At 43.0% G+C, this 71,936-nt stretch overlaps 3 protein-coding genes across 10 annotated transcripts in view; 2 read left to right on the top strand and 1 right to left on the bottom strand.

The window, feature by feature from the left end:
* Positions 1 to 6,014, top strand: part of LOC139535591 (ubiquitin carboxyl-terminal hydrolase CYLD-like) — a 13,353-nt gene extending 7,339 nt beyond the window's left edge. For 4 of the 7 annotated variants that reach the window (XM_071335156.1, XM_071335158.1, XM_071335159.1 and 1 more), the window contains exons 12-14: positions 1 to 84; positions 1,040 to 1,244; positions 2,724 to 6,014. The exon at positions 1 to 84 is cut by the window's left edge and continues 35 nt beyond it. In XM_071335156.1, the coding sequence (XP_071191257.1) occupies positions 1 to 84; positions 1,040 to 1,244; positions 2,724 to 2,920 (486 nt within the window). In that variant the 3' untranslated portion in view covers positions 2,921 to 6,014. Of the gene's footprint in view, positions 85 to 1,039; positions 1,245 to 2,708 lie in introns of all 7 variants that reach the window. The other 3 variants (XM_071335162.1, XM_071335160.1, XM_071335161.1) reach the window with 2 other exon arrangements.
* A 23,309-nt stretch (positions 6,015 to 29,323) lies between these two features.
* Positions 29,324 to 51,150, top strand: LOC139535590 (DNA topoisomerase 1-like). 2 transcript variants are annotated; one of them, XM_071335154.1, is made up of 22 exons: positions 29,544 to 29,695; positions 30,150 to 30,174; positions 30,665 to 30,753; positions 34,460 to 34,556; positions 34,874 to 34,982; positions 35,147 to 35,181; positions 35,286 to 35,369; positions 35,644 to 35,722; positions 35,812 to 35,906; positions 36,073 to 36,188; positions 36,301 to 36,422; positions 36,542 to 36,664; positions 38,375 to 38,562; positions 38,740 to 38,884; positions 47,770 to 47,913; positions 48,001 to 48,186; positions 48,337 to 48,405; positions 48,595 to 48,709; positions 48,937 to 49,064; positions 49,323 to 49,417; positions 49,509 to 49,658; positions 49,863 to 51,150. In XM_071335154.1, the coding sequence occupies exons 3-22, from the start codon at positions 30,696 to 30,698 to the stop codon at positions 49,963 to 49,965; spliced, it is 2,241 nt and encodes a 746-aa protein (XP_071191255.1). In that variant the 5' UTR covers positions 29,544 to 29,695; positions 30,150 to 30,174; positions 30,665 to 30,695; the 3' UTR covers positions 49,966 to 51,150. The 2 variants fall into 2 exon arrangements, with proteins under 2 accessions (XP_071191254.1, XP_071191255.1); XM_071335153.1 differs by lacking the exon at positions 30,665 to 30,753 and having other exon boundaries at positions 29,324 to 29,695.
* Positions 51,151 to 52,555: 1,405 nt separating this feature from the next.
* On the bottom strand, positions 52,556 to 71,427 carry LOC139535588 (zinc fingers and homeoboxes protein 3-like). The gene is made up of 3 exons (XM_071335150.1): positions 71,067 to 71,427; positions 58,200 to 61,156; positions 52,556 to 54,163 (listed from the first exon to the last, which is right to left on the bottom strand). The coding sequence occupies exons 2-3, from the start codon at positions 60,950 to 60,952 to the stop codon at positions 54,130 to 54,132; spliced, it is 2,787 nt and encodes a 928-aa protein (XP_071191251.1). The 5' UTR covers positions 60,953 to 61,156; positions 71,067 to 71,427; the 3' UTR covers positions 52,556 to 54,129.
* Positions 71,428 to 71,936: the final 509 nt, after the last annotated feature.

Here is a 71,936-nt window from a genome sequence, read left to right as displayed (position 1 = left end):
GAGTACGAGTGCTCCCAGTGCCTACAAGACCGCAAGCTCCAGCCAGGAAGAATCAAACAGTATTGCACTACCTGCAAGACACAGGTATACAGTAGGGTCAGAAAGTACTGCCACCCTTGATAAAGATGAGCAAAAATGACTATATAAAATAAATAAATACTGAGCTATAGTGTATGGAGAAAAAAAGGAAATTATATTATTTTATACAAATACAATTGCTCAGAGAAATGTTGTTTAACAAGTAATACTTTTTTCTCTCAAAAAGGTAGGGGTCAAAATGATTGATACCCCTGTTTTCCATACCTTGCGAGGATAATAGCACTGAGCCTTTTTCTATAATGTTTTATGAGTTGGAGAACACATTGGGAGGGATCTTAGACCATTCCTCCATACAGAATCTTTACAGATCCTTGATATCCTTAATCTGCGCTTACTGACTGCCAGTGGAAGCAAAATAGCCCCATAATGTCAAATATCCACCACCGTATTTTACAGTAGGTATGGGGTTATTTTCTGCTTATGCATTCTCATTTTGTTGCCGAACCCACCACTGGTGTGCGTGGCCAAAGAGCTTTATTTTCATGTCATCCAACAAATGTAAACTCCAGTAGTTTGCTAAACGGCATTGGCACTTGGATTGGAACCGGTGCTATGGTCAGATGACATGAAAATAGAGCTCTTTGGCCACACACACCAGTGGTGGGTTCGGCATCGAAATGAGAATGCATAAGCAGAAAATAACCCCATACCTACTGTAACATACGGTGGTGGATATTTGACATTATGGGGCTATTTGGCTTTTTTTAGCATACAATATAGCTCAGTATTTGAAATATTTATTTAATACAGTAATTTTTGCTCATCTTTATCAAGGGTGTCATTAATTTCAAACCCCACTCTACACAGTTAAGCAGCATGACTCTGAGCTACAGCTTTTCTACCTGCAAGTATATTGATTTCATCTCCTTTATCTAACTGAATCTCCCTTTCTACTTTCCCTCTTCCCAATCCTCCATCTCCACTTCTCCCTTTGTGACAGGTGCACACTCATCCCTCTCGGCAGAGCCACTGCCCTAGAGCCCTGGTAGTGCCAGCGGAGGTGCCAGCAGATGCCCCTGTACCCAGGCACAAAATGCAGTTGTTCGCTGTGCTCTGTATCCACACCAGCCACTATGTGTCCTTTGTGAAGTATGGCCCTGGCCCTCGCTCCTGGCTCTTCTTCGACAGCATGGCAGACAGATGTGGTGAGATTAACCTCAAAGAACACAGTTACAATACATTACCAAAAGTATGTGGACACCTGCTCTTCGAACATCTCATTCCAAAATCATGGGCATCAATATGGAGTTGGTCCCCCCTTTGCTGCTATAACAGCCTCCACTCTTCTGAGAAGGCTTTCCACTAGATGTTGGAACATTGCAGGGACCTGCTTCCATTCAGCCACAGGAGGGCGATTAGGCCTGGCTCACAGTCAACGTTCCAATTCATCCCAAAGGTGTTTGATGGAGTTGAGGTCAGGGCTCTGTCCAGGCCAGTCAAGTTCTTCCACACCGATCTCAATAAATAAGTTCTGTATGGACCTTGCTGTCTGCACGGGGGCATTGTCATGCTGAAACAGGAAAAGGCCTTCCCCAAACTGTTGCCACAAAGTTGGAAGCACAGAATCGTCTAGAATGTCATTAAATGCTGTAGCGTTAAGATTTCCCTTCACTGGAACTAAGGGGCCTAGCCCGAACCATGAAAACAGCCCCAGACCATTATTCCTCCTCCACCAAACTTTACAGTTGGCACTATGCATTTGGGCAGGTAGCGTTCTCCTGGCATCTGCCAAACACAGATTTGTCTGTCGGACTACCAGATGGCGAAGCGTGATTCATCAATTCAGAGAACGCATTTCCACTGCTCCAGAGTCCAATGGCAGAGAGCTTTCCACCACTCCAGCCGATGCTTGGCATCAAGCGTAGAGATGTTAGGCTTGTGTGCGGCTGCTCGGCCATGGATATCCATTTCATGAAGTATCCGACGAGCAGTTATTGTGCTGACATTGCTTCCAGAGGCAGTTTGGAACTCGGTAGTGAGTGTTCCAACAGAGGACAGACGATTTTTACGAGCTACGTGCTTCAGCATTTTGCGGTCCCGTTCTGTGCGCTTGTGTGGCCTACCACTTTCGCAGCTGAGCCGTTGTTGCTTCCAGCACTTACAGTTGACAGGGGGGGGGGGCAGAAATATGATGAACTGACTTGTTGGAAAGGTGGCATCCTATGACGGTGCCACGTTGAAAGTCCCTTAGCTCTTCAGTACGGGCCATTCTACTGAAAATGTTTGTCTATGGAGATCGCATGGCAGTGTGCTCAATTTTATACACCTGTCAACAACGGGTGTAGCTGAAATAGTCGAATCCCCTCATTTGAAGGGGTGTCCACATACTTTTGTATCTTTGTCTAAGAATCTTGTCTGTTGCCATCAAAAGTTTATTTCAAAACCTATTGAGTGGATGTCGGGTTGGTAAAACATTATTCTAAAAGGAAGAACAGACCGCTAAATCCATTTCTTCTGAGGTGCCGAACAAATAATAGTTTCTGTTCAATTGCAGACTTTTCCTTGCCTTATCACTAGATACCCAATGACTTCCTTTGTCTTTGAACCTGATGTAGAGAACACTGCAACCTGACGTAAATGTCTAGTCTTATCTGTCTTTCACTTGTCAGATCTCTAATCTTCAGTCCCCTCAGGTGATGACCAGAGTGGCTACAACATTCCAGAGATCAGGGCTTGTCCTGAGGTGGGTGACTTCCTGTCTCAGTCAGAGGAGGAGCTAGCGCGGGCTGACCCCTCCCAGGCTGGAGAGTCTGTCCGCAGGCTGCTGAGTGACTCCTACATGTGTCTGTATCAGAGTGCCTCCATGGCACTCTACAGATAAAGTCAGCACAAGGCTGAAGTGTACTGGGGAGAACACAACATTCTCACAACAATGCTACAATAACCTTGGTTTCAGAGTCGCCATGGCGTCAATTCATTTTCACAGAAATAAAACTGATGATTAGCTGAAGACCTTGAACTTTAAAGGCTTTTATGAGAACAGAAATATACACCAAGGTCTTCTCAAATGTTTTTCTTTGTCAATGTAGACCTATTTGACCTTTGTTTCAATAAAGATTGATTGATGAGGTTGGGGTTAGGAAGGGCAAGTGAACTATATTATTTTTTCCCTCATTGCCTACACCAACCATTTCCCACTCACTGCTTGTGTTTTGGCAATGTTTTATTGTTGCCAATTTTATGTAAACATACAGTATCGTATACTCTAGATCAGTGGTTCCCAAACTTTTTATAGTCCCGTACCCCTTCAAACATTCAACCTCCAGGTGCGCACCCCCTCTAGCACCAGGGTCAGCGCACTCTCCAATGTTGTTTTTTGCAATCATTGTAAGCCTGCCACGCACACTATACGATACATTATTTAAACATAAGAATGAGAGTTTTTGTCACAACCCGGCTCGTGGAAAGTGACAAAGAGCTCTTATAGGACCAGTGCACAAATAATAATCTAAAAATAATCAATCATTTTGCTCTTTATTTAGCCATCTTACATATAAAACTTGATTTGTTCATCGAAAATTGTGAATAACTTACCACAGGTTAATGAGAAGGGTGTGCTTGAAAGGATGCACATAACAATGCAATGTCGGGTTGTATTGGAGAGAGTCTCAGTCTTAAATCATTTTCCACACACCGTCTGTGCCTGTATTTCTTTTTCATGCTAGTGAGGGCCGAGAATCCACTCTCACATAGGTACGTGGTTGCAAATAGCATCAGTGTTTTAACAGCGCGATTTGCTAAGGCAGGATACTCAGCGCAGCCCAATCCAGAAATCTGGCAGTGGCTTCTGATTAAATTACATTTTCACATAACCGCTTGTTGCAATTTCGATGAGACCCTCTTGTTCAGATATTGGTAAGTGGACTGGAGGCATGAAATGGATAACGAATCCAGTTGCTTGTGTCATCCGTTTCGGGAAAGTACCTGCGTAATTGCGCACCCAACTCCGGTGCTTTGCTATATCACATTTTACTTTGTCCGTAAGCTTGAGTTCATTTGCACACAAAAAAATCATACAATGAAGGAAAGACCTGTGTGTTGTCCTTGTTAATGCAGACAGAGAAGAGCTCCAACTTAATCATAGCCTCAATTTTGTCCCACACATTGAATATAGTTGCGGAGAGTCCCTGTAATCCTAGATTCAGATCATTCAGGCGAGATGGGCCAGTCGTGAGAGAAAAGTCGTCTGACCGCTTGCATGATGACAAGTGAAAATGATGGTCAGTAAAGAAAACTTTAAGCTCATCTCTCAATTCAAAAAAACGTGTCAATACTTTGCCCCTTGAAAACCAGTGCATTTCTGTATGTTGTAAAAGCGTTACATGTTCGCTGTTCATATCATTGCATAGTGCAGAAAATACACGAGAGTTCAGGGGCCTTGCTTTAACAAAGTTTAACACTGTAGATATGGCTGGGAAAAGGCCAAAAAAACTATACAGACAATTACTTCATCAAACAACACTGTTTCACGACGCATCAGGGACATGGCAGGATATGTTTTCAAACAATTACTGCTTCGCATACAAGCCAGTGAATTCTTTGCATTACAGCTGGATGAGTCAACAGACATGGCGGGCCTGGCACAGCTCCTGGTATTTGTCCGTTACGTTTATGGGGGGTAAATGAAGGAAGACAACCTCTTCTGCAAACCACTGGAAACCAGGACAACAGAAGATTATATTTGTAAAGTACTGGACAGCTTTGTGACATCAAATGGACTTTGGTGGTCAAGATGTGTTGGTATCTGTACTGATGGCGCAAAAGCCATGACAGGGAGACATAGTGGAGTGGTAACGCGCATGCAAGAAGTTGCTCCAGACGCCACTTGGGTACACTGCAGCAACCACCGAGCCAAAGGAATGCCTGGCAGTTTGAAAGATAAGTCCTCCACAATAATATGAGGCTTGTCTGTCCTAGCCACTCGGTAGCTCACCATATAAGACGCTTCTAGCCCCTTATTAATTGTATATGTTGCTTCTATACATGTCTAACTACTCAAAAGTCGTCTTAATTCTCGTTCAAAAAACTCCCGTGGCTTATTTTTCAAATTGGCATGTTTTGTTTCTAATTGTCTGCGCAAGAGTGAAGATTTCATCGAGTTGTGAGATAGTACTTTTGCACATATAACACACTGTAGCTGAGGAAAGGCACTACTCCCAATATAAGTGAACCCCAAATCAATGTTGTGCTCGTGGAAGCAGAACAACGTGTCGTCGACAGGTGCAGGTGTAGTACTGATGGTAGTAGCAGTACTACCAGTAGAGCGGGTATGTGTCTCTATGGACGCGGGCCTTACTGTTTTAACCATTTGTCCATTTTAGAGCAAACGGAATGAGCAGAAGCTACATTTGGCTGCATACGGACCGTTAGTGGAATTCCCGTGAGAGAGTAACGGTGAATGTGATTGGATGTTAATTATTTGACTAGGCTACCTGTATTTGACATTGTGTTGTTATTTCGCTGAACACTAGATGGTTTAGTTTTATTTTTGGCAGTGAAACGAGGCTACTCAGGCGAGAAAAAAACCTCACCCAAATGTATAGCCCCGTTGGAAAATATAAATGGACTGTTTGAAAATGTGAAGAAAATACATTTTTATTAAAAAAATTAAAAAGTGAATCACATTTTTATTTGGCGTACCAGTTAGGGAATAGCTGCTCTAGATTTATAGAATTGGATCTATGATTAGGACTTCCAAAGGAATTCTATTGAATGTCAGTGTTTTTCAGCTTTTTTATATTGAAGGAATTAAAGAATGAATTATATACTCTGGTACCTTTTTAGGTTGTATTCACTGAACATGTTGTTGAAATGACAAGGTTGAGTTATCCATGCCTAGTTAAACTTGATTGAAACAGTGCTCGAAATGATCAGAATTTGCATTTAAACTATTAAAAAAATGATGGGATAATGAATTATCTGTGTTTTCTGATTTCATCCCGTCTTGTTTTGAATCTGTGTCATTCTGTTTTGGAGTTATGTCTCTCTCCGTTCTAAAACGCGCTCTCTGTTCGCACTTTTCCATGCTCATGTGTCCAGCATGGATCTTTGTCAAAATCTCTGAGACTGGTAAGAATAATGATTTTCTCTCCTTTGAAAATTATTACGTTGATCTGTGAAAGTTCATCACGATGGTTCCAGAATTCTGAGACGCTCTGAGGGCATTTTCTCCTCTCCTCAGGCCCTCCATCCTGTATGACTTTCCTCATCTGTGCGAGTTGTGAGTGTAACAGTTTTACTTTAGTCCGTCCCCTTCGGGGCGCGAACCAGGGATCCTCTGCACACATCAACAACAGTCACCCACGAAGCATCGTTACCCATCGCTCCACAAAAGCCGCGGCCCTTGCAGCGCAAGGGGAACCACTACTTCAAGGTCTCAAAGCGAGTGACGTCACCGCTTGAAAGGCTATTAGCGCGCACCACCGCTAACTAGCTAGCCATTTCACATCGGTTACATTAGTCCTTTTCTGTTTCTGCTTGGATCTCCTTCAGTTTTGTGTCACTAACTGGTAAGTTGCTGTACACAGTGTGCACTTGCATGTCCATGCCTTCACTGAGGCTGCTGTCCTTATAGGTAAGAAACTTCCTGGAGAGCGTGTCTGCGACAGGGATGTCTTTGCCTGGACGGTGAGTGATTGTGAAGTCGTATTTTGGTAGTTGAAGGATCATTCTCTGTAGCCTTGGCGGGGCTGCGGCTAGTGGTTTCCTCATGATTGACTCAAGGGGCTTGTGGTCGGATTCCACAATGACTTGTCGTCCATATACGTACGTACTGATGGAAACGTTTACATCCGAACAGAATGGCGTAGAGCTCCTTTTCGATTTGAGCGTAGTTGATTTCACAGTCTGTGAGAGATTTGGAAGCGTAGCCGATGGGCTTTCCTTCTTGCTGTAGCACTGCACCTAGTCCATACTTGGACGCGTCCACTTGGAGTCTGAGCTCTTTGTCAGGGGGTCGTAGTAGGCAAGGATTGGTCCTGGTTCTCTCGTGATCAAGTCTTTCACATTCTGGAAAGTAATGTCGTGTTGCTTGTCCCAAAGAAACTCACTGGACTGCTTTAGCAGTTGACGCAGGGGAGCATTAGCATTGGAGAGGCTGGGTGCGAACTTGGCTAAGTAGTTGACCATGCCAAGCACTGTTTCCAGCTCTGCACGGTTCTTTGGTGGCTCCATTTATTTTATGGCTGAGATCTTCTGTGGATCTGGCTTGATTCCAGTCGCTGTGAGAAGATGTCCGAAGTAGCTGACCTCTGTAGAGCCGACTGTGCTCTTCTCGGGGTTGAGCCAGACTCCTCTCTCGCTGGACCTTTGCAGCATCGCGAGGAGGTTTCGGTCGTGCTCCTCTTTGGTTTGACCATAGACAAGGATGTCGTCCACAATTGCCACAACTCCGTCGAGGCCTTTGTACACTTCGTCGATCTTTCGCTGAAACTCGTCTTGGGCTGAGATAATACCAAAAGGCAGGCGACGGAACCTGTAGCGTCCAAACGGTATGTTGAATGTTGTGAGCTTAGATGACTCTTCTGTGAGCTTGATAGCCCAGTAGCCTGATCTAGCTTCCATGACACTGAAGTAGTGTGCTCCCGCTAGCTTGTGTGTGATGCCATCTAGCGTCGGTAAAGGATAATGGGGGCGTTTGATAGCCTTGTTCAAGTCTCTTGGGTCGAGGCATACTCGGAGCTTGCCTGTGCGTGGTTTCTCCACCACCACTAATGCGTTTACCCAGTCAGTCGGTTCTGTAACCTTGGTGACTATGTCAGATTGCTCCATGCTCTCCAACTCTTTCTTCAGACTGGCACGGAGAGCAAGGGGAATCTTTCTCGGTGGGTAGACCACAGGGGTTGCGTCTGGGTCAAGGTGAATGGTACATTCTCCTGGGAATAATCCTATTCCTGTAAAAACATCAGCAAATTCCTCCAGTACATTTTCTGTCTCTACTGGTGCTGTCACTGATAAAATTAGCTTGATGAGGTCCATGTCTAAACATGCTTTAAGACCTAGCACTGCAGGTGCTCTAGTGTCAACAACGTAAAAGTCCAACATCATGTCACTTTCCTTGTATTTGCATTTGAAAGTGCATGTGCCTTTTACTGGGAGCTGTTCACCACCATAACCAGTCAGTCTGCGCGTGGTGGGCTGTAGCTCGCACTCAGATGTCAAGCTGTGTACTTATTCAGAGGAATAATGTTTACTAGTGCACCAGTGTCTAGTTTGAACTTTAGCTTTGTGCCTTGTGTTCCTATCTCAATGTCAGCAATGGCTTGCTCTGTCTCTGATATTTGACTTTTCTGTGTCACTGAATCAATAAACAGTTCATCAGCGTTTGACTCTTTGATTGACATTTCATCTTCACTCACTGTGTGTACTGTTTTTCCACAGTAAGCTCTGCACACTTTTGCAAAGTGATTCCATTTTCCACATTTAGTACACTGTTTGCCTTTAGCTGGGCAATTTCCTTGTTCGCCATGCACTTTGTATCCACAATATCCACATGTTTTGGGGCGTTTTGAGTCTGTGTCGCTCTGTTTTGGAGTTATGTCTCTTTCCGTTCTAAAACGTGCTCTCTGTGCACCGGAGGTGTGCTTTTGTAACGGATGTGAAATGGCTAGCTAGTTAGCGGGTACGCGCTACTAGCATTTCAATCAGTTACGTCACTTGCTCTGAGACTTAAGTAGGGTTTCCCCTTGCTCTGCAAGGGCCGCGGCCTTTGTGGAGCGATGGGTAACGATGCTTCGTGGGCGACCGTTGTTGATGTGTGCAGAGGGTCCCTGGTTCGTGCCCGTGTCAGGGCGAGGGGACGTACTAAAGTTATACTGTTACATTGATGCTGTTGACCCGGATCATTGGTTGCTGCGGAAAAGGAGGAGGTTGAAAGGGGGGTGAGTGTAACGGATGTGAAATGGCTAGCTAGTTAGCGGGTACGCGCTACTAGCATTTCAATCAGTTACGTCACTTGCTCTGAGACTTAAGTAGGGTTTCCCCTTGCTCTGCAAGGGCCGCGGCCTTTGTGGAGCGATGGGTAACGATGCTTCGTGGGCGACCGTTGTTGATGTGTGCAGAGGGTCCCTGGTTCGCGCCCGTGTCGGGGCGAGGGGACGTACTAAAGTTATACTGTTACACTTTGATGTCTGCCTGACTGCGTGCACTGCTTGTTCACGTGATGCGCTCGTGATGCCGCGCGAAATGGTTTTCATCTGAGCCAGTGCTAGCTCGTGAGATCTGGCTATGTCGATAGCTTTGTCCAGCGTTACCTCAGACCCAACATTCAAAAGTTTCTCTCTCACTCGCGGTGAGTGTATTCCAAATACAATACGGTCCCTGACCATCTCATCCTTGTTTGCATAATCACAGTCTTTCACAAGCAGACGCAGCTCTGTCACAAACTGTTCAAAAGACTCGCTAGCTCCTTGTACTTTCTCATGGAATTTGTACCTAGCGAAAATCGTATTGGTCTTCGGCACAACATATGCTTCAAAACGATCGTAGTATGTTTTCAGTACCTTTGATTCAGCCTCGGTAAGTGTCCATGTGTTGCAAATATCTCTCCCTTTTTCACCAATCCAGAGGAGCAGGTAGCTGCACTTTTCCTCTTCTCTTTCCTTCAGAGGACCCGTGAACATTAGCTCCACATGCTGTTTGTACTTACGCCATGCATCGGGTAAGTTTGTAGACTCCCAGTCCATTCGAGGTGAAGGAACTCCAGAACAATCCATCTTTTAACCTCTCTGGGATATGTGGGACGGTAGCGTCCCACCTAGCCAACATCCAGTGGAAATGCAGAGCGCCAAATTCAAATAAATTACTATAAAAATTATACTTTCATGAAATCACACATTCAATATACCAAATTAAAGCTACACTTGTTGTGAATCCAGCCAACGTGTCAGATTTCAAAAATGCTTTAAAAAAAAAAAATGCTGTTGGCAGTCCAATATGTCCCATAAACATCACAAATGGTCCTTTTGTTCGATTAATTCCGTCGATATATATCCAAAATGTCCATTTATTTGGCGCAATTGATCCAGAAAAACACAGGTTCCAACTTGCACAACGTGACTACAAAATATCTCAAAAGTTACCTGTAAGCTTTGTCCAAACATTTCAAACTACTTTTGTAATACAACTTTAGGTATTTTTTAACATAAATAATTGATCAAATTGAAGACGGGATGATCTGTGTTCAATACCGGAGGAAAACAATGTGTAGCATGCTTTCTGGTCACACGCCTCTAACAAATAGTACACTTCACTGGAGCCTCATTCTGAACATGGCTACTTCTTCATTTCTTAAAGGAAAAACCTCAACCAATTTCTAAAGACTGTTGACATCCAGTGGAAACGATAGGAACTGCAGGAAGGTCCCTTAGAAATCTGGATTCCCAATGAAATCCCATTGAAAAGAGAGTGACCTCAAAAAAAATAATATCTGAATGGTTTGTCCTTGGGGGTTTGCCTGCCAAATAAGTTATGTTACAGTCACAGACATGATTCAAACAGTTTTAGAAACTTCAGAGTGTTTTCTATCCAATACTAATAACAATATGCATATATTAGCATCTGGGACTGAGTAGGAGGCAGTTTACTCTGGGCATGCTTTTCATCCAAACGTGAAAATGCTGCCCCCTATCCTAGAGAAGTTTTAAGACCTTTTACTCTGACACCATGTCTTGTTTTGCACGCCTTGTACAAAATAATAAAATGCAGTACTACAGGATATTTCTTAACGTAGCTCTTTATTAGCTAGCTATAACTTGCATGTTCACCTATCTCCAACCATGATCAACTGACCTAACCATCTGGGTGGTCTTAACCAATCATAGCACAGTATGATACGGCGGTAAAATGCATCCAATTATAATTCAGTATGTTTACACATATGAATATTACACATCCCAATTGTGCTTTATATATACACCCCAGTTCTTAAATAACTGATGATAAATGTGTTTCGGGTATGGAAAGGAGAGATGCATGCTGTAGGGGTCTCCAACAAGTTGATCGTGAGCTCGCAGCCCACCTATGAGCAGTGGCCGTGTGTGGGTAAAATCACTGGGGAAGCCAAGCCTGGGAACAAAAGCAATATTACAACTTATGTGTTGTGATAATTGCGTTGTTTGCTGTATAACCTGTTAGTTCATGTGCCTTGACAATGTCATATATAGGCTTAAGGCCAAGACAATAAGAAGACACAGTGGCAGAATATATTCAACCACACCTTTGTTTCATCACAAAACAGGAGAGCAACATCTGTCTGGTGGAGTCCACTAAGCACATTTCATGTAACAAACAGTTGCTGGTCAATCAAGTTTATGTTTCTGAAATTTTCTGTGCTACTAAACAACTATTGATTTAGAACACCGGCGAGTTACAGCAAATCTAAAAGAAAACAGGAGCTGCCTCCACTATTCCAGAACCATTTCAACTTCAACATTTCAACATCATTAAATCACCTATTCTTAGTCTAAGACGGTACCGCTTGCCTTGCGGTAGCAGAGAGAACAGTCTATGACTAGGGTGACTAGAGCCTTTAGAAATGTTTTGGGCCTTCCTCTGACATTGCCTGGTATAGAGGTCCTGGAAGGCAGGAAGCTTGGACCCAGTAATGTACTGGGCCGTACGCATTACCCTCTGTAGTGCCTTGCGGTTGGAGGCTGAGCAGTTGCCATACCAGGCGGTGATGCAACCAGTCAGGATGCTCTCGATGGTGTAGTTGTAGAACTTTTTGAGGATGTGAGGACCCATGCCAAATCTTTTCAGTTTCCCGAGGGGGATTAGGTGTTATCGTGCCCTCTTCACGACTGTCTTGATGTGTTTGGACCATGATAGTTTGTTGGTGATGTGGACACCAAGGAACTTGAAGCTCTCAACCTGTTCCACTACAGCCCTGTCAATGAGAATGGGGGCGTGCTCGGTCCTCCTTTTTCTGTAGTCCACAATCATCTCCTTAGTCTTGGTTACGTTGAGGGAGAGGTTTTAATCCTGGTACCACACTGCCAGGTCTCTGACCTCCTCCCTCCTCACGTTGTCGGTGATCAGACCTACCACTGTCGTGTCGTCGGCAAACTTAATAATGGTGTTGGAGTCATGCTTGGCCATGCAGTCATGGGTGAACAGGGAGTACAGGAGGGGACTGAGCACGCACCCCGGAGGGGCCCCTGTATTGAAGATCAGCGAGGCAGATGTGTTGTTACCTACCCTTACCACAAGGGGATGGCCCGTCAGGAAGTCCAGGATCCAATTACAGAGGGAGGTGTTTAGTCCCAGGGTCCTTAGCTTATTTAAGCGCTTTGAAGGCACGATGGTCATGTACGCTGAGCTGTAGTCAGTTAATAGCATTCTCACGTAGGTGTTCCTTTTGTCCAGGTGGAAAAGGGCAGTGTGGAGTGCAATAGAGATGGCATCATCTGTGGATTTGTTGGGGCGGTATGCAAATTGGGGTGGATCTAGGGTTTCTAGGAGAATGGTATTGATGTGAGAGATGACCAGCCTTTCAAAGTAAGTAATGGCTACTCAGAAAGTATTACACTGTCAAGAGGAGTAAAACAAGGTAGTCCACTATCGGCATATCTATTAATTATGGCCATCGAAATGTTAGCTATTAAAATCAGATCCAACAATAATATCAAGGGCCTAGAAAACCAGGGCTTAAAAACAAAGGTCTTATTGTACACTGATGATTCATGTTCTCTTTTAATCCACAATTTGGTTCCCTCCACAGCCTCATAGATGATCTAGATACTTTTTCTAACCTCTCTGGACTACAACCAAATTATGATAAGTTATTATGCAAATTATGATATTATGCATTGGCTCACAAAAAAATATTTTTACATTACCGTGTAGTTTACCAATAAACTGGTCTGACGGTGAAGTAGACATACTCGGTATTCATATCCCGAAATAATGAAATCATCCCACTACAATACATTTTAATAGAAAGTTGGCAAAAATAGACAAGATCTTGCTACCGTGGAAAGGAAAATACCTGTCTATTTGTGGGGGAAAAATCACCCTGATTAACTCTTTAGTCATATCCCAGTTTACCTTTGCTTATGGCCTAGCCTAGACCTAGCGACTTATTTTTTAAATTATATAAGCAAAAAATAATACAATATTTTATTTGGAATGGCAAGCCAGAAAATTAAACGGTCCAATTTATATAATGAATATGAATTCGGAGTGCAGAAATGATTAAATATTAAGGCATTAGACCTCTCACTAAAGGCTTCAGTCATACAAAAGTTATACTTAAATCCAAACTGGTTCTCTAGCAGATTAGTAAGAATGTCTGCTATGGGCGGTAACAATATCATGCTCTTTTTGACCAAACAGCATCAGATAGATGGGCTACACCTACAGAGAAAGAGGGGCGCTGTTGTTTCACTCGCTCGATGCTCTCTCCGGTGAGATACATTCAGGCTCTTGTAAATTGAAGTAAATTTAAGAAACACAGAGAAACAAAAGATACATTATTTTGTCTGTTTTATTTTTTTCTAGGTAAAGTTTTTGAGGAAGCCTGGCTTCCCTTGGCATCCATGAATACACGCCACTGTTAGGACATGAATGTTACCTGGGCTAGTTGAAATCATGGTATGCTGGCCATTGCCCAAAATCCTTATGTTCCATCCCTGCATGTCAGTGCCTTTTAGACAATCCCCCTATCAATGTTGGTCCTCCTCAGTGACCCCACAGCTAATGGTTTTAACTTTCCTCTTTAGAATTAGAATCAGATGTACAGTTGTATAGCTCATGGCTGCTTTGAGCAAAACATGTACAGTACCAGTCAAAAGATTGGACACACCTACTCATTCAAGGGCTTTCATTTCTTTGTACTATTTTCTACATTGTAGAATAATAGAGAAGACATCACACCTATGAAATAACACATATGGAATCATGTAGGTACCAAAAAAGTGTTAAACAAATCAAAATATATTTTAGAGTTTCCAAAGTAGCCACTCTTTGCCTTGAGTACAGCTTTGCACACTCTTGACATTCTCTCAACCAGCTTCACCTGGAATGCATTTCTAACAGTCTTGAAGGAGTTCCCATATATGCTGAGCACTTGTTGGCTGCTTTTCCTTCACTCTGCGGTCCAACTCATCCTAAACCATCTCAATTGGGTTGAGGTTGGGTGATTGTGGAGGCCAGGTCATCTGATGCAGCACTCCACCACACTCCTTCTTGGTAAAATAACCCTTACTCTGCCTGGAGGTGTGTTGGGTCATTGTTCTGTTGAAAAACAAATGATAGTCTCACTAAGCGCAAACCAGATGGGATGGCGTATCGCTGCAGAATGCTGTAGTAGACATGCTGGTTAAGTGTGCCTTGAATCACTGACAGTGTCACCAGCAAAGCAACATCACACCTTCTCCTCCATGCTTCACGGTGGGAACCACAGATGTGGATATCATCCGTTCAACTACTCTGCGTCTCACAAAGACACGGCGGTTGGAACCAATAATCTCAGATTTCCCCCAGTCTAATGTCCATTGCTCGTGTTTCTTGGCCCAGGCAAGTCTCTTCTTCTTATTGGTGTCCTTTAGTAGTGGTTTCTTTACAGCAATTCGACCAAGAAGGCCTGATTCATGCAGTCTCCCCTGAACAGTTGATGTTGAGATGTATCTGTTTTTTGAACTCTATGAAGCATTTATTTGGGCTGCAATTTCTGAGGCTGGTAACTCTAATGAATTTATCCTCTGCAGCAGAGGTAACTCTGGGTCTTCCTTTCTTGTGGTGGTCCACATGAGAGCCAGTTTCATCATAGCGCTTGATGGTTTTTGTGACTGCACTTGAAGAAACTTTCAAAGTTCTTGAAATTTTACGGATTGACTGACCCATAATATGGACTTGGTCTTTTACCAAATAGGGCTGTCTTCTGTATACTACCCCTACCTTGTCACAACACAACTGATTGGCTCAAACGCATTAAGAAGGAAAGAAATTCCTCAAATTAACTTTTAACAAGGCACACCTGTTAATTGAAACACTTTCCAGGTAACTACCTCATGAAGCTTGTTTTGAGAATGCCTTGATGACAGCTTTGAACACTCTTGGCAAAAAGGTGGCTACTTTGAAGAATATCAGATATAAAATATATTTGGAGTTGTTTAACACTTGTTTGATAACTACATGATTCCCATATGTGTTATTTCATAATTTTGATGTCTTCACTATTATTCTACAATGTAGAAAATAGTAAAAATAAAGAAAAATCCTTGAATGAGTAGGTGTGTCCAAACTTTAGACTGGTACTGTATGTAATATAACCTATTTTGGGAGCCTAGTGTGTGTATGAACTATATATTTTGGACCATTGGCTTCCCTGAAAACAGGTACTGGCAGGAGGAGCAATATGGGTCTGTCAGAGGTTGTCACGCTGGATGGGGATGGTGATGGAGGCTTTTGTGGTCCACACAATGAAGAAGCAGGTGTGCATTCCAGTGATGTGAAGCTGACCTTGGACCTGGTGCCAGTAAGGATGGTCTTCACGGAGGCGGTAAGACCATCCCTCCTTGATATAGATATCCTTCAACTTCAATGCCTCTTCAATGGTAAGGTCCCTTCATAGGGACACTTGACCTTCTCCACTGCTGTGGTTCCCACCAGACCATCTGGTGAGGCACCCAGGATCCCAGACACCGTGACCCAAAGCCCTGACTCTTGCACATCCATCCCTGTAGCTATTTTGATGTCCTCCTCTTCGTTATCTGTGCCCCGCTTTACATACAACACCCCATCCAACGATGGGGTCTGAGGACCCTTTTTAGCAGCACCATGGAGTAACGCGCTTGGCCCTAACTACTGCTCCATAATTGCCTGCCGTCAACCTCCCTCTCCTCATGGTGTGCCAGTTGGGGTTGGTGCACTGTCCAACTGTTGCCTGCCGTATATCCTCCTAGTCCTCCACAGAAACCGCCATTCCAGCCAGGATGCTTGCATGCCCTAGGTGTCCGTGTTTTTTAACAATGTCTGGTACAGACAGGGATGACAGGGAGGGTAGCGGTTGTTCTGGCTCAGGTTCAAGGAGACATGTCATTCCACTGAACCTGCCCAGAGACGGTTCCTTAGCCACTATAGATCCTCCTCTGTGGGCTCTCGGGACAGAAGGTTGTAGTCTTCAGCCGGGGACAGGTCCTCCACTGATCGCACCAGATTGGGCATGGCTGGCTTCCTCAACTCACATTCCACATCTGTATGGCCAATATTGTGAACCGTCAAAATAGGCTGCATGGCTACACTTATGAGCTCCACGGAGGCATTCCCATGCGGTAGAAAGAATCCCCTGGTCACCTATAGAGACCTGCCAAGAGGAAGGATGTTAAGTGCCAAATGTCTTTCGACGCATGACTTTGAACACCTTGAAATGCATTTGTTGTAAGAATTATGCTATATAAATAATGTTTGATTTGATTGATGACTTAAAATGGTGCAGGAAGAAATGGCAGCAGTTTTATGGGAGCCAAACCAATTGTGCTATTATGTGTTTTTTTTGCGTTATTTATTTTACCGTCAATATTACTCGCCAACGTGCAATCATTGGACAATAAATTAGACGAGGTACGATCACGAATATCCTACCAACGGGACATCAAAAACTGTAATATCTTATGTTTCACAGAATCGTGGCTGAATGATGACGTGGATATTCAGCTAGCGGGATATACGCTGCACCGGCAAGATAGAACAGCACACGAGGGGGGACGGTCTGTGCATATTTGTAAACAACAGCGGGTGCACGAAATCTAAGGAAGTCTCTATATACTTTTCGTGGCTGTTTATTTACCACCACATACGAATGCTGACACTAAGACCGCACTCAGGAAATAAGCAAACAGGAAACCTCTCACCCAGAGGCGGCGCTCCTAGTGGCCTGGAGACTTTAATGCAGGGAAACTTAAATCAGTTCTACCTCATTTCTATCAACATGTTAAATGAGATACCAGAGATACCAAATCCGACCACAACTCTATCCTCCTGATAAGTAAAAATTAAAGCAGGAAGCACCAGTGACTCGGTCTATAAAAAAGTAGTCAGATGAAGCAGATGCTAAACTACAGAACTGTTTTGCTATCACAGACTGGAACATGTTCCGGGATTCTTCCAATGGCATTGAGGAGTACACCACATCAGTCACTGGCTTTATCAACAAGTCCATAGAGGACGTCGTCCTCACAGTGACTGTACGTGCATACCCCAACCAGAAGCCATGGATTACAGGCAACATTCGCACTGAGCTAAAGGGTAGAGCTGCCACTTTCAAGGTGCGGGACTCTAACCCGGAAGCTTATAAGAAATCCTACTATGCCCTCCGACGAACCATCAAACAGGCAAAGCGTCAATACAGGGCTAAGATTGAATCGTACTACACCGGCTCGTCTTATGTGGCAGGGCTTGCAAACTATTACAGACTACAAAGCGAAGCACAGCTGTGAGCTGCCCAGTGACACGAGGCTACCAGACGAGCTAAATCACTTCTATGCTTGCTTCGAGGCAAGCAACACTGAGGCATGCATGAGAGGTTCAGCTGTTCCGGACGACTGTGTGATCAGGCTCTCCGTAGCCGACGTGAGTAAGACCTTTAAACAGATCAACATTCACAAGGCTGCGGGGCCAGACGGATTACCAGGACGTGTGCTCTGGGCATGTGCTGACCAACTGGTAGGTGTCTTCACTGACAAGCTAAGGATCCTGGGACTAAACACCTCCCTCTGCAACTGGATCCTGGACTTCCTGACGGGTCGCCCAAAGGTGGTGAGGGTAGGTAGCAACACATCTGCCACGCTGATCCTCAACACTGGAGCCCCTCAGGGGTGCGTGCTCAGTCCCCTCCTGTACTGCCTGTTCACCCACGAATGCATGGCCAGGCACGACTGCAACACCATCATTAAGTTTGCAGACGACACAACAGTGGTAGGCCTGATCACCGACAATGACAAGACAGCCTATAGGGAGGAGGTCAGAAACTTGGCCGGGTGGTGCCAGAATAACAACCTATCCCTCAACGTAACCAAGACTAAGGAGATGATTGTGGACTACAGAAAAAGGAGGACCGAGCACGCCCCCATTCTCATCGACAGGGCTGTAGTGGAGCAGGTTGAGAGCTTCAAGTTCCTTGGTGTCCATATCACCAACAAACTAGAATGGTCCAAACACACCAAGACAGTTGTGAAGAGGGCACGACAAAGCCTATTCCCCCTCAGGAAACTAAAAAGATTTGGCATGGGTCCTCAGATCCTCAAAAGGTTCTGCAGCTGCAACATCGAGAGCATCCTGACTGATTGCGTCACTGCCTGCTATGGCAACTGCTCAGCCTCTGACCGCAAGGCACTACAGAGGGTAGTGCGTACGGCCCAGTACATCACTGGGGCTAAGCTGCCTGCCATCCAGGACTTCTACAGAGGAAGGCCCTAAAAATTGTCAAAGACCCCAGCCACCCCAGTCAGACTGTTCTCCCTACTACCGCATTGCAAGCGGTACCGGAGTGCCAAGTCTAGGACAAAAAGGCTTCTCAACAGTTTTTACCCCCAAGCCATAAGACTCCTGATCAAATGGCTACCCGGACTATTTGCATTGTGTGCCCTCCCCAACCCCTCTTTTACGCTGCTGCTACTCTCTGTTTATCATATATGCATAGTCACTTTAACTATACATTCATGTACATACTACCTCATTCAGCCCGACTAACCGGTGCCTGTATATATAGCCTCGCTACTGTTATAGCCTCGTTACTGTTATTTTTCACTGTTGTTTTAATTTCTCTACTTACCTATTGTTCACCTAGTACCTTTATTTTTTTAAATAAATTGCACTGTTGGTTAGAGCCTGTAAGTAAGCATTTCACTGTAAGGTCTATCTATACCTGTTGTATTCGGCGCACGTGACAAATAAACTTTGATTTGATGACAGCTGTAGAATATTTAATAAACTCTAATTTTCAGGAGGACAAGTGCAGTTTTTCCCATAAACTTTTAATTGATATCTTGGGATTTTATCACTTGACATAACAGTCATATAGTGGGAAGGATCCTATAAATTAAGACTGTGAATGCATGTACCACTCTGAATAAAGAAATACTGTGCCTTTTAAGATGTGTCACTGGTTATGCATCTACAATACTGGCTGAATGTCTAAACAAAGTCAATTCTGAATTTCAATAGATTTTTTGATTAATTCTCATCAATGACAACATTCTAGAACTGAGTTATCACACATCTAAATCTGGTATCTGGGGTATCTGATCTATTGCTCTGCTAACTAGCTGCTAACTAGCTAGCTAAGACAGAGAAAGAGGATGGAAGAAGTTAAACACTATTCAATTCATTTCAATACAGCACATGGATTCATCATGGATTGGGCACAGGTCTCTGATCGCACTGGTGAACGGCAGCTGACAGTGTCGGCTAGAGATGACCTACAGGAGCTTCCTGCAGGAATTTGTAGTCTTGCTGAGGTCTTCTCTGTTGCTAATTAGCAATAAAAAAAGGAGTAAATTGAGGTGAATATATTGATAAAACTCACCTTGTCTGAGAGAGAATTACACGGTTATCAAAACTTCATGCCAAGGTAAGCCTACAAACATATAGTGAATTTTACAAACACTTCAAATTAAGTATGTGAAAAATGAATGGGGGAAAGACGATTGGAACCATTTCTGTGCTTGACCGCTAGGTTTTATGGGTATTATGAAGTGTCCGCTTTAATGGCGAGAAAACGGGGAAAATGTGTACTTTATTCATGAAACACCATTGTCAACCCCCATTTTCGTATTTGGATGTTGCACACTGCGTTCAGGCAAGGATACAGGCAAGGATCCAATCAAATCCACATTGACATTATCCCACCCCTAGTTATCCACAATTGGCTTAAAAACTAATTTCCACCAATATTGCCCCTGTATGTCTGTGTGGTGAGCACATTTGTCTATCATTCATTCACTTTGTGTAGCCAGTTAGCGATTATGGCTGCAGTCCAAATTCAAAGTAGACATCCCTCGGCTCTAAACCCTCAGCCAAGGACTGACGTTTTACATCGTCACATCCGAATGTACCTTAAATGTCTCTTGCCCAAGCGAGTAAGAAATTGAAAAGTTCTTTAAATTGAGCTTTGGCAGCGATTAAAGACTCAAGTCTTCTTGGATATGACGCTACAAGCTTGACACACCTGTATTTGTGGAGTTTCTCCCATTCTTCTCTACAGATCCTCTCAAGCCCTGTCAGGTTGGACGAGGAGTGTCGCTGCACAGCTATTATCAGGTCTCTCCAGAGATGTTCGATCGGGTTCATGTCCGGGCTATGGCTGGGCCACTCAACTCCTGCGTTGTCTTGACTATGTGCTTAGGGTCGTTGTCCTATTGGAAGGTGAACCTTCACCCCAGTCTGAGGTCCTGAGCACTCTGGAGCAGGTTTTCATCAAGGTACTTTGCTCCATTCATCTTTCTCTCAAACCTGACAGGTCTCCCAGTCCCTGACGCTGAAAAACATCCCCACAGCATGATGCTGCCACCACCATGCTTCACCGTAGGGATGGTGCCAGGTTTCCTCCAGATGTGACGCTTGGCATTCAGGCCAAAGAGTTCAATCTTGGTTTCATCAGACCAGATAATCTTGTTTCTCATGGTCTGAGAGTCTTTAGGTGCCTTTTGGCAAAATCCAGCAGGCTGTCATGTGCCTTTTAATGAGGAGTGGCTTCCGTCGGGCCACTCTACCATAAAAGCCTGATTGGTGGAGTGCTGCAGAGATGGTTGTCCTTCTGGAAGGTTCTCCCATCTCCACAGAGGAACTCTGGAGTGCTGTCAGAGTGACCATCAGGTTCTTGGTCACCTCCCTGACCAATGCCCTTCTCCCCCGATTGCTCAGTTTGGCCAGGCGGCCAGCTCTAGGAAGAGTCTTGGTGGTTCCAAACATCTTCTATTTAAGAATGATAGAGACCATTGTGTTCTTGTGGACCTTCAATGCTGCAGAAATGTTTTGGTACCCTTCCCCAGATCTGTGCCTCGGCACAAGCCTGTCTCGGAGCTCTACGGACAACTCCTTCGACCTCATTGATTGGTTTTTGCTCTGAGATACACTGTCAACTGTGGGACCTTATATAGACAGGTGTGTTCCTTTCCAAATCATGTCCAATCAATTGAATTTACCACAGATAGACTCCAATCAAGTTGTAGAAACATCTCAAGGATGATCAATGGAAACAGGGTGCAGCTGAGCTAATTTCGACTCTATATAAATCAATTTGATTTGATTTGGTTTTAAGTTTTGGAAGATTTTTCTGTACAATGTACAATCGGAGCAAATTGAATTATGGGGAGTTTCAGGCACCGGGGTGAACATCGCAAACTCAATCAAAAACTAGGGCTGAGGGGCTTATGTTGCCAATTTCCCTTGCTTGGATAATCATTTGGACCAACGATGAAGATGTCTGTGGGGATTCCCCCAAGGGCATAAGGCAAGGGTAAGTGGAGGAGGGTGTGTCTTTTATGTGTTTGAAACGCAGCCATAGTTCTTCACTCGCTCCCTTGAGCTAAATCGAGGGCCAACGTTACGTTAGTGAATTGGAACTCCATTTAAGATGGCAATCAAACTGCATCCTTGGGATTCCCCCAAGGGAAAGTGGCTAGAGTGGGGGCTGAGGGGGTAAAAATTGTGTTTTTGGACTGCAGTCTTCTGGGTAGACAGAAAGACATTCCCCAAAACCTTCTCAATTAAAAGTTAACTGCAAAATGGGCTTACCTGGCAGAATTACAGTATATCATGATTATTTACAGTGATGTAAAGTACTTAAGGAAAAATACTTTAAAGTATTTATATTTCTGACAACTTTTACATTTAGTCTACTATATTCCTGGCAACTCACATTACACACACCTGGCAACCATCATTATGCACACCTGCTCTGCCATCGTGATGCACACCTGGACTTCATCATTACCTTACCGTGTCAACTCATGCACTGTATGTATCCAATCCAAATCTCCCCATGCACACCCCAGCAGGGAAATTACTTCCCCTTCCCGTGCCTCAGCGGCCTTGGTCACATCTGTCCATAGACTTTGTAACTGATCTCGCCCTTTCTGATGGTTTTACCACTATTCTGGTTGTTGTTGACAGGTTCCCTCAATCCTGCCATTTTATCCCTCTCTCTGGTCTACCTACCGCTCTCCAGGTCGCTGAGGCACTATTCCAGCAGGTCTTCCGGCACTATGGCCTTCCAAAGGACATTGTTTCCGACCATGGTCCCCAATTCACGTTGCAGGTCTGGAAAGCCTTTATGGAGAACCTGGGGGACACGGTCAGCCTCACATCTGGGTACCGGCCTCAGTCCAATGGGCAGATGGACAGGACCAACCAGGAGCTGGGGAGGTTCCTAAGGAGTCACTGCCAGGACCGGCAGGGGGAGTGGTCCTGGTTCCTTCCCTGGGCAGAATACGCCAAGAACTCATTATGTGACTCCTCTACCGGGCTGACGCCCTTATAGTGCATCCTGGGATAATCCTGACTCCGTGGACTCTGAGACACACCGAGGCCCCTGCAGTAGACGAGTGGTTCCGATGTACAGAGGAGGTGTGGAATGCCGCCCACGTGAGGCTCCAGTGCGCTGTCCGCCGTTAGAAGGATCAGGTGGACAGCGCACTGGAGCCAGCCCGGTGAAGGAGTGACGAAGTGAGTTCTGGGCGCAGTGAGGCTCCCGTGTTCCATTCTGGTGAATTTGCTGGCTCTCCACCAGGAACCTATTGCCCTGCCGGAAGCTGAGCCCCAGGTTTGTGGGGCCCTTCAAGGTCCTCCGGAGGGTTAATGAGGTAACTTACCGTTTACAACTCCCCACCAACTACCGGCTCTCACCCCATTTTTATGTTTCCCTCCTCAGGCCGGTGTTTCCTGGTCCCCTTGCTGATGCCTTCCCCCACGACACCCCTCCGCTTCCCCTGGACATTGATGGGTCCCCTGCCTATGCCGTCAGATCCCTACTCAACCCCCAACGTCATGGGGGTTGGCTTCAGTAGCTAGTGGACTGTGAGGGGTACGGCCCAGAGGAGCGCTGTTGGGTTCCAGCGGCCGACATCCTGGACCCCAACATTGGCCCAGGATTTCCATCTCCGCCGTCCAGACCGGCCCGCTCCTCGCCCTCGTCCTCCTGGCCGGTGTCGTCTTGCCACGCCTACTCCGGTTCCCTCTCTCCAGCGCTCGATGCCGCCGGTCTACTAACCACCGGTCCTGGCAACCCACATTATGCACAGCTGGCAACAATCATTACGCACACCTGGACTTCATTTCCTTGATTACCTCCCCTTAATTTAGCCCTCAGTAGCCTCAGTCTTCAGGCAGTATTGGTTTAATTTACGTTCAGTACGCTACTCCTGTTTTGTTTATCTTCATATTACTAAACTCACCTGCTTCCTGACTCCCTGCATAAAAGTCACAAATGGGTTGCTATCCCTACTGCTTCTGATCTGGCGGACTCACTAAGCACAAATACTGTGTTTGTAAATGATGTCCGAGGGTTGGAGTGTGCCCCTGTCTGTCCATAAAAATAAAAGGAAATCGTGCCGTCTGGTTTGCTTAATATAAGGAATTTGATGTATAGCAATTTAGATTTTTATTTAGTCACATGCACAGGGTTGCAGGTGTAGTTGCAGTGTACATTTAAATATGTGAGCTCCAACAGTGAAGGTGTTCACTTTTAATTACAATGGTGGAAAATTGTCAAACTTGAGTAAAAGCTAAATACATTTAAAACCAGATACTTTTAATCAAGTAGCGTTTTACTGCGACTTTAACTAGTCATTTTCTATTAAGGTATCGTTACTTTTACTCAAGTATGACAATTGAGTACTTTTTCCACCACTGTTTATTTCTATCAATCAGGTGGGCTTTGGTTTTGCAAACTCTTTCATGATATATGCAGCTGCCAAAACATTACCAGACCAACACATTCCTCTCTCGCAAAATGCTCTATTAAATGGGTATTACACTCATCTAGTTTTTTTTGCCCTAAAAAAAAATGTATTCTGCTGTGATTTAGGCATTGAAATGTGCTCGGAACATCCAGTTGAATTGTTTATCTATGAATAATTGTAATTTTGAAAGTGACATTCTTTTTGAAGTGCCTGTACTCAGCTCCTTGTCAAGTCAAGCACTGGTTATGCTTGAATTCTGGCATTGGCATAGCTAGTGATGAGGCCAGGGAAGTTGAAAGGGCTGAGGTGCCCTCTTGTGGAGAAAATGTATATCAAGAGAATTCAATTTCTCACACAGTAAAAAAAAGTAGTTATGTATGGAAGTGATTGTTCTTTCAAATATACAATGACCTTTGGACAGATAATTTCCAATCTTGATCTTAATGTTTGTGTTTCTTGATCTTGATGTTTGTGTGTGTGTTGCTTTTTAAATAATGACATACTACTGAAACTGAATTAATTAAAACATGAGAGTAAGCCATTCAGCATTTTAATTTTCACATTGGTACAGCATGTCTGAAGATTTGAACAAGAATGTCCTCTCTAATGAGAGGAAGAGTTGCTGGTACCTCATGTTCCTCCATCAACTAACATAGGCCAGCATCCCGGAGTCGCCTCTTCACTGTTGACGTTGAGACTGGTGTTTTGCGGGTACGATTTAATGAAGCTGCCAGTTGAGGACTTGTGAGGCGTCTGTTTCTCAAACTAGACACTCTAATGTACTTGTCCTCTTGCTCACTTGTGCACCGGGGCCTCCCACTCCTGGCTCTAACCAGAATAGAAAGAGTTTGCACTGTTCTGTGAAGGGAGAAGTACACAGCGTTGTACGAGATTTTCAGTTTCTTGGCAATTTCTCGCATGGAATAGCCTTCATTTCTCAGAACAAGAATAGACTGACGAGTTTCAGAAGAAAGGTCTTTGTTTCTGGCCATTTTGAGCCTGTAATCGAATCCACAAATGCTGACACTCCAGATGCTCAACTAGTCTCAAGAAGGCCAGTTTTATTGCTTCTTTAATCAACACAACAGTTCTCAGCTGTGCTAACATAATTGCAAAAGGATTTTATAATGGTCAATTAGCCTTTTAAAATGATCAACTTGGATTAGCTAACATAATGTGCCATTGGAACACAAGAGTGATGGTTGCTGATAATGAGCCTCTATACGTCTATGTAGATATTCCATTAAGAAATCTGCCGTTTCCAGCTACAATAGTCATTTACAACATTAACAATGTCTACACTGTATTTCTGATCAATTTTATGTTATTTTAATGACAATTATTTATTTTTTTCTTTCAAAAACAATGACATTTCTAAGTGACCCCAAACTTTTGAACGGTAGTGTAGGTAATGCATTGATCTACCATAAAACTTCAATTAACTCTCAAATAGGCACCTGTCCCTTTTAATAGCCAGGCAAAGGCATTTATTTCAGCAAATAAACACTTGTTTCAAATAAATGGATTGTTTACAAGGTTAACATGGACACAGCTCTGATATTCCCACAGTCATGTGCATGCAAAATATATTTTTTATTCTGTCATCGTTACTATCCATGGCACCACCAAAAAGAAAACAGGACATCACCGACCGGTAACGCTCTCCATGGTGCTGAAGTGCAAAATCGGAGGTATATGATTGACAGCCTATTCTTCGCAAGTCTGATCTGCATTGGATTTGTTATTCTAATGTTTATACTGGTCACAAACAGCACGGCAGTCTTTTCAACATTTTATTGAGAAATAGCTGAATGTGCGGGGGTACAGGTTAGTCGAGGTAATTTGTACATGTAGGTAGAGGTAAAGTGGGGGTACAGTGACTATACATAGATAATAAACAGCGAGTAGCAGCAATGTCAAAACAAAGGGAGGGGGTGGTCAATGAAAATAGTCCGGGTGGCCATTTGATTCATTGTTCAGCAGTCTTATGGCATGGGGATAGAAGCTGTTAAGGAGCCTTTTGGACGAAGACTTGGCGCCCTGGGTACCGCTTGTCGTGCGGTAGGAAAGAGAACAGTCTGACTGGGTGATTGGAGTCTTTGACCATTTTTTGTGCCTTCCTCTGACACCGCCTAGAATATAGGTCCTGGATGGCAGGAAGCTTGGCCCCAGTGATGTACTGGGACGTACGCATTACCCTCTGTAGCGCCTTAGGGTCAGATGCCGAGCAGTTGCTGTACCAGGTGGTGATGCAACTGGTCAGGATGCTCTCAATGGTGCAGCTGTAGAACTTTGAGGATCTGGGGACCCATGCCAAATCTTTTTATTCTCCTGAGTGGAAAAAGGTGTTGTTGTGCTCTCTTCACGATTATCTTGGTGTTTTTGGACCATGATAGTTTGTTGGTGATGTGGACACCAAGGAACTTGAAACTCTTGACCCGCTCTACTACAGCCTCAGCGATGTGAATGGGGGCGTGTTCAGCCCTCCTTTTCCTGTAGTCAACGATCAGCTCTTTTGTCTTGCTCACGTTGAGGGAGAGGTTGTTGTCCTGGCACCACACTGCCAGGTCTCTGACCTCCTCCCTATAGGCTGTCTTATTTTTGTCAGTGATCAGGCTACCACTGTTGTGTCTTCAGCAAACTTAATGATGGTGTTGGAGTTGTGCCTGGCCATGCAGTCGTGGGTGAACAGGGAGTACAGGAGGGGACTAAGCACACACCGCTGAGGGGCCCCCGTGTTGAGGATCAGTGTGGCAGATGTGTTGTTACCTACCCTTACCACCTGGGGGCGTCCCTTAAGGAAGTCCAGGATCCAGTTGCAGAGGGAGGTGTTTAGTCCCAGTGCCCTCAGCTTAGTGATGAGCTTTGTGGGCACTTTGGTGTTAAACGCTGAGCTGTAGTCAATGAACCGCATTCTCACATAGGTGTTCCTTTTGTACAGGTGGGAAGGGCAGTGTGGAGTGCGATTGAGATTGCGTCATCTGTTGAGGCGGTATGCGAATTGCAGTGGGTCTAGGCTTTCAGGGATGATGGTGTTGTGAGCCATGACCTAATGATAGTGGCCTCTAGTGGCTAAAAGGCCAGAGCATTCAAAATGTAACATGTACTTTTTGGTGTCAGGGAAAATGTATGGGAGTAAAAAGTACATACTTTCTGTAGGAATGTAGTGGAGTAAAAGTAGTCAAAAATATAAATAGTAAGTTAATTAAAGTACAGATACTCCAAAAAATGACTTTAGTAGTTTACACCACTGGATATTCTGTTTTAATGCACAAAGGAACCTGTATCTGATAACATGGCCCTTTGGTGTGTGCAGTGACAATTTTAGCATGTAAATCTTGGTGAGGCAAACTCAACAACAAAAAATGTAGATGCATTCCATTAAAGACTAGGCTCCTGAGTGGCACAGCTGTCTAAGGCACTGCATCTCATTGCTAGGGGTGTCACTACAGACCCTGGTTCAATTCCAGGCTGTACCACAACCGGCTGTGATTGGGAGTCCCATAGTGTGGCGCACAATTGGCCCAGCATCGTCTGGGTTAGAGTTTGGCCGGGGTAAGCCATCATTGTAAATAAGAATTTGTTCTTAACTGACTTGCCTGGTTAATAATATTTTTTTTTAACCTTAATTTAACTAGGCAAGTCAGTTAAGAACAAATTCTTATTTTCAATGACGGCCTAGGAACAGTAAAGGTTAAATAACAAGTACATTAAAAAAGACAACACTAAACAATACATTAATTGCACTATAATGGCGACAAGCAGGCCCCACAAATGGTTAGGTCCTACATAAAGCTGTCCAAACAGCAGAGCTTTCTTTTATGCAACATGGAGTGAATCCTTCCCACCGCTACACCTGGCTATCAGTGGAGCCTTGTCTGGCAGCAAAACAATTCATTCAGCCTTGTTTACTGCCTTTTTTTTTAAAACATAGCTGATATGGCTGACTTGCTTAAACAAATGTGGTTTCTACTGACAATTGAGATGTACAAACTATGGCATAAGGGAAAGATGAGCGGATAAGAGGCATTCTGTAATTTCAATTAAGACATTAATGAGCGAGCGACAACGGACAAAGTCAATATAACTATTTGTTCAGCACTTTTGAAATGTACAGCGACAGAATGCAGAACATGGGCCGTTCTTACAGTATTTTCCCTGTACACCAAGTCAGATAAAGGGGGCATATAAGCAGACAACGAAACTTCTTACAATATTAGATTATGACATTTCTCAAAAACAGGTTATAGGCTACATGTGCAGCACCACCGAGTCAGAACAGTAACGTTAGTTGAAATTAAGAGGTGAAAATAAACCCAACTTTCAGGGTGAGGCACATGGGCAACATACATACTTACACAACATACTTAGTTTTACTTTCTTAGCTACAGTATACATATCTCCCTTGCATATTACATCATTTATGCAGCAGCATACAAGACATTTTTGGACTCACCTTGGCTTGTGCTCACTTAAACATGAAGGTGGCCCAGCGGTTTTGTCATCAAACTTTGTCATCAAAGTCTGGCATTCTCTGAATTTATGGTGGGAACTCGGAAAAAAACCACACAGCCACTCCATTGAATAGCAGGCTACTGTTACTGATTGCTTTGCACTGCTTGCAGTTAGCCACTGATTCCTTCCAAATGACTCATTGTTGAATTTGCCATTTCCAACTTGTTATGTAATCTTTATGTCCAATGAGCACCGATACGTTTCATCTATAATTTCTCTTCTTTATTTCTCTTCAAATGACAAGGATTTAAAAGGATTTGACAATAGATTGTCGACTTGATTTATGATGATGACTGCTAGCTAAGACTTTGAAAGTAAGATGTTGACATGATCCGTCCAATCAAAGCTACTGTAGATATAACGTGATTTGATGTCATTCTATCTGTTGCCAATGACATTGAGCCTTCTTGGATGGGCACTTCTAATATAACTCTATGGCAGAAACCAAGGGGCTAAAATTTTCAAGCTCTAACCTTAGACTTGGGGATGACATACTGTTCCACGAGTGACAGAAAACTTAGCCAATCATGAAAAAAAACTTAGCCAATCAAGGCGCAATGCTCTGTATTTTCTGCTGGCTTGCCCCACCACCACAGGAAGCACTGAGCTAGGCTGAAACACCTGCATTTTGGATCTGCTTTACTCAAGAAAGCAAAACAGAGACCATGTTTGTATGCAGCTTTATTAACTCAATCAATTTTTTCTTGTTTTATCGTTTGCAAACTGATATGTGACACGTATTAATGCCAAAATAACAAGCAAAACAGGCAAGCCCCCAACAAATATATATAATTAGTATTTATTTTGAATTTACCTAAAAATGTGAGGCTCAAAACACCTGCCCTGAATGACGGGTCGCCACTGGGTGTGTGCTGTGTGGCACCTTACTTCTAGCTGGTTTACAGTAGTATGCACGTTCTGCGGAAACCTGAGGAAACGACATGGACCGAAGAACACTGTTAGAGGGAGGGGCTACAATTGGCCAACGCGTTTCCCCGCCCATTTAAAAGACATGAGCATGCGCACTTCCATAGAACTCGGACTAAAATGTTTTGCACAACTGTTCCTTTCTTCATACTGCCCGTATCAATTCGCCGGCGTTTTCTTCCTGTAGGTTTCACACATTGTTTTTAACAGATCAAGAATTGGAAATGAGTGGAGATCATTCTCACAACGATAGCCAGGTAACAGTTGGAATATTTTGCAGTGTCAGTTGTGTATGATATTAAAACCGCTTGCTGTTTTATTTGCCTCAGCTACACTAACTTAGCTAGCGTTAGCAAGTGACCTAGCTAGATAACTTGGCTAGCTAATCGCTGTATACTGTATATAAGTTGGCTGCTACAAATGTGACAGTAATATTTACGTGTTGTCGTACTTTTTAATCCTGTTATGTGATTTTCACAATGTTGTAAACGTTATGTCCACACAATTGTAAACTAACTTTAGCTAACTAGGCTAAGGCAGCTAATTGCTGTTGAAAGCCATATAAGACCAGTCACTGGCCAGCCATCACATCAGGGTTGCTAGATAGCTGACGTTAGGCTAGCTAGCTGTTAGACAAAGTTCAAAGTTAAATATCTAGCTAACAAGCCATCAACTAAGATACCTAATCAATCTTTGTTTTAAAATTTGCAGATCGACTCCGGCTCTCGGGTCAATGGTAAGTGTGATGTGTCACAATGGTTTTTCTCCTTCGAATTCTGACCTGTCCGCAGACTCCGCACAGTTAGCTAGCGATCCGTTTTGCATTTTAATATGTGATTTTGCCTGTATGTACTTTGACTATTGCAAAATGAATGGCATCTTGAGGACATTTAAAGTTGTCTGAATCTATTTACTAGCTAGCTAGCATGTGCTAGTTCGCTAGCCAGACAGATAGTTTAGCAAAGGACAGAAATGGCGTCCAGAGACTAAGTCCTCTGCCTCACTCACAAGCGCCTATTGTTCAAATGGGTGGCTCTTTAATAGTTTTTAGACATTTTATAATCTCGATCTGAACATAGATTCATAAAGAACTGGATGTGTTTTATTGGTATGTCAAATTAGATTTTGTTGTTGGCCTTCGTAAAATGCCACATTCCGGGTCTGAAAGTAAGGGTTTGAGGGTTGAGGACTTAGTCTCTGCGCCATTTTCTTTTTTCTGACTGTAGAAAACATAGCTGAAGTGCAGATGGCGGTGATATGGAGGCGAAACACGCAGGAGCGTTTGGATCAGACATGATTCACAGTGCTGAAAGAAGTACAATCATCTGATAGCCCAATTTAGCTTAAACAGCATTCTGTGAATTTATTATGGATAGCTACTGTTTCTTCATAAAAAGGCTAATTTACTTTAGCTAGTTGTAAACCTATGAAGTATTTAAGTAACACCCTTGCCAGACTTCTTGTACAAGATATTGTAGCAATACATATGTTACTACCATATGTCTGTTATATATATTTTTTAGGACTGAATTCATTGATAGCTTTGTTGCCATGGCCTGACCCACATGGCTACTGAGATCTACCTAAAACAAGTAAAAACCCAGCAGTGGTATTTAACAAGTATGAATGACCTTTTGGGGGTTTCACAAGCTACATGCTTCCCCTTGCCACTAAGTAATAAAAAAAATTCTGAAAGGTTCTCTACCTGAACAATATCAAACAAGTCATGTCAATATAGGACAATGTGTTTACTTCTCCTATGACAATGTATTTCCTATAAACAAGAAGGGCTCCACTACTAGGCCTTGGGATATCATGGTTGGCTGCCACAACATCCTACAGCATTTGACAGACCAATAATCTTTCCCAAGGAGTCTTAAGTGTCAGCTTCTATGTCCAGATAGAGGGTGGGTTTTGACATGCAAAGAAGCCATCGCTCTCAATTTGAATATAAAGTTGTTAGAACAGTGCATTGACCCCATTTTCTAATGTGGCATGTCTCATAACAGCCTTTCCTGTTACGTTACAGCCGTATTTATTTTTTAAAAATTGATTAAAAAAAATATATATAAAGTTTCTCAATCTACACACTACCCAATAATGACAAAGTGAAAACAGCTTTTTAGACATTTTAGCAAAGAGAAATTCAATAGATTAGACATGATTTGGAAAGGCACACCTGTCTATATAAGGTCCCAGAGTTGACAGTGCATGTCAGAGCAAAAAACCAAGCCATGAGGTCGAAGGACTTGTACGTAGAGCTCCGAGACAGGATTGGGTCGAGTCACAGATCTCGAAAAGGCTACCAAAAAATGTAGGCAGTATTGACGGTCCCCATCATTCTTAAATGGAAGCGTTTGGAACCACCAAGACTATTCCTAGAGCTCGCCGCCTGGCCAAACTTAGCAATCGGGGGAGAAAGGCCTTGGTCAGGGAGGTGACCAAGAATCCGATAGTCACTCTGACAGAGGTCCTCTGTGGAGATGGTTGTCCTTCTGGAAGGTTCTCCCATCTCTGCAGCACCCCACCAATCAGGCCTTTATGGTAGTGGCCAGATGGAAGCCACTCCTCCGTAAAAGGCACATGACAGCCCGCTTTGAGTTTGCCAAAAGGCACCTAAAGACAAGATTCTCTGGCACCATCCCTACGGTGAAGCATGGTGGTGGCAGCATCATGCTGTGGGGGTGTTTTTTTTAGTGGCAGGGACTAGGAGACTAGTCAGAATCGTGGCAAAGATGAACAGAGCAAAGTACAGAGAGCCTTGATGAATACCTGCTCAAGACCTCAGACTTGGGCAAAGGTTCACCTTCCAACAGGACAACAACCCTAAGCACACAGCCAAGACAACACAGGAGTGGCTTCGGGACAAGTCTCTGAATGTCCTTGAGTGGCCCAGCCAGAGCCCGGACTTGAACCCGATCTAATATCTCTGGAGAGCCCTGAAATTGGCTGTGCAGCAACACTCCCCATCCAACCTGACAGAGCTTGAGAGGATCTGGAGAGAATGGGAGAAACTCCCCAAATACAGGTGTGCCACACTTGTGGCATCATACCCAGGAAGACTCGAGGCTATAATCGCTACCAAAGGTGCCTCGAAGTACTGGGTAAAAGGTCTGACTACTTATGTAAATGTGCTATTTTTGAATACATTTACAAACATTTCTAAACCTGTTTTTGCTTTGTTTATTATGGGGTATTGTGTGTAGATTTTAGGGGGGGGGGGCATTAAATCAGTTTTAGAATAAGGCTGTTATGTAACAAAATGTGGAGGAAGTCCAGGTTTAAATACTTTCCAAATGCACGGTACAAGATGGATTCATTCCTTGATTTGTGCTGATGTATTGCATTTAAGATCTACATGAAAAGCGAATGTACCCTCATTCTATTACTAGATATTTGTGAACATCATTGCAAGCCCTACAAGTGCTTGCCCTGTAATAGAATTTGATAATTTATAGCATGTAAGAACTATAGCCTACATTCATACGGCAATCCCTAACTATTTTTGCCTCTGTAGGGTAACTTTGTATCCTATTTGGTTGTAAATACAATATTATTTTCATGATCTGACAATCAGAAATATGTTTAGTTTATTGGTGTCTGAACCAGTAGCTTGCTGTAGGGTATAGAACCTTATTACTGAGTCACTTATTTTTAAGCCTCACACCTTTTCAAAACATGCCTTAATGGCAATGCATGAAAGTAATTTAACGTATTAAGTTTCTTTGGCTGTCAACTCTTGTTTGACTGAAGTGCCTGTGTTGTCTGTCAACTAGAGAAGATGGGAAATTATTGGAATTAAGGATAATAAAATGTATGGACGAGCAAAGTCAGAGCGGCATAGACTAAGATACTGAATTCTATACTATTCTACTGTGTATATACATATGAGATGAGTATTGAAGCTAGACGAGGCCTGTTAACTTGTCTTGCTCCCCCTTTTCTTCCATGTTGATACTGTATCCCAGTAAAAATGTGCCTTAGCTGTCACTGCGCACTAGGAGGAGCTGTCTTACCATGTAAGGCATATCCTCTCCCACGGCACAAATTCATAACTTCATCTGCCCACAGTACTCCAATCCTCAGTCTGACCTGAATTTGTAAACTTTATTTGAAGTGTGTTCTATTGATAGTGTTTGGTCTGTCATAAACAAGGGCCCCAAAATGCAAATGTACCTCAAATTGACTGGATAAGATGGCCCTAATCCAAATGCTACCAGTACCAACCAGTCATTTATTCCGGTTGACACATGCCCACACAATCTGACAGGCAGTATTCAGATTCACACCTGGGTGGTGGATGAGGGCTCTGGCCTGAGCTTAGAGTGGGATCGTGTCTTTCTAGTCATGCATTCAGACATTACAACACTAGTATCTTCCCATGTCTTTTTATGCACTTGCGTATTTATTTTCTCAATCAGCCTGTTGGGGACTTTAATTTGAACTACCTGTTTAGTTTTCACCATGGGAATCTTGTCTGAACTTGTTTTGAGTGGTATCGTTTACTCGTTGTTCCGGGTGCGGTAGATGTCTTTTGTTCTTTAGTTTTGGCCTGCCGGGTTTAGAGATGGGTTGGAGAAGGTGGGTATTTTTCCTATTCCTTTGACAATAGCGCTCACCAGCTCATAGTCCTGAAACCCGGAAATTAGTTACCTCTGGTTTGTTCAGCCATTCCTTTGGGGGAAGGATATGGTTTGGGATAACCTCTGATCTTATTTCAGGGTTTAACACAGGCTAGGGAGACCTTATACATTTTGTTCTCAGATAGTCAGTTAATGAATTATAAAGCCATTGTGCTTTTTAATTATACAAATGCTTCAAAATTCAGTGACATTTGAGGATTCTCAGAACAAAACTAAGGTCTCCTAAGCCTGTGCGGCTTTTATCCCCATACTCCATTTATTTCCCCATATGCTTTATCCAATGAACCATCGAGTTGGTGCCTACAAAAAGACACCATTGCTATTGCTCTCTATGGTCATCATTTATTTAGCTATTTTTCCCTTGTTTTTATTTTGCAGATTCTCACAAGCATAAAGATAAGTACAAGGATAAAGAACACAAACACAAGGACCACAAGAAGGACAAGGAGCGTGAGAATTCAAAATATGGCAACAGGTATGAGTCGCCACTCTCTTAAGCAGGGTTGCATAGGTAAATGAGTCTGTCTAGTAATGGAAGGGGAAACCTAGTGTGCCACTGGGGCAGTAATTTGACACCCAAACATTTGCTTTGAAGAGCTCTTTAACGTTGGTGTTTGTATGGTCGTGTCTGATAAGCAGGTTGTGCATGAATGAGCATAGGGTAAGAGTCACTGTTTTTGTTGCTCCAGTCTAGTAAATCCTAAACATTCTCTAGTTAGTTGATTTCCCTATTGGTATTTAGGTCTAGTAACTGATCCTGATGGAATGTTTTTGTAATCTGTCAATTTCCAGTGACCATAAGGACTTCTCTGAAAAGAAGCACAGAGAAAAGGAAAAGGAGAGAATTAAGCACAAAGATGGCAGCACAGACAGACATAGGGAAAAAGACAAGAGGAAGGAGGTGAGGGTGATAATTGTCCCATAGAGATGGCAGCATTGCTACCATTTTGGTTTAGATGTGCCAATCAGTATGTCAAATTTTTGTCCAGTCTCACCTTCAGTGCAAACCGGAATTTATAGCGCTTAACAATATGCATGTTTTAACTCTTCGTTGTCATCTTGCAGATCAAGCCGAAGGAAAAAGAGAATGGCTTTTCCAGGTAAGTTTAGTTTATGTATTGTACATTTCTGCTGTATACAATTGCTGGTTACATATCTGATTTCAAATGCACAATGAATCTAAATGTTTGCTTCCTATCACCAGCCCTCCTCGCATTAAGTCTGAGCCGGACAAGGATGACGTCTACCACTCTCCCAAGTCCCTGAAGAGAGAGCGTGACCATGATGAGTAAGTAGATCTGGACTGACTTCTGTCAGCTGGCCCATTTTATTCCTTAGTCTTTGGCCCTGTTGTATTTGTACAATGAAGATTTTTAGTTTTAGTTGCCATGTTTAGACCAACCCCATCTGGTTTGTCCTAATTCTGTTGGGAAATCTAATGTTCGGTCATTGTTGGCTTTGCAAGAACTCCCCAGCTTCCTTTTGGTGTAGAGAAGACCAAGATCGTTGTTGAATCTACCATTGCATTCAGGCCTCATCATAAGGTGTTTTGTTTTTTTCAGAACTGAATTCAAACCCAAAAAAATTAAACTTGAAAATGACAAAGTGGACAAGAAGGCAAAGAAGAGGAAACAAGATGAGGTATGGGAAACCTTCAGATTAATATTGGCTCTATTTCAATGATCACTTGAGAGAAAGACTCATGCGTTTCTTCTGTGTTTCTTGTAAAGGACATCAAGCCCAAAAAGACACAAAAAAACAAGAAAGGGGAAGTTGCTGATGGGAAAAAGAAAGCGAAGAAGGAGCCTGAGGAGAAGTGGAAGTGGTGAGTTTCGTAGTTGCCTGCCAGCTGTGTTGCTACACAGACTTGTCGTGAAGGCACACTGTGGTGCTTTGTTATGGAATGCTCAAATATGGATGTTCTGTGTGTCTTTGTTGGACAATCATTTCCTTTTCACCAATCTACGTTCTTGTACTCTGTTGCACTACAGGTGGGAAGAGGAGAGGGCAACAGATGGTTCCAAATGGAGTTTTCTGGAACATAAAGGCCCAGTCATGGCAGCACCTTATGAACCTCTTCCCAGCAATGTCAGATTTTTCTATGATGGTAAGATTAATACACAAGTGCGGCTAATTTTATGACACTTGGTCTATCTGTGTAAGTTTCTCAGTGGAAATGGTGGGATTGGCTGATTTAACAAGTCTGTTAATCTATGTAGGGAAGCAGATGAAGCTCAGCCCAGAAGCTGAGGAGGTAGCCACCTTCTTTGCCAAAATGCTGGACCATGAGTACACTACCAAGGACACCTTCCGGAAAAACTTCTTCAAAGACTGGAGAAAGGTAGGGGGTGTTCAAGGCTGTATACTTAGGGTTTGCAAATTACCTGCTTATTAAAAATCTCATTGGTTTTAATTGTATAGTAATTCATGACTTGTCTAACTTCGTCCCCTCTCCTACAGGAAATGACCTCTGAAGAGAAGTCTAAGATTACAGACCTGAAGAAGTGTAACTTCAATGAGATGGGGGAATACTTCAAGGCTCAGTCTGAGGCCAGAAAGGCCATGACTAAAGATGATAAACTGGTGAGCTAGAACAATACATTATTTCTTTAAACACGGCTGTCCAATATAGTTCTACCCAAGGCGGCAGAGAATGGTAATTAGAGGTCGACCGACTATGATTTTTCAACTCCGATATAGATTATTGGAGGACCAAAAAAAGCAGATACCGATTAAATCTGCCGATTTTTATTTTTAAGAAAAAGATTGTGATTATGACAATTACAACAATACTGAATGAACACTTATTTTAACTTAATACGTCAATAAAATCAATTTAGCCTCAAATATAATGAAACGTGTTTAAATAATGCAAAAACAAAGTGTTGGAGAAGAAAGTAAAAGTGCAATATGTGCCATGTAAGAAAGCTAACGTTTAAGTTCCTTGCTCAGAACATGAGAACATATGAAAGCTGGTGGTTCCTTTTAACATGAGTCTTCAATATTCCCAGGTAAGAAGTTTTAGGTTGTAGTTATAGGACTATTTCTCTCTATACCATTTTGTATTTCATATACCTTTGACTATTGGATGTTCTTATAGGCACTTTAGTATTGCCAGTGTAACAGTATAGCTTCCATCCCTCTCCTCGCTCCTACCTGGGCTCGAACCAGGAACACAACGACAACAGCCACCCTCGAAGCAGCGTTACCCATGCAGAGCAAGGGGAATAACTACTCCAAGTCTCAGAGCGAGTGACGTTTGAAACGCTATTAGCGCGCACCCCGCTAACTAGCTAGCCATTTCACATCGGTTACACCAGCCTAATCTCGGAGTTGATAGGCTTGAAGCACAGCGAAGAGCTTCTGGCAAAACGCAGGAAAGTGCTGTTTGAATGAATACTTACGAGCCTGCTGCTGCCTACCACCGCTCAGTCAGACTGCTCTATTAAATCATAGACTTAGTTATAACACACAGAAATACGAGCCTTAGGTCATTAATATGGTCGAATCTGGAAACTAGCATTTAGGGAAAAAAAGGTTATTCTTTCAGTGAAATACGTAACTGTTCTGTATTTTATCTAACGGGTGGCATCCATAAGTCTAAATATTCCTGTTACATTGCACAACCTTCAATGTTATGTCATAATTACGTAAAATTCTTGCAAATTAGGCAGCCCAAACTGTTGCATATACACTGACTCTGCGTGCAATGAACGCAAGAGAAGTGACACAATTTCACCTGGTTAATATTGCCTGCTAACCTGGGTTTCTTTTAGCTAAATATGCAGGTTTAAAAATATATACTTCTGTGTATTGATTTTAAGGAAGGCATTGATGTTTATGGTTAGGTACACATTGGAGCAACAATACGCACTGCATCGATTATATGCAACGTAGGACACGTTAGATAAACTAGTAATATCATCAACCATGTGTAGTTAACTAGTGATTATGATTGATTGTTTTTTATAAGATAAGTTTAATGCTAGCTAGCAACTTACCTTGGCTTCTACTGCATTCGCTTAACAGGCAGGCTCCTCGTGGAGTGCAATGAGGCAGGTGGTTAGAGCGTTGGACTAGTTAACTGTAAGGTCTTAAAAAATCGGCCAAATCTGTGTCCAAAAATACAGATTTCCGATTGTTATGAACTTGAAATCGTCCCTAATTAAATCGGCCATTCTGATTTAATCGGTCGACCTCTAATGGTAATGCATAGTATCTTCAGGCTGATCCTGGGTGCTTCAACTGTACCCAGATCTAACTGGTTTGACTCTGGTGTTCTGCTTATTGTAGAAAATCAAAGTGGAGAACGAGCGCCTCCTCCAGGAGTATGGCTTCTGCATCATGGATAACCACAAGGAGCGCATCGCTAACTTTCGCATTGAGCCCCCGGGTCTATTCCGTGGCCGAGGAGACCACCCCAAGATGGGCATGCTGAAGCGCCGCATCCGCCCTGAGGACATCATCATCAACTGCAGCAAGTGAGTGAGAGGGTCCTGGTTGCAGGTGGCAATATGAACATAATGAAAGTAAAGGCTTTGTTTTCTACAAGCACTTTCCTGTTTTTCTGGATTACTTTGACACATGGACTGCTTGTTTGGACCTGATTTGTGCATCTGAAGACTTGCTCTCACTCACCCACTTTGTCTCTTCCACAGGGGCTCCAAGAACCCCAAGCCTCCCCCTGGCACCAAATGGAAGGAGGTGCGTCATGACAACAAGGTGACCTGGCTGGTGTCGTGGACAGAGAACATCCAAGGCGCTATCAAGTACATCATGCTGAACCCCAGCTCCAGAATCAAGGTAGGTTGACTAGGGGGCCATCTTCATTATGGCTCATAGTGGATGCAGAGATATCAGTGTACTTTAGTCTTTTAATGAACTCTCACTTGAGATGCCAATGGCCAGGGCTTGACTGCGACCAAAACATTTGCATCTAGATATGTGACAAATGGAAACATTTTAATGTTTAAACTAGTAATATCGTCAACCATGTGTAGTTAACTAGTGACTGTTAAGATAGTTTTTTTCCTTTTAGATAAGTTTAATGCTAGCTAGCAACCTACTTTGGCTCCTTGCTGCACTCGCGTAACAGGTGGTCAGCCTGCCACAGTCACCTCGTATTGCAATGTAATCGGCATCCAAAAATGCTGATTACCGATTGTTATGAAAACTTGAAATCGGCCCTAATTAAATCAGCCATGCCGATTTTAATCGGTCGACCTCTAGTTTACAAGTTATGCCTGTTTGAAATGTGAGAAAATGAGTTCTTAAATTTGCAGTAATCTACAGCAGCATTCTAGAATTATATTGGTCTAAAGGGTTAACTTCTTATGGATGAAATCCCGTTAACGGGATCGATTTGACAACAGCCAGTGAAAGTGCAGGGCGCCAAATTCAAACAAATCTCATAATTAAAATTCCTCAAACATACAAGTATTATACACCATTTTAAAGAAACTTGTAAATCCCACCAGTGTCCGATTTCAAAAAGGCTTTACGACGAAAGCATACCATGCGATTTATGTTAGGTCAGCACCTAGTCACAGAAAAAAAACAACCATTTTTCCAGCCAAAGAGGAGTCACAAAGCAGAAATGGAGATAAAATGAATCACTGACCTTTGATCTTCATCAGATGACTCATAGGACTTCATGTTATACAATACATGTATGTTTTGTTAGATAAAGTTCATATTTATATCCAAAAATCAGTTTACATTGGCGCGTTATGTTCAGTAATGTTTTGCTTCCAAAACATCCGGTGATTTTGCAGAGAGCCACATCAATTTACAGGAATACTCAAATGTTGATCAAAATACAAGTGTAATACATGGAATTAAAGATATACTTCTCCTTAATGCAACCGCTGTGTCAGATCCTTTTTTTTTAAAAGCTTTACAGAAAAGTACACCATGCAATAATCTAAGTACAGTGCTTAGGCACCAAAACAAGCCATACAGATACCCGGCATGTTGTGGAGTCAACAGAAGTCAGAAATAGCATTATAAAGATTAATTTACCTTTGATCTTCATCGGAATGCACTCCCAGGAATCCCAGTTCCACAATAAATGTTTGTTTTGTTCGATAACGTCCATTTATTTCCAAATACGTCCTTTTTGTTTGCGCATTTAGTTCACAAATCCAAATTCAAGAGGCGCAGGCACTCAAAAGTTATTACAGTTCGTAGAAACATGTCAAACGATGTATAGAAACAATCTTTAGGATGTTTTTAACATAAATCTAAAATAATGTTTCATCCGGACAATTCCTTTGTCTTTAGAAATGAAAAGAAACAGAGCTCGCTCTCACGGCCGCGCACCTGACTTAGCTCATGGCATTCTGCCAGATCCCTTAGTCAAACAGCTCTTATTCGCTCCCCCTTCACAGTAGAAGCCTGAAACAAGGTTCTAAAGACTGTTGACATCTAGTGGAAGCCTTGAAGTGCAATCGGACCAAATTTTACACTGTATATTGGATAGGCAAAGACTTAGACTTACAAACCTCAGATTTCCCACTTCCTGGTCGATTTGTTTTATTTTTATTTTTTATTTATTTTTTCTCTCCGGTTTTTGCCTGCCATATGAGTTCTGTTATACTCACAGACATCATTAAAACAGTTTGAAACTTCAGTGTTCTATCCAAATCTACTAGTAATATGCATATCTTAGCTTCTGGGCCTGAGTAGCAGGCAGTTACTCTGGGCACCTTATTCATCCAAGCTACTCAATACTGCCCCCCAGCCATAAGAATTTAACTAGCTTGTCCTGCGTTGCATATAATCAATGCGGTGCCTGTTAATTTATCATCGAATCACAGCCTACTTTAACAAACGGATGACGATTTAACAAAAGCGCAATCGTAGGACCAATGTACCTAACCATAAACATCAATGCCTTAATAATCAATACACAAATATATATTTTTAAACCTGCATATTTAGTTAAAAGAAATTCACGTTAGCGGGCAATATTAACTAGGGAAATTGTCACTTCTCTTGCGTTCAGTGTAAGCCGAGTCAGGGTATATGCAGCCGTTTGGCCTGCCTGGCTCATTGCGAACTGTGACGACCATTTCTTCCTTACAAAGAACGTAATTAATTTGCCAGAATTTTACATAATTATGACATTGAAGGTTGTGCAATGTAACAGCAATATTTAGACTTGGGGTTGCCACCCATTCAATAAAATACGGAAATGTTCCGTATTTCACTGAAAGAATAAACATTTTGTTTTCGAAGTGATAATTTCCGGATTTGACCATATTAATGACCAAAGGCTCATATTTGTGTGTTGTATTATTTGATAGAGCAGTCTGACTGAGCGGTGGTAGGCAGCAGCAGGCTCGTCAGCATTCATTCAAACAGTACTTTCCTGCATTTGCCAGCAGCTCTTCGCAATGCTCGGAGCATAGCGCTGTTTGACTTCAAGCCTATCAACTCACGAGATTAGGCTGACAATACTGTAGTGCCTGTAAGGACATTCAATAGTCAAAGGTATATGAAATACAAATGGTATAGAGTCCTATAAATTCATATAACTACAACCTAAAACTGGGAATATTGAAGACTCATGTTAAAAGGAACCACCAGCTTTCATATTCTCATGTTCTGAGCAAGGAACTTAAACATTAGCATTTTTACATGGCACATATTGCACTTTCACTTCTACAACGCTGCATTTTTGCATTATTTAAACCAAATTGAACATGTTTCATTATTTGAGGCCCATTTTATTTATATATTAAAATAAGTGTTCATTCAGAATTGTTGTAATTGTCATTATTACAAATGTATAAAAATCGGCCAATTAATTGGTATGGGCTTTTAATTGGTATTCCAATCGGTATCGCCGTTGAAAAATGATAATCGGTCGACCTCGATTGTAAACAGTCATGTTTTTGAGCTAACTTTTAAAGAGTACATCTTTAATGACACCACATTCATGTCAATAGGAATAACACATTGTCTTCCATTGTCTAGACACTCAAACAATTTTTTTGTTGTAAATTTTACTAAATTACTCATTCAAATGTACCAAGTATAATATATTATAAAGAAATACAATTATCCAATGTGACCAAAGAACAATATTCAGAAAGTATTTCAAAACCCACACAAAGTAGGCTGATTGACAACGATTCTTACTTCTGTAACAATGCAAACAACTATTTCAAAATGTAGGTAACCTTTTCCAGATTTAGTACAGACCAGGCCTGACACAATGTAGAAATAGTGACCTACTTCAACAATTTGGTGAAATGTAACAAGTATTAGATGGAGGCAGATGAAGATACAAAACAACTGTTCAGAGACAAGATTTTGTAGTCCGAATTTCATATTTCACACGGTCACTTTTAGTGTTTGCATTTAGCCTACATGTCATGGAACTCCTGGAAGCACGGCCCCATTCTGCAACGTGGCACAGAACACCCAAAGGAGGTTTCTACACATCTCACTCTTTGCCCTGTGTTCACTGGATACACACCCCAAACACCCTTTCTTGCGCCCTTCAAACTTCACTTGCTTTCAAATTGAGTTGAAACTCGGTCCACACACCCTGGTGCCACTCTTGGCTCTCCTTTTCCTGCCACTGTAGCCATATCAAACTGAATGCACAAGCTGCATTTTGAAGGAGTTCTGGGACCAGCGCCTGCGGTTTCTGGGAAGGGGCCTTTTCAGGTTCCCCCACACAATGTATGCATTTATGATGGAAATGTTGGGCATCCCCAAAAACGCATAATTCCACCATTTTCTGTCTGTCCAACATTGTTTGGTCAAGATGGTCAACCCCGCCCATTTCTTGTTGTAATCCATTACAAGCTCTGGAACAGATTCCTACAATTTTTTTTAAACTCCAAAGCCACTGTCACTTTAGGTCAATGCTGTATAGTAAAAGGATGAATGGGGAGACTTAGGGCAGACGCACGTGTGTGCAGTCCCTCTGCTTCATCCTCTTGTTCCTCACGCCACATCTCTATCCCTCCAATCATCTCTTCCTCCCTGCCTTTTGCTGCTGCGCACTGACTCTCCACATCACTTCCCTCACTTTCACTTAACTAGAGGGAGAGGAGCAACAAATAGGATACAATTGTGCTCAGGAAGGTAATCTCTTGTCACACTCGCTCTTTCTTCCTTCCTTTTTCTCAACCATACTGTCTTCCTAATAAGGGGTTTCCATAATAAATTGTGTGATAGTTACACTCCTCCCAGTCTCCTCTCTCGCACACATACACACAACTCTTGCCTGACAGACTAACTACAGAGTTGACCAATGTTAGCTGATTAGTTATGAAACTGGGACCATTTCCTAATGAATTGCATCAGTAGAAACAACAAACTCAAACTGGACAGTGCTCAATCTCTTCATTCAAAGACTCAATCATGGACACACTTACTGACAGTTGTGGCTGCTTTGCGTGATTGTTGTCTCTACCTTGTCCTTTGTGCTGTTGTCTTTGCCCAATGTTTGTACCATGTTTTGTGCTGCTACCATGTTGCTGCCTTGCTATGTTGTCTTAGGTCTCTCTTTATGTAGTGTTGTCTCGTTATGTGTCCAACATTTTATTTTTAATCCCAGCCCCGTCCCCGCAGGAGGTCTTTTGGTAGGCCATCATTGTAAATAAGAATTTGTTCTTAACTGACTTGCCTAGTTAAATAAATAAAAACAAGACAAAACAAGCAACTTGTTAGCTGGCTAATGTAAACAAATAACCAACTCTTGAGCTCCACTGTGCTGACATCTACTACTCTAACATGACAGCTAAACTGTCAAATAGGAAAACGAGGCAAAGTACAGCCTATGAATATCTGCACCAAGCAAACATGACAAATCATAACCTAAACCCAACAGATAACTGACTCTAGCCTTCAATTCGGTGGCTGGTTGTCTGTATGGCTAGCTCGTGAAAGTGACAGCTGAGGTTGATGCTTTGTGAGTGCAGCCCTAATTTACTGCTACTCAACGTTTCTTGCCTGACAGACTAGCTAGTTAAACAACCAACTAGTTAGTTGCAGTGTTTAGCTGTGTGTGTATAGTCAGCTATTTCCATGAGACAGAGCGCAATCATTCGAGCTCAAGGGCTGATGTGCTCACCTGTATCAACCAAATTATCATGACATGATTTGCTAATCTGAGAGCTAATTCCAAGTTTCACAGCATCAAACATCGACAACATGTCTGCTGTTTTAATATTTCACTCACCTCGACAACGCTTTTCAAAGTGCAAGGACGAGTCCGAATCCGTATCACCAACCAAAATAGATACAGCCTCTTTCACAGTGAAAAGTAGTGTCTGTTTCAGCGCCGTCATTTTTGCGTAATGAATAAAAAACGTTAGTCAAATGAGTGTACCCTGTTTCTGGTTGACCACAACCACGTGAATACGACAGCAGGTTGTTAGCAATTTCATTGTGCGATATTGACAAATTCCTACAAAATAAGGCTGTTCGTGAACGCTATAGTAATTTAAAGAAAGGTCGACTGCCTCTCTGGGTTCTAATTATTACACGGAACCCAAAAACCGGGCTGCGCGCTTGCGCCATCGTGCATATTTATTTTGTCCCCCCACACCAAACGCGATCACGACACGCAGGTTAAAATATCAAAACAAACTGAACCAATTACATTAATTTGGGGACAGGTCGAAAAGCATTAAACATTTATGGCAATTTAGCTAGTTAGCTTGCTCTTGCTAGCTAATTTGTCCTATTTAGCTAGCTTGATGTTGCTAGCAAATTTGTCCTGGGATAAAAACATTTGGTGGTTATTTTACCTGAAATGCACAAGGTCCTCTACTCCGACAATTAATCCACACAACGGTTAACCAAATCGTTTCTAGTCATCTCTCCCCCTTCCAGGCTTTTTCATGGTTGAACTTATATGGTGATCACATCTAAACTTTCATAGTATTATCATGACAACCGGCAACACAGTTTGTCTTTCAATCACCCACGTGGGTATAACCAATGAGGAGATGGCATGTGGGTACCTGCTTCTATAAACCAATGAGGAGATGGGAGAGGCAGGACTTGCAGCTCGATCTGCGTCAGAAATGGAAAGGACTTCTATGTTAGCCCTTGTCAACGCAGATGCTCGGGAGCAGTGTGGAGCAATAATGGAATAACATTTATTTCGCAACGCTTGCGCACGCGACGTGAGCGGTGTGGTCAGCCTATTAGACTACCATTTTGTTTATGGGTTTTCATTAACTCCCTATGGTCGAAGTCCGCGTCCCCCCCCTGGAAATCTAATAGCATAATACAATCTGCAAAAGAATCTGTTTAAGCAGTGTTTTATTTTTTGCATTAGATGCGTCTGTTCCATCGCATCTGCCTGTGTCGCACTTCCTCATCTGCGAGGAAAGCTACAGCGGTGTTGGTCAGACCATGAGACATCCCGAAAATTGGCCTAATCGTCTAGCCTCCAGTTTGGCCTACAAACTATTATGACCCCTCTATGGAAAGATGACTCTCACAATGGTATTCTCAGTCTGTGGTATTTTACTCGTCTGAAGTCAGTACAGCTGATCAGCCAACTTCTGTCTTACATCCAAACAGTTTGGGCTACACAATAACATGACCCCTCTGTGGAAAGGTGAGTCTCACGGACACGTACATGTCAGTTGTTTTGCTCTGATGCCCACAGACTTGTCTGAAGGTACCAGTTTAAACATTTTATGGAAGTATATATGGAGACTGTTTTGTGCCAAAAATAAGGGGTTAAATACATTTATTTTTTACAAATGCTTATTGTTTATCTCTGATATAGGATAATCTTAAGAAAACTTCCTTTAGATTTTTTGGGGTGGATCTGTTCCATGTAGTGAATGTTATTCAATGCGTTTATGGGCTAATAGTTGTAAGGCCAAACACATTTTCATCATCATGTTTTTATATATTGTTTTATACTTCTAGGTGCCTTAATTCCAAATCAAATAGCCAAATTGTCCTTGGTATGACCTTAAAACAATTCCATGGTTTTGGGTTTCACGGTGTGTCCCTAACCAGATGGTTAAGCATCATGTCTACTACCATTACTGTACCTCAATTCCAAACTTTTCATTTATTTCTCTTAACTTCTAAAAGTGTTGCCATACAGGACTCTACTGCTATCGCTTACCTTTTTCTGCCACTTTTCCAAAGTTAAAGACGATGACGTAATTGGTCTACTCCAAAATAATTGATTCCTCTGCTCCTTGCAAGTCGACTCCCTTTTCTGAGTGTCAAGAGTCTGTGCGCATGTAAACTCAGCAAAAAAAGAAACTGTCTTTCAAAGATAATTTGTAAAAATCCAAATAACTTCCCAGATCTTCATTGTAAAGGGTTTAAACACTGTTTCCCATGCTTGTTCAGTGAACCATAAACAATTAATGAACATGCACCCGTGGAAAGGTTAAGACACTAACAGCTTAGACGGTAGGCAATTAAGGTCACAGTTATGAAAACTTAGGACACTAAATAGGCCATTCTACTGACTCTGGAAAAACACCAAAAGAAAGATGCCCAGGGTCCCTGCTCAGCTGCGTGAACGTGCCTTAGGAATGCTGCAAGGAGGCATGAGGACTGCAGATGTGGCCAGGGCAATAAATTGCAATGTCCGTACTGTGGGACAGGATGGCAACAACTGCCCGAGTTACACCAGGAATGCACAATCCCTCCATCAGTGTTCACTGTCCCCGAGAGGCTGGACTGGGGGCTTGTAGGCCTGTTGTAAGGTCCTCACTGGCAACAACGTTGCCTATCGGCACACACCCACCATCGCTGGACCAGACAGGACTGGCAAAAAGTGCTCTTCACTGACGAGTCGCGGTTTTGTCTCACTGGGGGTGATGGTCGGATTCGTGTTTATCGTCGAAGGAATGAGCGTTACACTGAGGCCTGTACTTTGGAGCGGGATCGAGGTGGAGGGTCCGTCATGGTCTGGGGTAGTGTGTCTCATCGGACTGAGCTTGATGTCATTGCAGGCAATCTCAACGCTGTGCGTTACAGGGAAGACATCCTCCCTCATGTGGTACCCTTCCTGCAGGCTCATCTTGACATGACCCTCCAGCATGACAATGCCACTACGCACAGAACGATGGCTGATTTCCTGCAAGACAGGAATGTCAGTGTTCTGCCATGGCCAGCGAAGAGCCCGGATCTCACGTCTGGGACCTGTTGGATCAGCGGGTGATGGCTAGGGCCCCCCCCCCCTCCAGAAATGTCCTGGAACTTGCAGGTGCCTTTGTGGAAGAGTGGGGTAACATCTCACAGCAAGAACTGGAAAATCTGGTGCAGTCAATGAGGGGGAGATGCACTGCAGTACTTAATGCAGCTGGTGGCCACACCAGATACTGACTGTTACTTTTGATTTTGCCCCCCCTCCCTTTTTTTTTTTGTTCAGGGACACAATCAATTTCTGTTAGTCACATGTCTGTGGAACTTGTTCAGTTTGTCTCAGTTGTATATTTACACGTTTGCTGAAAATAAACTCAGTTGACAGTGAGGACGTTTCTTTTTTTGCTGAGTTTAGTATATAGTTCTGGTGCGCCCGCGGAGTGTGCCATTTGCGGTGAATAGATCTACAACAAGTAGCCTGTATAGGCCTAGCGCTGGAATGTTTTTGTAGGACATTGCACTTACTGATAGCCATGTGGGCCAATTTGATTAATCAATATAGCAACAATTAATGGTGGTTTGTTGGTTCGTAGGGAGAAAAGGACTGGCAGAAGTATGAGACGGCCCGAAATCTGAAGAAGTGTGTGGAACGGCTGAGGAACCAGTACCGTGAGGACTGGAAGTCCAAGGAGATGAGAATCCGACAGAGAGCCGTGGCACTCTACTTCATCGACAAGGTTAGACTGCTGTTCTTCTCTCACTCTCTCACTCACAGAGAGTTCCAAGTTTGGTTGTAACATGTTCCCTGTGGTGCTGTGCCCCAGTTGGCTCTGAGAGCAGGTAACGAGAAGGAGGAAGGGGAGTCGGCGGACACAGTAGGCTGCTGCTCCCTCAGGGTGGAACACATCAACCTGTACCCCGAGAAGGATGGCCAGGATTTTGTGGTTGAGTTTGACTTCCTGGGTAAAGACTCCATCCGCTACTACAACAAAGTCCCAGTGGAGAAGCGGGTAAGGACTTCAAGAATTTGCTTTTAGTTCAGAACATTTTCAGTCTTTTCCACTGTAGTTGAACTACAATGGTTTCCAGATTCCTGTCCAGAGAATGCTTGCTCCCTGTTATTGTTTTACGAGTTGTAAATATTCTGTCCTTTTTATTAGGTTTTCAAGAACCTGCAGCTGTTCATGGAGAACAAGCAGCCAGAGGACGACCTCTTTGACCGGCTCAATGTAAGAACGAAACAACAATTTCGTGAGGAAGGACTTTTAATACACATTATTTGTGAATTGCAGTGTATTTTATTTGATGTCGCTGGAGTGTGAATGCACTAAGACGCGTGTGGGAATTGGATGTCTCGTAATTCTGCCCCTCTTGTAATCAGTCATTTTCTCATGGTGGCGTTCTCTCCATCTCTCTAGACCTCCATTCTGAACAAGCACCTCCAGGAGCTGATGGACGGCCTGACGGCTAAAGTGTTCCGTACCTACAACGCCTCCATTACCCTTCAGCAGCAGCTGAAGGAGCTCACCAGCCGTAAGTCATCAAGGCCGTGAGCATACCCGTGGCAGAGGGTCTGAGAATGAACAACCTGCCCAAAACACACTTTTGAATTGGTATGACCCGAGGTGGGACCTGCGAGCTTCATGGAAGACATGAGAGCTCCGGAATGTTGTAGATATGTGTGCAGCTGGTCACTTGTAATACGGTGTAAAGTTTATAGCAACTGTCGTAACAATGTCAATTTTCTCCTCTACTTGTAGCTGATGAGAACCTTCCAGCCAAGATCCTGTCGTACAACCGGGCCAACAGAGCCGTGGCCATTCTGTGTAACCATCAGAGGGCCCAACCTAAGACCTTTGAGAAGTCTATGCAGAACCTCCAGACTAAAGTGAGGCACTGGGGGGGCCACACGGCTAGTCTAATGGCGCTTTGCTGATGGCACAAAAAGGAAAGCAAAGACTGTTGCTTTTGTTGAGGATGTTTGTGATTTGTTTTTAGGTGTTTGTCAGCTGGATGCATACTCTTCCCTTGGTTATTTTGGGAATACTTGTCTCTGGAATATCAGTCTTTATAGGCACATAATAAGAATCCAGCTGTACATGGCGTTTAGTTTCAAGATTATTAACGTTGATAATAATTCTATCAGATTGATGCAAAGAAGGACCAGCTCTCGGACGCAAAGAGAGACGTGAAGAGCGCCAAGGCTGACCTCAAAGTACGACGAGATGAGAGGTTCAAAAAGTAAGTATGAAGATATGATTGGCCTCAGGCATCCACGAGTACTTTTGTGCTGGGATGTAGATGTAGCCGGTTCCCTCCCTTGCTCCCCCAGGGCTGTGGAGACCAAGAAGAAGGCTGTGGAGAGGCTAGAGGAGCAGCTGATGAAGCTAGAGGTGCAGGCGACGGACCGTGAGGAGAACAAGCAGATCGCTCTAGGCACCTCCAAACTCAACTACTTGGACCCGCGCATCTCTGTGGCCTGGTGAGACACGACCGCAACCTTGTTGACAAACATGCACAACGTCTTACACCCGCCATTGCTTGCCACTTGATCCGCACCCACTGTTCTGCTAGTAAATGTTGACGCATGTGGCTGTGACCTAGATTAGTTGAGGGGTTTGGTGTTGAGGGAGTGAACTCCTGCAGTGTTGATCGTTCTAATATCCTTCTGCCATCTCCTTCCTAGGTGTAAGAAGTGGGATATCCCTATCGAGAAGATCTACAACAAAACTCAGCGTGAGAAGTTTGCCTGGGCTATCGACATGGCGGAGGATGACTATGAATTTTAAATCCTGTTTGCGGTTTTAATTATGCGATTTTTATTTTATTGGATACTTGTTTTTATCTTAACTGATTACACCCGATGGCCAGCCTGACAAGGGAATAGGTGTGCACTCAACAAGCATGGTGAGGAAGGACAGAGCAGGGGTCAGGATGTATAGGCCATTACAGATGGGAGGACGAGGTGGGTTTGTCTTTGAATGTCTGAGGTCCGATTCGATGGCTGAACTATACCCACACCCAAAGGTGAAACGGTAATCCCAATGATTGGATGAGAACCAGTGGATGAGCTTTTTTGCCTTTTTGGTTCTCTTCGTCTTCAGCCACATGCACGACCTGAAGATGTCTGAACTTTGAACTCTGGGGTCCTATATCTACTGTATTCAACAACAAAAAACGACTGCTTCGTGTATTCATTTCTTTTTTTCACTTCGTCTGTATTTTTAGCCCTCCCATATTAATGGATTCTATATTTTAATAGAAGAGGAAAGTCAAATCATGAAATGAATTCCTTATGTGCGCCTTTTGAGAAAATGAAATGTGAGCTCTAGGTATGAGAGTTGTGGGGGGGTCCATGAAAGTGTTTGGGTGAGTGTGATGTTTTAAACTGGACTATGTCGATTGTGTACCATGAATGAGAATGCTTTGACAAGCAAGGGGGAAAATGCTAAACCCATGTTAATATTTACCTAAGCAAGCAGAATGTGAATCATTTGTTTTACAGTATCTATCAGGGACTTATTTTCAATGTGAACCAATTTTATTTTTCTCCCCTTGCGTTGCCAGCATTCTCAATCTTTCTGCATAGCCCTGTCTAGCTCTGGTTTTAATTTAATAATTTCTGATTGTTTCCGAGAGGGGGAACAAAACTCCCTTATCTGTTACTTGAAAAATTTTTATTTTAATGTATTTTAAGTTAATGGAAAATGTTTTTTATTTTGTTAGAAGGGTGTGAGGGATATCAACTTTGCCAAAAATGTTGTTACAATTTTAGGCAGTCATTTCTTTTGTTTAAAGATTGAGAACAAAGAAAGTTAACAGGAGTTTCAATGTGAATTATCCATTCATTTTATTCCACTCATGTCTCAGAGGAAAGTTGGTGTTTGTAGCAGTTAACTTCCTTTTCTGTCATAGCCTCCAATCATGTTTTATGCTCATTGTATATTGAAAATGAATTAAACTCCTCAACTCTACACACTGGGTCTATTTTGTGTTATTGTGACATTACTTGTTATTATTATGGCCTTGCACCAAAGGGCTTTTTTTTTTTTTGTTGTCAACTTCCTTGACTTAAGTTGGATCAGTCACTATGTTCACCCTGTTGACAGTCACTTTTCAACATACATTTCTCATTTAGGTGTACTGTGGTAATGTTTCAAGAGGCTTCCTGTGTTCCCAGTGTAATAACAAGCTCTGTCTACCCTGAGAACAGGAGGCCCCAGGAAGCATCCCCATTGCCTGTTGATTTTGGACAAGTCGCTATAGGAGGGATCAGGCAGGGTTTGGCACAGGCTGGAGCTCATGTTTGGACTTTAACATCATGAATCTCTTTATCAATCCTTGACATCTTTTATTTTTAATTAAAAGATTTAGCTTGCAAATTGAGGCTCTGCCAGACTGCAGTGACCATGGCTATATTGTGAGACCAGTTAAGTGCAGATGTCAAGTGCTGTACGTAAGATTTAGTATAGCATAACATGAGTGCAGGTGTCCAAGATGGTCCATTTCCGATTTGAGAGAGCTTCCCAGCTGGGATCCATTCAACATGAGCAGTAACTGGCTGACTGGACTGACAATGAACTTAGAAATCCTTTGTAGGCATTCTATGACGCATGCTGTTCTTTGCATTATTCAATAAATATCAAATCTGTAAGGCAAACCTCTGCAGATATTAGGATTGTGTTATTAATCGCAACATAAAGGTATCTAAATGTGTCAATCTTTAAACACACTATTATACATTATTTCACATCCCTAGCATTGAGTATGGAAAATCATTCAAAGGACAAGTGAAATGCCATATCGAGAGTAAGCTAGTGATTATCATTAGATCAAGCTGTTCATATTGACATAGGCATACACAAGCATTTTTGTACATAATGGCTCTGATTACAACTTGCCAATACAGTTCACTGGAAAGAATGATTATTAAAAAAAATCTCCTGCCATCGAAGCAAGAGCTCAGTTTCTGAAACCAATTGATATTTCTTGTAGGGCGTTGGTATAGTTTTAACTTTGAGAAAGTGTATCAACTGTCCTCTACCAGTAGATGACACTGTTTAAAAGGAAAACTTGCCAATTCTTACTTGATCTAGATTAATACGCCCCTACAAATATCGAATGAACTCTTTAATTCAATCCCACTTCTGACACCAGTGTAATGAAATCGGCAAGTAGCGCGTCTCGAACCCTCAACCTGGCCCGTAGCCCAGCACGCCATTGACTGTGCCACAAAAGCATGCTCGAGTGGCAGAGTCGATATCTGCGCTTATAAACACGGGGTCGCTACAAACATATGTCATGTTCATATGTCATGTTCTATAATCAATCTACAGGTGTGATAACTTTTCATGTGGCAGTAAAAACAAGTAAACAGTCTTCCTCAGTGAGTATTTATTCTGGAAAGTGTAGAAAGGATGACACAACAGTGCTTTATGATCAAACTATTTCATAAAAGTTAAAGTGATCATAACACCGTAAGTCCAGATTTCTTTTCATCTTTATTTTTCAAACCAAAATAAATTGGTAACATTCAACACAAGTGCATACACTGCTGGTAGGAGATCACCTCCAATTTAACTTTGGATGGTATAGCACCGTTCTTAGCTATTTAGCAGCTTATCAGAGATGCATGTAGTGACTATGTTTGTTAATATGAAAAATTCAGAAGAATGAAAAGATCTCCTCATTTGGCTCTCTAGCTAGCACAAGATCTACCTCTGTGTCCTCCAAGGCATTTGATCAAATTGACATTTATTTTATAGCATTTGCCGGTATATTTCATATTACAGCTGAATGTTAAGCTTTTACAAGAATACAGAAGCAGCATCTTTTTTTATTTTATTCACAGATATAAACCAGCACAGCAGTAACTTTAATGCACTGGCACCTTTTTTTGATCTCAACATCACAGTAGCTGGAAAGCTATAGGTGATGGGCGGACCGGTCATATCAATGCATTGGGACAGACTTAGTAAGGCAACGTTCGCGTGACAGGCTTCTCTTATGATTGGGTTTGTAGATTCAGCCAGGGCAGTATTGATTTTGACAGAGCTCTGTCAATATATTTATTCTGGGGCAGTGTGGGTTTAGCATTGCTCTCTGCTAGTGCATTGTATTGTCTCTTGCGTGTAGCTCAGGGTTTCTCAAACTCGGTCCTCAGGACCCCAAGGGGTGCACGTTTAGGTTTTTCGCCCGAACACTATACAGCTGATTCAAATAATCAACTAATCATCAAGCTTAGATCATTTGAATCAGCTGTGTAGTGTTTGGGCAAAAAACAAAATGTGCTCCGGAGGACCAAGTTTGGGAAACGCTGCTGTAGCTGAACTGTTGAGTGATCACCAACATTTATACAGAGATAAATAAAACTAGAGGCTCAATTATTTCTGGACTTACAGTGACTATAGAAGAAGAGTAAGTAAAATTGAAAAACCAATTAACGGAGGAAAGTAAAATTCAAGGCAGTGCTGAAGTACTGGTTGCTAAAAAAAAAAGTTACAAATATCAAAGCCAACAATAACATCTCCTAGACACTGCTCATTTTGTCCAGTCAACAAAACCCCTCTTTAGTGCAGTTTCAATCATATACATCTCCCTTTCCCTAAACAGTATCTCTTTATCCCTCTCCCATCTTCCCTCATTCAAGTCAGTTGTCCAGTCAGTGTTAGTCTTCTCTCTGTCTCATCTGGCTTACCACCCTCTATGTGCACCATCCCATTCCCCACACGACCACAAAGAAGAATGAAGAAAGGCCTGAACATCACAGGACTCAAAAGGTGAGAAGTTCTTTCTTTAGAGGATGGCAGGAAGTGATGGGGGTATTCACAGTTACAGTCCAACGGTCCAGCTACAATCACATCTGCTGTCATAATGAACACACCAGACCATGGCCATCTGTAAAGCCAGCCAGCCAACCCATCCTTTACCCCCGGTAGGTTTGGGCCACTCCGTCACACTTCAAGCAGCTCTATTATCAGACGGTCCCTGAAAACACACACGGGACTCGCATTAGTACAATACTGTTCTGATGAAATTACATTTTCCATTAATAAATGTTATATTATGTATTTTTTGAATAAGCACTGTTAAAAGATACAGAAGTTAGTCTCTGATTTCCTCGTAACAGCCAACTCACAAAAGACAATAGACATGATTTATTCACATATATTAGCACGCTCTCTTAATCTATAATTCAATGGCCCAGACTCCAACTCTTCTAAAAATAGCTTCTTAAAACACAGACCTTTGATTGTCTGAACAGGCCACTCTGTATGAATACCCACACTCTCTCCCCCGGTTCATTTCTTTATTCTTCACACAGTAACAACTACAAACACATAACTGACATTTTTTCTTTAACTTCAATTTTACAGTTTACAAAGCCATAAATAAATCCTATCCAATATCAGAGCAATATATAGCTACTGTAGAAATCAACAGTATAGTTGTTGACATTCTGTGATGACGAAGGAGCAATTATCTTTATCATTGAGGCTGGCAGGTAAACAACTGACCTAACACATAGAAATTCCATGAAGGTATGCATGTGCAGGGCAGAGACAACAATAATGCCACCCGCAAAACTAGAAAAGCAAAATGACGTTGAAAAGATGTCGGAAATACGTATGTCCAAGACGTTGAAGTTAGGTTCAATTTAGGTTCTGAATGAAAGGTGAAAATACTTATTTTCCGGACGGTGAAATCAGGTTCCTTTTCGGTTCTGAATGAAAGTTGAAAATATAAATTTTTTGGACGTTAAAAAGATGTAAAACAGGCTGTTGCATTGGCGTTATTAGTCCCGATTCCTGGGACTAATCATTTTGGCTATTTAAGCTCTGAATTATTTTTTATTTACCTAGGCAAGAACAAATTATTATTTACAATGACGGCCTACCCTGGCCAAACCTGGACGACGCTGGGCCAATTGTGCGCCGCCCTATGGGACTCCCAATTACAGCCGGATGTGATGCAGCCTGTATACCCAACTTCATCAGGAGTTATCCTGAGCATATTTGCAATGTGTTTACACAGCGGGAAATGCAGAAGTATTTTATTTTTCGCTATGATCAGCTCGTCAAATTTACGGATACAGACTTGAAACCACTGATCATGACACGTGGTGAAACTCCTGGACAGCAGCTGTGAGTAGCCAGATTATCCATTCTATATTGTCCATTTTACTTCGACCTGTCCTGTTTTAGGATACAGTTGAAGTCGTAAGTTTACATACACCTTAGCCAAATACATTTAAACTCAGTTTTCACAATTCCTGACATTTAATCCTAGTAAAACTTCCCTGTTTTAGGTCAGTTAGGATCAGCACTTTATTTTAAGAATGTGAAATGTCAAAATAATAGTAGAGAGAATGATTTATTTCAGCTTTTATTTCTTTCATCACATTCCCAGTGGGTCAGAAGTTTAGATACACTCAATTAGTATTTGGTAGCCTTGCCTTTAAATTGTTTAACTTGGGTCAAATGTTTCGGGTAGCCTTATACAAGCTTCCCATAAATTGGTTGAATTTTTGCCCATTCCTCCTGACAGAGCTGGTGTAACTGAGTCAGGTTTGTAGGCCTCCTTGCTCGCACACATTTTTTCAGTTCTGCCCACAAATTTTCTATAGGATTGAGGTCAGGGCTTTGTGATGGCCACTCCAATACCTTGACTTTGTTGTCCTTAAGCCATTTTGCCACAACTTTGGAAGTATGCTTGGGGTCATTGTCCATTTGGAAGACCCATTTGCGACCAAGCTTTAACTTCCTGACTGATGTCTTGAGATGTTGCTTCAACATATCCACATAATTTTCCTTACTCATGTAGCCATATATTTTGTGAAGTGCGCCAGTCCCTCCTGCAGCAAAGCACCCCCACAACATGATGCTGCCTCACAGCTTCACAGTTGGGATGGTGTTCTTCGGCTTGCAAACCTCCCTTTTTTCCCCTCCAAACATAACTATGGTCATTATGGCCAAACAGTTCTATTTTTGTTTCATCAGACCAGAGGACATTTCTCCAAAAAGTACGATCTTTGTCCCTATGTGCAGTTGCAAACCGTAGTCTGGCTTTTATATGGCGGTTTTGGAGCAGTGGCATCTTCCTTGCTGTATTTATGGGATTGATTTGCACTTTTCGCACCAAAGTACGTTCATCTCTAGGAGACAGAACGTGTCTCCTTCCTGAGCGGTATGACGGCTGCGTGGTCCCATGGTGTTTGTACTTGCGTACTAATGTTTGTACAGATGAACGTGGTACCTTCAGGCATTTGGAAATTGCTCCCAGGGATGAACCAGACTTGTGGTCTACAATAATTTTTCTGAGGTCTTGGCTGATTCCTTTTGATTTTCCCATGATGTCAAGCAAAGAGGCACTGAGTTTGAAGGTAGGCATTGAAATACATCCACAGGTACACCTCCAATTGACTCAAATTATGTCAATTAGCCTATCAGAAGCTTCTAAAGCCATGACATCATTTTCTGGAATTTTCCAGGCTGTTTAAAGGCACAGTCAATTTAGTGTATGTAAACTTCTGACCCACTGGAATTGTGATACAGGTTTCTCTGAACAAATAGCCTAATCTAAATGGCACCCAATCAAATACAAAATGTGCTGACATGTTAAGAAACAATATACAGTTGAAGTCTGAAGTTTACATACACTTATGTTGGAGTCATTAAAACTCGTTTTTCAACCACTCCACAAATTCCTTGTGATACAAACTATGGTTTTGGCAAGTCGGTTAGGACATCTACTTTGTGCATGACACAAGTGAAATAATCTGTCTGTCAACTATTGCTGGAAAAATTACTTGTGTCATGCACAAAGTAGATGTCCTAACCGACTTGCCAAAACCATAGTTTGTTAACAAAAAATTTGTAGAGTGGTTGAAAAACTGGTTTTAATGACTCCAACATAAGTGTATGTAAACTTCAGACTTCAACTGTATATTGTTTCTTAACATGTCAGCACATTTTGTATTTGATTGGGTGCCATTTAGATTAGGCTATTTGTTCGGAGAAACCTACATGATGTAAAAAGTGTCTGTCTCATTACATTGTCATACATTTTATCTCCAGCCTGTAGGCTACAGAAAGGGCCACCGTATACTATGTCTGCTACATAATTTATGTTAGATCATTTTTGGGGCGGAGCGTTGGTGGAGAGCAGCAGCGATGCGTCTCTCCAACAGCACTCTGGAGAGGCATGCTGGGAAAGGACAAAGGAAATATTTTGCACCCCTGCATTTTGACAAAGTGGGCACTGATTATCACAGGGAGGCATCAGCGCTCACCTAAAAAGCCCATATGCCACTGGTTGAGAGAAATAGTTATTGTTTTTGTGCAGAAATAATTGAGGTTTCGCCTCCCAGTGGTCCAGCGGTCTAAGGCACTGCATTGCAGCGCTAGAGGCGTCACTACAGACCCCGGTTCAATCCCATGGTGTGTCACAGCCGGCCGCGACCGGGAGACCCATGAGGCGGCGCACATTGGCCGTCTGGGTTAGGGGAGGATTTGGCCAGCCCAGGATATCCTTGTCCCATTGCGCTCTAGCGACTCCTTGTGGCGGGCCGGGCGCAAGCACACTGACTTTGGTTGCCAGTTGTACAGCGTTTCCTCCGACACATTGGTGCGGCTGGCTTCTGGGTTAAGTGAGCATTGTGTCAAGAAGCAGTGTGGCTTGGCGGGATCATGTTTCAGAGGACGCATTGCTCTCGACCTTCGCCTCTCCCGAGTCCGTAGGGGAGTTGCAGCGATGGGACAAGACTGTAACTATGAATTTTAAATCATGACAAAGGGGTACATGTTTTTTGAAATATATATTTTTTAAACATCAAAATAATTATGTGAGGTTTTATGTGTTGTTGGAGGTGCGTCTTGGACAGTTTAGCTCAAATGCCGCCCTCTTCAATCTGCCTCAATAGGCGGTGGCCTAATCCTGCCTAATGAGCGGGCTGCCCTTGGGTAGATGAGGTGATCACAGATTCAGTACTTTTCATTAGACAACGGTAACTGATAGAACTCACCTGGGCTCTGTCTGCTGCTGACCAAAGGCCTGGCTGGTAACTGGCTGCTGGTGGTTATCCTCCCTCTCTGCCCAGTGACCATGTTGTCCTTCGGCATTCCCTGTCTCCACAGCTCTTTCTCTCTCCCCAGTCTCCTCTGGCCCTGCTGGACTCAACAGCGGCCTCTGTGTGTCTGCACCCCACCAGAATCCCCGCTGCCCTGAGCTCAGCCCCACAGGTCCTCCATCAAGCTGCTTGTTCACCTCCTGCTCCACCAGTTTCCTATGAACCTCCTGAGGGTTGATCAGTGCCCCTGCGTTGTGGTCTCTGTGGCCCTTTCCTTCCTCCCCCTCTGCTGGTAGGCACTGGTAGCCCTCCAGCCATTTCAGCTGGCTGTTCTTGTGGATATAGCGGCTGTCACTGAACCAGCGGACCACCTCTGGCTTGGGCAGACCCGTCATGATACTCAGCTCCTCGGACTCCTGGCTGCTGGGCCAGCGTGTGCTGGTGAATGCCTGTCTCAGAAGGTGCACCTGTCTGGGTGTTTTCTTGCCCCAGGGGGCAGAGAAGGACGGGTGTGACAGGTCTGAGATGTGTGTCTCAGACTTGAGCTCTGGAGGGAAGGCCTCTGAACCAGGTTTTGAAGCTGGATCGCTCACCATGGACCTCTGCAGGTTGATCTTGATGGGGTCAACTTTTAGTTCAGGGCAGGTCCTGTCATCCCCAAAATGGTCTTCCTCCTTGATAAGCTGCCGCAGGACTGACATAGCTTTCATAGGAACCTCCTTCGTGCATTTGCCATCCTCTACAATAGATATGCCGCTGCCGCTGCTTTTGGTAATGACACTGGTGCTGGTGTTTTCGTTTTGGGCTTTGCTGGCATGGTTCAGGTTGTTGACATTATCATTATTGCTAGTACTGGAGTAGCCACTACTAATACTGCCGTTGTTGGACTTGTGGATATTGTTGTCGTTACGGTCATCATCACCCATTGTTGATGGGTAATGATCCTGATTAGCTGTGTTGCCGTTGCTATGGATGTTATAGGTGATAGCGCTAGATTTGCTGGTGTTACTCATGACCACTTTACTTTTGTTGCTGCTGCTGAAGCCATCCAAGACAGATGGTATGCTATAATGTCTGCTGCTTTGACTGTTTGGTTTGTCATGGCTATCAGTGAGACAATCATCATTATTGCCAATGTTGGAGGTGCAACTGATGATGCTGATTGGTTTCCTAGTGCCATGGTCCCCGGCGTCATTACTAATGGAGGAGTAACTACTGATGCTGCTGCTGCTACTGCAACTACTACTGCTACTGCTGCTTCTGCTGATGGTGCTAATGACACAACCGTTGTTTCCCGCCAAACCCAACCTTTGCGCAACACTCTTGTCAGACTCCAGGCTGGGCACAGTAGTGGGGATAGTGTTCCTGGCTACTACCTGCGTTGTTCCGCTGACTACTGTCTGATATTTCGGGGGGATCATGGTTGGGGCGACATAAGAGACCCTAGTGGTGACCGGGTGACCAGAGGCTGAAATGCTAGCCGAAGTGGCTATGACTCCAGCATGCCTGCTCACTACACTGCCATGGGATACCCTGGCAGCCTGGTGGCTGGGGCCCACTGGAGCAGGCTGGGCATGGACAGTGTGTTGGTTTACAACATGATTGTTGTGCCGTTGCTTAGGGGGCTGTTTTGGGGGTGCTGTTCCTTGGAAGACTGTGCTGAACATCTTCCTCCTGGCCTCCTCTATCTCCTCGGGGGACCAGCTGATCCCCTGTTTGAGTCTATGGGCGGTAAACCAGAGTTTGATCAGCTCCTCTGGCCAATCAGAGACCACGGTCAGGTAGCAAAGCTCGGCTTTGGTCGGGTAGGGGAACTTACCAAAGGAAGTCTTGAGAAAACTGCTGGTGTCCATGGCAGCATCATAGGTGGGGATGCTGCTCAGGGGAATCATCACCTTTGGGAGGTTTTTGCTGGAATCGGAGGAAGAGGAGGAGAATGAGAAGGTGGGAGGGCTGTGCTGGTGATAGGCTTGATTGGGCACCGTTGTCGTTATCACATGAGTGGGAGGTTTCCTCAACATAGCAGCGCCACTGGTCCTACTGAGAGAACCATTCTGTAGTTTAGGCACATTCGTCAACATGGTGGGGTCTGTCTGCTTCATCTCCTTCCCAGTGTCTATCCTCCGCACCTCTACTGTGTGGGAGACTACAATCTTCTTGTGCTGTCCCTTGGCCTTCATCATCCTCACTATAGGTGTTTTAGTGAAGGAGATTGCAGGATCGTTAGAGTCCTCCCCATTTGTTGTGAACAGGCTCTGCTCCACGATAGTCGCCCCATCGCTCTTCCTGACATGCAGGGACACGGTAACAGAGCCCCCTGACACACCAGGGTGGGCTTTAGAGTTGTGCAGGGCTAGGGCCTCAAACCTGACCACTGACACACCACAGTTCAGGCAGGAGAAGCTGGGTTGGGCCCTGAAGTCTATGTGGCAGCTGTGCAGGTGGTCCAAAAAGTAATTCAGATCTCTGGACTCAAAGCGGCAGGGTGGGCAGCTGTATGTGCCCCCTTTCTGCCATCTGTCACCCCCTTCAGGTCTGGAGGAATCATGGAAGAAATGGCGTCCGTTTTCTCCAGATATGCTGAGGATGCTGTCCTCTGGGATTGTGGGTAGGAGCTCAGGGAGGCAGCCAAGTATGATCTCCTCGCGCATGTGTTTGCTTTTGGATGGGATCATGCATGGCACTGTTGACTTCCTCTTGCTGGCCATTGTTTTGTAGTGGTGTGTAGATGATGGGTGACTGACTGGTTGTCCCGTAAGGTAACGGAGGGCGAGTGGTTTGTGGAGAGGACTGATGGAGTTTAAGTGTCATGGGCCAGCCGCGATGACATTACAGTGTTGCTTCATGTTTGTCCTCAGCTTCTGGGACTCCTCTCACACGACAGCAGGCTGTTTTGGCAGGTCACAGGAAACCTATGGGAGAGAAAACAGAAAAAGATGTGATAAGTTAAATAATTCCTAATAAGAATGCATCCACACACATTCAGGGAAACTCCCAGTCATTTTTACATTGTCATGTGCCTCACTCTTCTGCCAACCTTGGATAAGAGCCACTGTCCACATTTTACAGGCAATAATGTTCCAACCCTTTACATTGTGGTGTAAACAACTTTTGGGAGCTATCTGGTGACATCAGTGCTACCCGATGTTCTCTCAACAATGATTTTGATGACACATGCAACATTACGTTATGTTAAGCAATCAAATCGACAGACTGCATCAAAGGGCCTCCAACTATTTGTCACCCTTTATTTAGGATGACGTACGCTATTCGTTTTGGTAAACACACACATCCATGAATACACACACGCACACACACACACATCCACTCTCTGTAAATATACCCCCTTTGTACTCTAACACACTCACACATGGAGGTTCCTCAAAATTGCTTCAAATTTCACATATGCATGCACGCACACACTCGCACACACCAGTGTTCATTTAGCTACAAAAATATATATATAATTTGGAAAATAATTTCCGGGATGGTAAAACTGTTTCCAGTGTAAACCAGATATAAAGCATGCAGAAAAGATAATGGAACTATATATTTTGAAATAAGATCATCTTTGAGAACTAACAATCATCAAAACTAAAACTAGACAGAGAATCTAAAACTGTTATAATGTTTGAGTCACTCAGATAGCATAAGAACACGGCATTAGCCATATCAAAATGTGTAGAATTGCGGGAAACTAGCTTTAAAATATCATTATTTTTCTCTCAACCCCATGACAAAATGTGTAGAATTGCAGGAAACTAGCTTAAAACAGATATTTTTTTCTCTCAACCTCATGACAAAATGTGTAGAATTCCATGACACTAGGCAAAATGTGTAGGATTGAAGGAAATTAGCTTTAGGACAGCAAAATGATGTCTCTGCGGCCAAGAGGACGGTTTAAGACTGCACCATTAGCCATGCCCACTCCCCCCAACGCTAACTTTGACGCCGCTGCTGAAAAGAATCCTAGGAGAAACACTGCACACACCACTTAACTCAGTTTGAAGCCTTTTCAGGACAAAGGTCAACTCTGGTCAGTGTTTTCTGCTTATTCTGTTTTTACAGTTATGTAGCTAAATATATAGATAACAACATTCTTAGTACAACAACATAGAATATGAAGCGAGGACACAAATCTGCTTCAATTCCTCACTGCCCTCTCATTAAACACAACCCTCCCCACACATATTCTCTCTCTCCCTCCGCCTCTCTTGCTGTGAATTTGTTGATGTGTGACGGGGTGTTGAAAACTGCTCTTGATCTTATCTAGTTCTCACAGAGATGTCATGATGCTTCGGCAGATAGCTGAGATATGTCTCTCTTTGGCAGACGTTCATCATCATCTTCATCATCAGTCCATATCTCAGTGTCCTTCTCAGTACTTAATAAAACTATTTATTACAAGGTGTGTCAATATAGCACGCAGAATGAGCACACTATTACATTCTTGAAATATCTATAGCCAAATTCTTAAGAGTCAGGTCATTATTCTCTTGAACATGGCCATACTCCTGAAGAACCTGTATGTCTTCAGCCAGTCAAACCGAGTGAAGACATGCGTATGCATTCACCATGGCCTGCTGGTTGGTAAATAAAAGATTAACCTGTTCCGGAATTAAAAATCCCAAATGACTACCCACAGTACATGCTGATCCCGGACGGGCCGTGATGTCCTTTTTGTAACTGCCTTTTTTATTTCTAATGACGGCTCCCTTCCGACTAAAAACAAAACACCAAAAAAAACTAGGTCACCAGCATCTTATGTAGTAATCCCGGTTCGCTGCATCCAGACGTGGGCATTTGCTGTATGTTTAGCTGGCGGGGAGGTCATGATACTTTCTGACGGCACACAGTTAACCCCTGATGAGGACAGTGGGTTTAGTGAGTGCATTCCATTGAGACGTTGGCTACAGCTCTCATGCCAGAGAGTCTGGTCTTCTCATGCTCAACGAATAAAATGCGAAGGTATGGTTTTAGTACTGTGTGGACAGGGGAAAGGCAGCGGACTTACTAGTTAGTTCCCAGTTACAGTACATTCCGAAAGTGTTCAGACCCCTTGACTTTTTCCACATTTTGTTACGTTACAGCCTTATTAAAAAAATTGATTAAATTAAATGTTTTCCCTCATCAATCTACACACAATACCACATAATGACGAAGTGAAATCAGGTTTTAGATTTTTTTGCACATTTATTAATAAATCTTCTTATGGCTGCAATCCCATTAATGGGATGATATGACAACAGCCAGTGAAAGTGCAGAGCGCCAAATTCAAACAACAGAAATCTCATAATTAAAATTCCTCAAACATACATGTATCTTATACCATTTTAAAGGTAATCTTGTTGTTAATCCCAGCAAAGTGTCCGATTTCAAATAGGCTTTTCAGCGAAAGCACCACAAATGATTATGTTAGGTCACCACCAACTCACAGAACAATTCAGCCATTTTTCCAGCCAAAGAGAGGAGTCACAAAAAGCACAAATAGAGATAAAATTAATCACTAACCTTTGATTATCTTCATCAGATGACACTCATAGGACTTCATGTTACACAATACATATATGTCTTGTTCGATTAAGTTCATATTTATATCCAAAAACCTCAGTTTACATTGGCGCCATGTTCAGAAATGCCTCCAAAATATCCGGAGAAATTGCAGAGAGCCACGTCAAATAACAGAAATACTCATCATAAACTTTGATGAAAGATACATGTTTTACATAGAATTAAAGATACACTTGTTCTTAATGCAACCGCTGTGTCAGATTTCAAAAAGCTTTACGGCAAAACACAATATTCAATAATCTGAAAACAGCGTTCAGCCACAAAAGCAAGCCATACAGTTACCCGCCAAATTGTGCAGTCAACAAAACTCATAAAAAGCATTATAAATCTCCACTTACCTTTGCTGATCTTCGTCAGAATGCACTCCCAGGACTCCCACTTCCACAATAAATGTTTGTTTGGTAATGTCCATAATGTATGTCCAAATAGCTATTTTCGTTAGCTTGTTTGGTAAACAAATCCAACGTCAGGAAGCGCGTTCACTAAAAGCTGACGAAATGTCCAAAAGTTCCGTAACAGTCCGTAGAAACATGTCAAACGATGTATTGAATCAATCTTTAGAATGTTTTTAACATAAATCTTGAATAACGTTCCAACCAGAGAATTACATTGACTTCAGATGAGCGATGGAACAGAGCTCCCTCTCATGTGAACGCGCATGGTGAAAGCATAGTCAGGTCATGGCAGACCTGACTAATTCCCCTCTCATTCGGCCCCCCTTCACAGTAGAGGCATCAGACAAGGTTCTACAGACTGTTGACATCTAGTGAAAGCCGTAGGAAGTGCAAACTCATCCATATCTCGCTGTGATTTCAATAGGATCTTGGTTGAAAATCGACCAGCCTCAGAATTCCCACTTCCCGTTTGGATTTTGTCTCAGGTTTTTGCCTGCCATATGAGTTCTGTTATACTCACAGACATAATTCAAACAGTTTTAGAAACTTCAGAGTGTTTTCTATCCAATACTAATAATAATATGCATATATTAGCTACTATGACTGAGGAGCAGGCCGTGTACTCTGGGCACCTTTCATCCAAGCTACTCAATACTGCCCCTGCAGCCATAAGAAGTTAAAAAATAAAAAACAGAAATATCTTATACCTCAAAATTGAGCTCAGGTGCATCCTGTTCCCATTGGTCATCCTTGAGATGTTTCTTCAACTTGATTTGAGTCTACCTGTGGTAAATTCAATTGATTGGACATGATTTGGAAAGGCACACACCTGTCTATATAAGGTCCCACAGTTGACAGTGCATGTCAGAGCAGAAACCAAGCCATGAGGTCAAAGGAATTGTCCGTAGAGCTCTGAGACAGGATTGTGTCGAAGCACAGATTTGGGGAAGGGTACCAAAACATTTCTTCAGCATTGAAGGTCCCCAAGAACAAGTTGAGTAAAAGCAGTAAAAGGCCAATGACAGCCCGCTTGGAGTTTGCCAAAAGGCACCTAAAGGACTCTCAGACCATGAGAAACAAGATTCTCTGGTCTGATGAAATCAAGATTTAACTCTTTGGCCTGAATGCAAAGCGTCACATCTGGAGGAAATCTGGCACCATCCCTACGGTGATGCATGGTGGTGGCAGCATCATGCCGTGGGGATGTTTTTCAGAGACAGGGACTGGGAGACTAGTCAGGAGTGAAGGAAAGATGACTACAGAGATACCCTTGATGAAAACCTGCTCAGGACCTCAGACTGGGGAGAAGGTCCAGCTTCCAACAGGACGACCCTAAGCACACAGCAAAGACAATGCAGGAGTGGCTTCGGGACAAGTCTTTGAGTGGCCCAGCCAGAGCACGATTGAACATCTCTGGGGAGACCTGAAAATAGCTGTGCAGCGACGCTCTGCATCCAACCTGACAGCGCTTGAGAGGATCTGCAGAGAAGAATGGGGGAAAACTCCTTAAATACAGGTGTGTCAAGCTTGTAGTGTCATACCCAAGAAGACTTGAGGCTGTTATCGCTGTCAAAGGTGCTTCAACAAAGTACTGAGGAAAGGGTCTAAATGCTTATGTAAATGTGATATTACATTTATTTATTTTTTGCAAAAATGTCTAAATCTGTTTTTGCTTTGTCATTATTGGTTACTGTGTGAAGACTGATGATAAGATGTTTTTTTAATCAGTTTTAGAATAGGGCTGTAACGTAACAAAATGCGGAAAAAGCCAAGGGGTCTGAAAACTTTCCAAATGCACTGCATGCAGTTAATTGTAATGTAGAACTATAATCATTACTGCCTCATCCTAACTGATAGTTTTTCACAAATGTGGCTCAAATTTTGTTTCCTGGTCTCAGAGCTCCTCAATCACCGTACACGTGTTGAAATACTAATGCATCAAGGAGGTTACAAAAAATGTGGCCTACAAAATGTGCATGTAAAATGCTTTTATCTGTCTTCATCACAATGATACAAAGGCCATGCCATTTAAAAAATACCATGTGATAGAAAATGTCATCTGAGCACTAATAGGTTGAAGTTATTTGTGTCCCGAGTACTGCGCTGAGATATAGCACAGTACCGTTGCCCTGGTACCTCTCCCCCTAAAACATCCAATTCCATGCATGACAAACCCAAGACAGGCACAAAGTTGAGCAAGGGTACATGAAGAACCAGGTCACCATTCAAAAGAATGGGGTGCATTATCTCACGAGCGAGATGTGCGATCAGACAAGACTAGGGCTTCTCAGACAGGGAGCCATTGAATGGTGCACTCTGAAAAGAGGGGCCTCGTGTTTCAGCGCTAAAGTAGACGACTCAGACGGGAACTGTCTCCCGGTGTGTCGTATGTCCCGATACTGGCACTGGCTCTATGGCTGAGATGAAAAGAGTTTAATCTCCATAGACCTGGAGAGTACTGATCTGAACTGAGGCAAAGTAACAGAGCTTTCAGACAAGCTCTCAGAACACCCCCGCTCACTCTTCATAAGCAAAGTCCTCATGTTACCTTGTGTGCTCAACTCAGTCGGAATGATTTCATTTCAAGTAACTATTTAATATTTGGTTTATAGGAATAAAACACTTATAAAAAAAGGTGGTTTCATAGCTGAAGGGGTATAAAGTGGTACACCTTCAATAAAATAGGCCACAGGCACGCATAAATTGTAGGGTCGCCAACAGTTGATATTTGCAAACCGAGATTGGCGTTTGCAATGCCATGTTGCTGGTCACATGACTGAGGAGTAAGAGGACAGAGAAGAAGGAATGACATAGGGAGAGCAGACCCAGACAGACAGCTGGAGTAAGAGGAGGACATGAGTGAAGATGACAGAGAAAGCAATGAAGTACACATCCACATCGTTTTACACCAAAGCTTTCAGAAATATTTATCTTTTAACTCAACTGCCAGTAAACAGTCGGTGATGCTGCAGTCACACAAGGGCTGAGGAGATCTTGGCTGTTTTATGACATTTGTTTTCAATATATTAGTGTGTCAGTGATCCACAGCTGTCTTGAAAGCCTGCTTAGCTGGTATTGAGTTGAAGATCAACAGAAATAGAAACAGCTCCTGGCATAAGTGGGTGTGGGACAGACAGAACAACTCCTGACAGACATCTAAACGATAGGAACAATCTGTTTCTGAGTACATCTACCGCCAAATGTCCATTAAATAGATTCAAGTCATGTGAGTGGATCAGCTGGAAACCCAAATATAAGAGAATATAAGATAGCAATTACTTCCCTGAACAGGGAAGACGTTGAGAACAATGCCACCTCATTTATAAGAGAAACGTGATCCAGCGCTGGGAGCCTTATTCAGAGGACTGACCGTCGACTTGTCATTGTTCCATTTCCTGCATGTCTGGATGTCTCCTGTGTCTATTATGCTTTCTGTGTCTGTTATTGACTGAATGGCTGGAATTTAGTGGGCACATAATAATTTAAGTGTATAGCTATGTAATGGATTAGTGATTGCATTCATAAAATCCACATTTACTGTAATGAAAAACACACCTGTATCCAAGGATGTGAGTGGTTAACCTAGTGTTAATACAGTGGGATCTGTCTTCATTATGTTCCCAATTGTATGCCCGTAAATTCTGTATCTGAGTGTGTCTTCAGGGTGTGTGTGTGTTATGTATTTCTACGTGTACCAGTATATGTGTGTGTGTGTGTGTGTGAACGTATGAATGTCTGCTGAGACGCAGGTGTTGTCAGACGTCAACCCCCCCCACACACACTACATCCGTGACTGCAGCCGGTCCGCTGAGAGACCAGTCGGCGATGCCACTCATGTGTTAACATTGTCATGGCAACCCCTCTCTTCTCCTTGCCCACCACACCCCACACAGAGGAGTCAATCGTCTACACCCACCACGCATCCAGACAGACGTACACACACACACACACACACACACACACACACACACACACACACACACACACACACACACACACACACACACACACACACACACACACACACACACACACACACACACACACACAAAACAACCTTATATGGCAGGCAAAGGACAATGTTAATCCTCCTGCAGTGCCATCTCTGAAAATGCCAGCCTTGGCTTAGCTGTTCCGGACTATTGGGGTGGGGTCAGTTGTAAAGACACCTTCCCACAATGACAATACCAAAATACCTGCTCAATTACACAGTCCACCCTACTGATTAAGTGTTTGTGGCACCATCTAATAAAAACAAATGAGGTCTACATACATTGCAACGGGTTAGGGCTAATGCCAAAGCATCTCTTGTTCTGTTCAAATACATTTTCATGTCCTCCATCGCAATCTTATATTTTTCACCAGAGCCTTCCTCAATGGCCTGGCTGAATGACGGACTAAATTTGTGTGAAGAAATCCTGAGTCACGGGAGCCTATTTCTGCGTTTTTGATGAATAACTCCTTCAGTTCTGTATCTGGGACTCCAGGCCATTGATTTGGCAACTTAAAAAGAAAAAGGAAGAAAAATGGCGGCGTATTGCGCATTGTACTGTCCAACCTAAAATGGCTGACATCACAGCCTCTTGTAACTGCCAGAGTTTGGCAAATGCCAGCTCCTGCTGACCAAACCTTTCTTGCACGAGACAGAGAAAGTGGCAGGGGCTCTCTCCTCTCTAGCCCCTAGTTTTTGTGCAGAGAAGTTTATTTTGGTTGGAACTGAGCAAACATGCTGTCTCAAGGAATCTTTCGATCGCATTGTACCTCGATACTCTTAAGAAAAAAGCGATACCATACGATGAAAAGGAGAGTATAAGAGTGAACCCATACAGAGTGGTGTAGACTTTCAGACTAACAAAACAAAGCTCTCTAAGTAGTATGCTTATGGGACTGTTTTTGTGAGGAGGGGGAAGTATGCTGTTATCATGAATATGGTTGTTTGTACAGAACTGCTGGGAAATAGATCTGGTTGGCATTAGATAGCTGATTTTCCTCTCTGAACTTGAGGAATGTTATACACTCGATGTCAGCTAAAACTGCAAATCATGACCATATGACCTGCTTGAGTGTGCTCTGGCAATGGCTACACAGCACAGTGAAACCTAGGGCACAGAAATGAAAATATTGTTTGACTGGTGTCGATAGACATCAGAACATATAATCTGCAAAGCGGTATATTTGTACAGTAACTAAGGAGTGTCATCCGAGGACGTTTCTTTTTTAGAGTGGAGTGGGCACTCTCGGTCCATTACGCTGTGTCTGTGTATACAAACACTCTCTGTTATGGCCATAGCCAAAACTGTGAGCCGTCCCTAATTGCAGGGAATAAGGATAAAAGGCAATATGCCTGGCCTCATTAGAACAGTTCCGAGAAGGAGAGATGGAAGAACGTTCCCAGGGATCCACAATGGGAATTGACATTCCCCCAGTGTAACCTCCTAGAAGAGTGCAACCCTCTACACATACACACTCACTGGACCAGGCTGAATCTAGCCAGGCTGTGGGAGCTAGCGTGTCTAGCTTTGTATTAGTCAGTAATGAGAGACGTCTGCCAAGCATTGGAGCAAGGGAATAATCCTATTTTACGTATGTCATGCATCTACGAATTTTGAGGGGGCGCTAATGGTAAAATTAGGTGTCTGCATATTTATTCTAATTGAATAACCTTACATTATATTTCATATACCCTGGTAGCATGACATGCTTCTTCAGTTCCAATTGGTATGATGCCTCTGACTCATTGCATGTGCATGAATCACTCACACATTTCCCTGATTACAGGGTTGAATATTTAACCGATAGTTACCGGATGAATATTTTCTGCCGCTCATTCAAGAGGTAGGATACCATCTTATGGTCCTATATGATGTGTATGAACATCAGACACACATAGAGCAGTGGATAAGGTAATATTAGTCAGCATTGGGATCCATGCTGAATACCTGCTGTGTCACAGGCATGTTGGACAGCTAACAGAAAACGCATTGATTATACTGGGTCACTTCATTGGCTAGACACCTAAAGAAATGTGGGTGTCCTGTCTGTTTTAGAGATGGGAGTCATGAGGAAGACCGTACAGCGTGCAATATTCTGACAGGTTGACACACATGAAAAAAGGCAGATCAAAAGATGACAGCTCCCAAAATGCAGTTGATTGCTGAGCTATAAGCATCAGCAAGTCAGTATCGAGGACTGGGGGAAATGAAATGAAAACAATTGTGCAATACATATAACCAATAATGTGTTCAAAGAAACATTACTTAAGAGTTGAAATGAACGATTCATGTCGCCATAAAATTCATAGATTAAAAAGGAATAAATTTTTTGCAGAAAATCCAGCTGGACGTCTGGGTCGTCCAAGTTAGGCTACCAGTCATCAAATCCAATAAGATTATGTATTCGTTACATAAAAAGTCCTTAAAACTTAAATACGGGAATAGTCAACACTGACTCACTCAAAAAAGAAGAGGGAAATATTCAGCGTTGTGCAATAAATTCATCAGAAACGTCACATTGTAACGTGCGAGAGAGGGCAAGTAAACGTTGTAGGCTACATTCTTGAAACTAACAAACTGGCAAGTTAACTCGTTCACTCCAGTAGCCTGTTGGGAAACATTGGCTCTCTTCTTACTTGCGACAATCTTCAGCTCATTCTGTAGAATTAAACATATTCCCCAAAATCCTAACTCGACACCCCCCACCTACTGTCGCCATTTTATATATTTGCGACTTCATATAAACTGCCTAGACTAGACTACAGCGCCAGATAAAATTATATAGCCAAAATTGGAGTAAACAATCTGGAATTATAACTCTAATAATACGAGCTATTCTATTGTACAAGGAAAAGTGGCATTACCTTGATAGTTGGTCCGGAGTAAAATGGAATCCTACATTAATATAGAAATGAATTATATTATATTAGCTCCATTCGTTGCGCTTTGAGAGGAGGGGGTGGGTCCTCGCCTCAGATGAACCCGATGAACTGGCGTGAACCCGTCAGTCAGTGAACACAGCAAGGTAGGCTACATTACCTCTCCTCGCACACTGTATGGACAGAAAACAACTATGGTCGGCGGCTGGACGACGCAGACAAAAATTATACGTAGTGTAGCCTATTTCCTATGAACACGTGATTCAAAGCGTCACCCAAAATCCTAAACCCTTTCATCTAAATGTTGGAGAGGGGCGGGGGTCGGACGGTGAATGTATACGCGAGAGATGCGCTCTGAACAAAGCAAAAGTATTGGAGACGAACAACGATCGGTCAGTTTTGAACAGTAGTCTACTGAAAATGTAAGAGTGTATTTGAGCATTTGCCAAATGTGTAGCTTAATCATTTTGACATCATTTCCAATCAGAAAAGGTCTTACCTGCCACGTAAGCCTAATAAAAACAGTCATAGCCTAATGAATATACATAATAATTAGGTCACACCGTTTTGTCAATTTAACCCGTGTTAAGGTGTCTGTCTAACCATATAGGTACTTTGGAGAGTGGTTCATACAAGGGAAAAGTATTGAATAATTATTATACCTCAATGAATGAGACATTAGGCCTGAATATCAACAAGGCCAATTCAGCCTAATGAAAAGCGCGCGTAAACAGCTAATTTCACAAATGTGTCGCGGCTATGCGCCATATCCTATTTCTATTTGCATTTCCCAGTTATACCGACTCCAGCTTCACAGAGCGACAATAAACTAACTTCACTGGTCCGTTAAATAAG

This window comes from Salvelinus alpinus, chromosome 12, assembly GCF_045679555.1.
Source record: "Salvelinus alpinus chromosome 12, SLU_Salpinus.1, whole genome shotgun sequence".
Lineage (NCBI taxonomy): Eukaryota > Metazoa > Chordata > Actinopteri > Salmoniformes > Salmonidae > Salvelinus > Salvelinus alpinus.
This window is presented reverse-complemented; position numbering and strand designations above follow the sequence as displayed.

What these genes read in the sequence shown, in the direction of transcription:
- LOC139535590 (XM_071335153.1), top strand. Translation starts at nt 29,663, where the DNA reads ATGAGTGGAGATCATTCTCACAACGATAGCCAG. An exon ending in AATTCAAAATATGGCAACAG is followed by an intron (nt 34,557 to 34,873) that starts GTATGAGTCGCC and finishes GTCAATTTCCAG; the next exon opens with TGACCATAAGGACTTCTCTG. An exon ending in AGAGAGCGTGACCATGATGA is followed by an intron (nt 35,370 to 35,643) that starts GTAAGTAGATCT and finishes TGTTTTTTTCAG; the next exon opens with AACTGAATTCAAACCCAAAA.
- LOC139535588 (XM_071335150.1), bottom strand. Translation starts at nt 60,952, where the DNA reads ATGGCCAGCAAGAGGAAGTCAACAGTGCCATGCATGATCCCATCCAAA. An exon ending in CAGCAGCAGACAGAGCCCAG is followed by an intron (nt 54,164 to 58,199) that starts GTGAGTTCTATC and finishes GTGTGTTTTCAG; the next exon opens with GGACCGTCTGATAATAGAGC.